At 38.9% G+C, this 60,948-nt stretch overlaps 1 protein-coding gene and 2 non-coding genes across 3 annotated transcripts; all 3 read right to left on the reverse strand.

Annotated features, from left to right (window-relative positions):
* Window positions 1–28,421: 28,421 nt before the first annotated feature.
* LOC133780858 (small nucleolar RNA R71) lies at window positions 28,422–28,528 on the reverse strand. Its single transcript, XR_009869667.1, has one exon. It is a non-coding gene; the product is annotated as a small nucleolar RNA R71 (small nucleolar RNA).
* A 7,282-nt stretch (window positions 28,529–35,810) lies between these two features.
* Window positions 35,811–35,917, reverse strand: LOC133781133 (small nucleolar RNA R71). The gene has a single exon (XR_009869927.1). It is a non-coding gene; the product is annotated as a small nucleolar RNA R71 (small nucleolar RNA).
* Window positions 35,918–51,616: 15,699 nt separating this feature from the next.
* Window positions 51,617–60,619, reverse strand: LOC133778914 (uncharacterized). Its single transcript, XM_062218925.1, has 15 exons — window positions 60,380–60,619; window positions 60,082–60,153; window positions 57,221–57,319; window positions 56,895–56,978; window positions 56,042–56,123; window positions 55,456–55,589; window positions 55,308–55,367; window positions 55,012–55,103; window positions 54,868–54,918; window positions 53,865–54,294; window positions 53,003–53,353; window positions 52,621–52,698; window positions 52,232–52,286; window positions 51,918–52,047; window positions 51,617–51,728 (listed from the first exon to the last, which is right to left on the reverse strand). Exons 1-15 carry the CDS (start codon window positions 60,617–60,619, stop codon window positions 51,617–51,619), a joined length of 2,070 nt encoding a protein of 689 aa, XP_062074909.1.
* Window positions 60,620–60,948: the final 329 nt, after the last annotated feature.

A 60,948-nucleotide genomic window follows, 5' to 3' on the forward strand; every position in this document is an offset into this window, starting at 1 on the left:
CTTCTAGGTCAAGTTCTGGATATTTCTTAGGAAGGATTTGGAGTTCATCTATCAGACCGTCTTCTGCCAAAGGGTAGATGTAGTCACTAGTGATGTTAGTCTTAAAATCTCTCATCATTCTTCCCGCACTTTTCATTAATTCTGGTTTCCAATTTACTGGAATGTTAAAGGCACCCTGAAATAGAAAGAAAATGATTAATGAAATGCAAAGTAATTCATGAAAATGATCAATATATTAAAGTAATTAACATATTCATAAAATATTTTCTTACATATACATCCTCCCATATTCTATTCTTCAATTCTTGTGGCACTTGTCTCCAATCCTTATAATTGAGAGATACCGTTCTCCTAGTTTTAACTCCAAGGTACGATTGCATCTCACTATATGCTTTCCCTATAGGTTGACCTTTATCATTAAACTGAATATTTCTCTTTATTCCCTTAGCTTTTTGATTATTGATATTGTTCTTCTTTGTTGGGCCTCGCCTATTTGGTGTGTTCTCCCCTTCAGAAATTGTCATCTGCACATAAACAAGAATTAACCTTACAATTATGACATAAATAAATACATATTTAACATAAAAATGAATACATTACTCACTGGACACATTTTCTTTTCTTTTTTCTTTTCTTGGTTGATCCACAATCTACCCATATTCCGTCTCTAATATCATTTCTAATGTATTCCCCATCATCATCAACTTCATGGAAATCATGGATTTTCTCAACTTGCTCATGTATTGGTCGTCCAACAATAAAATTGTCATGGAACAAATCATCGTTTTCGTCGTCATTTACATCTTCTATAAACTGCCTTTCCGGGGTTCGTAAAACAACTGACCATTTATCATCAGCAGGATCAGTTATGTAAAACACTTGTTTTGCTTGGGTAGCCATGATGAAAGGATCATTCTTGTGACCTTTCTTACTTAAATCAACCAAAGTGAATCCAAGTTCATCAATTCTAACCCCAACATTGTTGTCCACCCAAGAACACTTGAGCAGAGGAATTTGAAATAAGGAATAATCAAGCTCCCATATTTCTTCAACAACCCCATAATATGCCATAGTACCAGCAACTGGATTATTGTCTTTTGCACTAGCGAAATGCACTGCTTCTGCCACAATACTTACTCCACTATTTTGAACCATTCGAGCATCATCTCGTGACTTTGTGTGAAATCATTTTCCTCCAACAATGTAAGCATTGTGCTTTATTACATGAACACTTGGTCCAAATGATATGCGTTTTAACTCTGTCGACACTCCATGGTTTTCTTCTCCCAACCTTGCTAGAATAATATTTTTCAACCATCGACTAAATGTTTTATTGTGCTCATCTATAATCCATTTCTGTTTATTTTTAACCTTGTTGGGAATCATTGATTGTAATAACTCCATGTGCTCACTACAATACAAAGTACAACATATTAAAAATTCAATTATACATAAAAATGAGCATAATGTTTATTAAATCTATAACTTACGTTATATAGGATTGAACTTCGGGATTGTTTTCCAACACAACTAAATGAGCTTGATCTAATTCTGCACGAGATATGGTCACTACTGTTCCTTTCCCTCGTAATCCTCTATCAACTCCATCCGAGTTATTCCGTGGTTTGCTAATTCCGATTGTGTCGATTCCAACCATGTACTCTGAACAAAATTCCACAGCTTCTTCAGCTAAATAACACTCAACCATACAAGCTTCAGGGCGATGGTGATTACGTACATATCCTTTCAACACCTTCATATTCCTTTCAAATGGATACATCCATCTCGCCCAAACTGGCCCACAAAACTTGGCTTCTCTTACTAAATGGACCATCAAATGTATCATGATGTCAAAAAATGATGGTGGAAAATATTTTTCAAGCTTGCATAAAGTTTCAACTATTTCATCATGCAATGCATTCAACTTCTTCATTTCCAATTCTTTTCCGCATAGTTGATTAAAGAAGATGCACACACTTGTCACACTATCTCTAACTCTTTTTGGTAAAACTGACCGAATGGCAATTGGAAGTAATTGTTGCATTAATATATGACAATCATGTGATTTCATTCCAATTAACTTCAAATCTTCCATAGACACCAAGTTTCGAACATTCGATGAGTAACCATCAGGCACTTTCATCCCTGCCAATGATTGACATACGGCTTGCTTCTCTTCTTTATACAATGTAAAACAAGCAGGAGGCAAATATGTGCGAGCCCCTTTTTCTTCAGGTGCCAAGCGGTGTCTTACACCCATTTCAACAAGATCTAAACGACTAGACAAACAATCTTTGGTTTTACCTGGGATATCAAGTAATGTACCGATTATACTTTCACATACATTTTTTTCTATGTGCATGACATCCAAGCAATGTCTAACGAGTAAATCTTTCCAGTAAGGAAGTTGAAAGAAAATTGATTTTCCTTGAAAACATCCATTGAATTTTTTGTTTTTATTCTTCTTCCCATACCTAAAGTCAACTTTTTCTACTTCCTTAAGAATTTGCTCACCTGACAATGGCAAAGGAGCAATGTCTCGTTCCACAATACCGTCAAATGTTTTTTTTTTTTTATTTCTGTCAGGATGACTTAAATGCAAATATCGTCTATGACCCATATAACACATTTTGCGTCCATTTGGCAAGCGATGGGCCCTTGTGTTGGTGCAACAAATTGGACAAGCTTGGTAACCTTTTGTGCTTAAACCTGATAGGTTACCATATGCTGGAAAATCATTAACTTTCCATAACAACACCGCTTTCAAATTAAACACTTCTTTTTTAAAACCATCATATGCCTCAACACCATTTTCATACAACTCTTTCAAATCATCAATTAATGGTGCCAAGTAAACATCGATATCATGTCCTGGTTGTTTTGGGCCCGAAATCATTAATGAAAGCATCATGAACTTCCTTTTCATCACCAACCAAGGAGGAAGATTGTACATAACCAGGAAGACAGGCCATGAACTATGCCTACTACTAAGAGATCTATGCGGGTTTACTCCATCAGCAGCTAAACCAAGACGAAGATGTCTTGGTTCATTTTTGAATTCTGGATTGATATAATCTACCTTCTTCCAGGCCTGTGAATCTGCAGGATGCCGGAGTTTACCATCTTTCACTCGTCCAGTCTCGTGCCATATTAAGTTCTTAGAGTGTTCTGCACTTCGATATAATTGCTTCAGCCGCAAAATCAAAGGTAAGTACCATAGCACTTTCTGAGGAATAAGTTTCCTAATCTCTTTACTTTTGTTAGGTTTGTACCGTGATAAACCACATTCTGGGCAAGCGTCCATGTCTGCATACTCCTTACGATATAAAATACAATCATTCGGACATTCATGAATCTTCTCATACTTCAACCCTATCAAACTTAATGTTTTCTTTACTTCATATGTAGACTCCGGAAAACAATTTTCTAGCGGCAAAATCTCCTTGAAAGCAGCTAAAAATTGACTGAAACACTTATCACTAACTCCATTTTCTGCTTTTATGTTATAAAATTTAACCATTGTGGGCAATCTTAGTTTATTGCAACCACTGAACAATTGTCTGTCTGCATCTCTAACCATATTATCAAATTTTTCTGGATTATGAAAAAACTCTTCTTGTGCTTCATCAAGCAATTCTATAGGATGATCATCAAAATCATTACTCTCAAAATCATCTACACCTCACCTACCTAATGGATATGGGTCATCATTTAATAATTCTCCATGCCAATACCATTTACTATAACTCATATCAAATCCCCGACAAAATACATGATCCTTTATCATGGTAATATTCCCCTTTACTCCATTACCACAATCGATACAAGGACAATGAATTTTTTGTGGATCACTACAATTCTTTAGGCAAAACTCTAAAAATTTGTTGAATCCATCTTGAAATTGTGATGTTTCTCTCCTCTCAAGCATCCATGATTTATCCATACTAATAACAATATTCAATTCCTAATAAGTTAGAAAAAAAACTTATATTAGGTTCTAGTCTTATAAATTTTTTAAAAAATTCGGCAGAGTATCCTCTGTTTCTATAGCATACCGTAATTTAAAAATTACCTATAAAACCATTTAAAACAAACACAATAATCAAGCATAGATGAATCTATCATTATTAGGTTCTAGTCTTATAAATTTTTTTAAAAATTCGGCAGAGTATCCTTTGTTTCTATAGCATACCGCAATTTCAAAATTTCCTATAACAACAACACAAACAAACAAAATAATCAAGCATAAATCAATCCATCCTTATATCACCACAGCACGCAAATTTCCCAGAGCCTACTTCACTAATTTTCAAACATAACTTTCACTAAATCTAATATGCATGATTACATTAGTCTTATCTTTATACATAAATCTTATAGTAATATAAATACAAAAAATAACTAACCTTCAATATTAATCTTCAATGCACCCGAAATGAACAACAAAGTTCACCACTCAATCAACGACCCTACTAAAACATTACATAATTAGTAAACTACATAATTAATTATCAAATCAATAAATAAAAAAAATCAAACTAGTTAATGAAACTAATGAACAACACTTTGATCATCTTCAAGCTATTTATTTTTTTTCAAATATTTAAAAAACAAATTTATCTATTGTCAAAATTTCTAAAATTAACTAATATGCATATATATATTTATAATAAACCTAATTTTTATCACATTATTTAAACTAACAAAATAAACAAATAATTATAAAAATTAATAAAATATTAATTATATTAATTTTAAATTCGGAATAATAAAAAAAATTAAAAAAAACATAGAAAATTAAAAAACTATCATCAAAACCACATTTTAGTAATCTATACCTGTTTTGAAGCTCAAAATCCCCTTGCAATGTCAAAAATCCGGCAAGAAACACCACTTTCAAATGGAGAAAAAACCCACGGCCAAATCCTTTTTTTTCTCTAAAAAAAAAAAAAAAGATTTTTGGACTATATTTCGGTTTATAGGGTAGAAATGTTGCAAGAAATAAAGAAAAAAAAAAGGTTTGGAGAATCAAAATGGGTGTTGGCTCACGGTGGTTAATGGAGGTTTTGGGGGTTTCTTTTTGCACAGAGGGTAGAGAGGTTTTGAGAAGATGACCGTTCGGGTCTAGGGAAGGGATTATAAAGGACTTTTAACTTCGGTTTTTGGTAAGTCATACCCCTTATGCACTTTTAACTTCGGTTTTTTTGGTAAAAACCGAAGTGGAAGGTACACTTTCTACTTCGGTTTTTACCTAAAAACCGAAGTTAAAAGTGCACAAGGGCCGCGTTTGGTTTGGCCAGTTTTTTGCATTTTTACTATCTCTAAACGTAATATAAGGGCTTGTGCAAACAAACACGGCCCTCTCCACTATGAATTTTTCACTTCGTTTTTTTAAAAAAGCGAAGTAGTAAGTAATTTTTTTCAGAGCGCCAATTTGAAAAGCGAAGTAAAAGAGTTTGAAAAGGTTTTTACTTCGTTTTTTTTGTATGCTCACTATAAAAACCGAAGTAAAAACCTATATTTCTAGTAGTGATTTGTTATCAGTTGTATTTCTGATGTACTGTTAGTTGTTTTCAAAGTTTTTCACACGTGTTTGGTGTTTTTCACAACCCTTTTCTCATCGCCACTACCACTTTCTTATTCTTACCACCATTAATTCTCATATTAATGCTTGACCTTCCACTACTAGTACTGTCATCAGCATAATCTGAATTACCCTTCCTCGTAATATATAACCACAACAAGAAAAAATTGTTTTTACTTCAGTTTTTAAGGTGGATTTACTTCGGTTTTTGCTAAAATTCGCAACCGCATTAGTTCGGAGCGAAGTAAAAAGTAGTTAAAAATCGAAATAAAAAATAGACTTTCTACTTTGGTTATTATGTAAAAACCGAAGTAGAAAGTGGGGATTCTACTTCGGTTTTTACATAATAACCGAAGTAGAAAGTGGGGTACGCTTCCTTGCTGAACATTTTCTACTTCGGTTATTATGTAAAAACTGAAGCAGAATCCCCACTTTCTACTTCGATTTTTACTTAATAACCAAAGTAGAAAGCCCCAATTTTTTTCATAATTATTTCTAATTATTTTTAAATGGGTCAATTCTATTTTTATATATATATATATATTTATTTTGCCTTAATTTTTTTTAAATAGTATAATTATATAAATTTATATTTATATATTTTTTCACAATTGGAATTGGTTTATTTTCATTTAATTTATAACATAAATAAAAATCAAAAAATTTATATTCTTAGAATTAAAATTCTTATAAAATTAAATATTTATACATTCACATAATTTTTAAGTAGAATAACATAATCATTCATATATACATTCACATAATTGTAATTAAGTAAAATAGCCTAAACATTTATATATACATTCACATAAAACTAAAGGTATGTATAAACAAAATAGCTTTGCTAATAAATTTAAGTCATCAATCGGCTTAACTATTCTTGTTGGATTGGCAAGATGTCCTCCCGACCCTTGGCGACAATTTGGCTACAAGTAACTTTGTCATTTAGTTCATTCTACAAAGCAAACCAAAATGATAGATTAAATTAGTAATTTGTAACAACACTTAAAAAAATTTCCTACTTTGCTTTAAAACACTTACAACTCTTTCTTCAATTTTTTTGTCCAAATTATCTTCGACAAGAGTCTTCTTCGTTTCTCGCGCTCTTATCCAAATTTCATATCCCTCTACATCTTCCACTCCTAGTTATTTTTTCTAGGACATCCAACATAATTGAAGTTTAATTATTAAATTTTTCTAAGTCTAACAAAATTTCGGCAGCATAAAAACTGAATTTTAACTTCTCCAAAAATTTAAAAACCTATAAATAACATACAAAATATCTCGACATAGTGTGTGAATTGAAAAAGGAAAACAATTAATAAAATCTATAAAAAATTGGCTGAGTTTCATTTGTTTTTGTAGCATATCCCAATTTTATAATTATATATAAATTCAACCCAAACAAACACAAAATCAACACACATAATTCCATCCTTATATCACCGCCAACAACAAATTTTCCAGAACCTACTTCACTAAATTAAAACATGCATGATTTAACTCTAATTTTATAAATAAATATTGCAATAGTAATAAATCAAATTTAAAGATTACTCACCTCCAATATTACTCTTGAAGTCACCTAAAATCAATATCAAATTGTCAACTTAATCAACAACCCTACTAAAAAGCTTAAACAAAAACAAATAAAAATCAATTACATAATTAATTAAAGTAGTTACATAATCATCAAACAACATATCAAGCTAGCTAGTTGTAGAAAATAAAAAACAAATGTCACTAATAATCCAAACATTTCAAGTTTTAACATTGGCAACAACATTACCTATTGAAGCTATGTTTAGAAATTTAAATAGCAAGTCACAAATTATTTTAAATTTTACTAATATTTATATATAATTAATAACATTATATAAAATAACAAAATAAAAAAATATAACACAAATATACTAAAAAATAAGTATTAAACTCAGAATAATATAAAAAAAATTAACACAAACAAAGTTTTAAGGTAACAAACCTTCTTTGATGCTCAAAATAACCTCCAAATCAATATTAGCAACTCTAAAACCTATATATAATAAACACATTATGTCTATAAGAAAAAAAAAATCTGAAAATAATATAGAAAAAAATATCATACAAACAAAGATTTAGTGATTCATACTGTTTACCGAGATTTTCGGAAACTATATTAATGAATATTAAGTAGGACTAATGATATGGAATTTAGAAGATAAGAACAGGATTTTTACGTGGTTGGAGCGTTAATGAGCCCTAGTCCACGATTCAGTTGTATTAGAGCTTGGAAAGTCTTTTATAATGGAGTTTCTCTCTATGTTTTGACAGAGTAACTGTATACAAGTCGAAGAGAGATCCTTTCCCCAGTGCTCTATCGCCTGTATTTATAGGCTCATAGGAACACTGGGTCTGGGCCGGGTATGACCCGGCCCCATAAAAGATGTGGATACTCTTGGCTTCTCTGGCGAAAGCACAATACAAAGGATAAAAATACATAGGTCCAAGAATCATTAAGGCCCAATGGGGCGACCCAAGGACTATGTTTCGCCCGACAAAAGGGTGCTTTTAGTCTGGGCACTCTGAGTTACGAGGCAGATTCAGGGGAAAAAGCCAGTCAGTTTCGTGGGGCGGCTTCAGGGTCATGGATGCCTTTTCATGCCAACCTGGAGGACATGACTCGGGTTCATTTACCTCTGTCCCTCTTCGTTTACCACATGCTTGGACCGTTTACCAGGCTTCAGGATTGTTTTGCGTATACCGCGACCGTATCCCCAACTGGCCATACGTCTCCCGAGCGACTGTCATGGATCATCTTCTTGGACACCATCTGGGTCCGGAACCACACCTGGGTCGTTGTCCTTGGTTACTCCCGTACTAAGCGGGCCTGGGCCAGGCCCATATCCAATCGCCCAGACCACGGGCCTGGACCATTGTCCCGGGCCCACGACAGGAAATGGGGATAACATTTACCCCCCAAGCCTTCTCCTGGGTCCGCGAGGTGGAGGCTTGCCTTGTTCCCGGATACTCCACAGTTGCCTTCCCAGTTCTTGCTTGGAATCGTGGGTCCGTGGCAAAGGGCAGTGACGTTGGCCGCATGCTGAGCCCGGACCGTTTACCAGTGTCCGGGTACGTTTACCTAAGTCCTGTTTCGTGGCAAGGTTACACGTGTCGCCAGGCGACTACTGCAAAGACGGCTCTTGACCTCGAAAGGTCACCTAACCACCTCAAGGGTCGCTAGGCCTAGGCTAGTGCGTCAGCACGGATTCCGAAGTGTCCCATCCGCACGGGGGTCCTCCATTAATGCTTCTGCGCTGAGGTGGACCGTAGGATGGGGCGACCTTTGACATTCACCCCTCCTGGGCCGTTGGATTGAAACGGCTAGGATCCAGCTCCCGAGTACTCATAAAAGCCCTTGCACGATTTTCGACCGTCGGATGGGGGAATTTCTATCCGCTAGATCAGAGACCAGGATTTGGGGCTCTATAAATACTCCTCAGACGTTCATTTGACACTTTTACACTCTCGAGCCATTTCAAGAACTAAGAAGCCATGTATGTCCGATATCACCGAAGACATCCTTCACCACCTACTTATTCTGCGCCGTCGTCTATTTCCAATAGTACCGGTGTCTGCCCCTCCGCCTGAGCGCACATCCTGGGCCTGCCCTATCGACGAGTTGCTGAATCAGCTTCACCAGTTCAAGAACGAAGTTCTACCGTCCTTACCGTCGGACAACCACCATCCTCTACGGCCAACTACTCACAGTAAGTCTTCTTGACCTTCTTGGTGAATACATGAACGTAGGCTGCTCTTTAGTTCATATGCTTAGGCTGCTAAAATTTGCTTACGTTTAGGAACATTGTTAGGAAGGTCGCCTGGTCCGGGTTGCTCCGGGTCCAGATGCTTCCTGGACAGACGGCAGAGCCTACTTAGTAGTCCTTTTTTCATTCCCGATCTGGGTCTCGCGGTTCCCTGGTGAACCCGAACCCGATCCAGAGGGGACTCCAAGCAGTCCATAGGAGGCCCCCGTACCTTAACCGACTTTCTTGGGTTTAGGTACTGACTACTTGGTTTCTTTTCTTTGTTCCCAGATCATCAATCATGGAAACAGGCGTGACCCTTCATTCAGAGGAGGAAGTCAACAGGGCCCCCGTCGTCCTCTCCGGGTCCCGGACCCCCAAGGGCAACAAATGGGAGATGGACGTGCTGCAAAACATGTTCCGGAACTACCAGATGATTTATATCCTGGAGAAGCGCCTGGGCATAAAGTCCACTCCCGGACTATTCCACAACCACCTGGCCAAGATAGAGGAGCGGGCGCATACTTCGGTAGAAGGGTTTGGGGTCTGGAGTGCCGGCCACACTCCCGCTTCATGGCTACTTCGTGCGGTTCATGACGTACGTGGGGATCGCACCGTTCCAGCTTCTGCCACAAGCCTACCGATTGCTCGCGGGATGGCGAGTATTCTGCATCGCGAAGGAGATCGCGGAGCCGACCCCTGCCAAAATCTTGTATTTCTACAAGATGGAGCCGCAGGTCAACGCCAAGGACAAGACCTTGGACAACTTCTACAGACTAAAGCCACGAGGTAACTATCTTGCACCCACTAGCTCTTGGAAGCATCCCCCAGACGTCCGTCACTACTGGTTCATGACGTCCGGGTTCCTCGTGGAGAAGAACCCAACGCTACTGCTGGACTTCCAGTTGGTGGGTAAGTGCTTCCCTGATCGTTTTCCTTTTTTATTTTCTTTTTTTTCTTTTTCTCCGTTTCTCATCATGTTACTCCGGGTGGCAGGACCTTTCGCCCAAACTCCTCTCACCTAGTTCATCCTAGAAAGGAGGAGGTTCTACTCTGGGCTGAGCGCGGAGGACCTGGACGTAGGAGGCTACGTCACCACGGAACCATCAGGGAATCCAGTGAGAGAAGAATGTCACCATCAGGGAACAACTGGCTCTGAAGCACATCGCAGAAGTGGAGAAAGAGGCGCGAGATGACGCGGCCAAGCGAAAAAGGGACCTGGCCCAAACGGAGGCGGCCACGTCGGAGGAGCTGGAAGAGCTCTTCGAGGATACCCTACCGAACACAGGGACCCCCGGGGCTAGCGTATCTGGGCGAGGTAATTCCTCTCTGCTCTTAACATATGCTCCCCAAGTCGGGGACTTAGCTAGGGATAGGCTAGCACTTCGAGGCCCCGCGTTCGGGGCTGACGGGGAGATGAGACCTTCGTCTCCCATCCCCGTAGGCTCGGAGGTTCTCATGTTCTTGTCCGGGTTCCTTCAGTACGGGAATTTCTTGAACCCGGACGACATGGGGGATCGAGTCCATTCCTTCGCGTTAGACGAGTTAAGTCACGCCTAGGGCTTAGCTGAGGGTTCGTCCCGGGTCACTCTTAGCTTTGATTTTGATTCTCCTGGTTAACCGTACTAACTCTTTTTTCTGTGTTTTTACAGGAGACTCCGACATGTCTACCCCCGTGGGAGAACTGAGGCAACTCCTCAAGGACCGAGCGACCAGGAAGGCTGCCAGAAAGACAAATGAAGTGGCAGGCCTGGACCCACCCCTCAATAAGGAGGCGCCAGGGATGGAAATTCGACCCGGTGGGGGAGCGCTTGCCGTGGTTCCCATCCAGGCCATTGACCTGGCTGCAGTCCCCGGCTCTGCCCAACACCCGGTGATCGATCTGGAGACGGGAATCGCGACCAGCCGAAGTCCAGAGAAAAGGGGCCTGGACGCGAGCACTGAGGAGGCCAGCACAGGAAAGAAGAGGCCTCGGACGATGCGGGCTGGTTCGGGCGACAAGTTGCACGGTGAAATTTGGCTTACCGCGAAGGAGATTCCCGTACTACTGGCCCTCCCCATACGTCCGAAACTACTCGAGGAGGGGGAAGCTATCGTGCGGGACGAGCAGTCCCGGAAGATTGCCCGGACCTGGGAGAATGGTCGGGGCTGGAGAAACGAGACTTACAAGGCCCTGACGATCAGTCGTCAAGTCGAGTTCGCTCAGCGTCCGGCGGCATTCAGCGCCCCCCAGCCAATCGTGGATCGGCCAGCTGCCGAGACAGGCTTTCGCCCTAAGATTGGGCAGGACACGACCCCCTTGGCGGTGGACCTGTTGCACCAGGTGGGGAACACTATGTCCAACCTCCAGCTCAAGCGGTATGCCACGATAGCCAACCCGGATGTGCTGTTCATCTCTCAGGCTCTTCGTCATCAGGCCACCGCAGTAAGTTTACTTCGTGTCTTTTTCTTCCCTCTTCTTATTTGTTTATAAGGATTCCTCTTAACTTTGCTCTGTTCTAGGTTGATCTACTGTCCCATCGGAGTGCCGATCTGGTGGCCTAGTTGGCCATGAAGATGGAGACGATCCAGCTAGAGCTGGAGGCAGCCGTGAACTAGAGGGAGGCTGCCAAGGAGGCCCTGTCCAGGGAGACGGCCCAGGCTCGGGCGGATCGCGAAGAGTTCGACCGTGTCAAGGCCAGGCTGGAAGAGGCCTTATCCCGGAAAAAGACCGAGGCCAACGAGAGGACAACCCTTCTAGAGGCGGCCGCGGCTCAGTCTTCTCGGGACAAGGAGGAGACCCAGAACTTGACGGCTCGGGTCCGCGAACTGGACAGCTCCCTTCGCGAGGAGAAGACGGTGCACGAGGAGGCTCGCCGGGAAAAGGAGGAGGCGGACGGCATGCTGGAAGTCACTTTCGGGGAGGCCATATACATGGCTTGGCGCAAGGACAAAAGCATGAACCTCCTGGTCTTCCTCGACCTGGAATTGAAGAGGGCTGAGTTCGAGGCCAAGGAGAAGGAAGACACGGAGCTTCTGGAGAATGAAGCCTAGGCCCGGATCTTCGCCTTGCCTCTTTTTTCTTTTTTATATATTTTTGTAACTTTTTCGGACGTGTACGGGTCCAAGACAATTTTTATTACTCTCTGGTTTATCTTATTTTTGTTATTCCTTCTAGAAATTTCCTTTTATCACCGTGCATAACTGACTCCGAGGGTTTTGTCCCGGTTCCAACGGCCTGGACTAGACCAATTCTGACTAGCTTGTCAAGTTTTCAGTCCTACCCGCCTAATTCTCAATCCAGGATCCAACGGCCTAGGCCAACGAGGTTTAGATAGTTTATTGTGGAACCTAGTCCCCCCATTCTACCAGTCGCAGGGCACAGCTTTGCTCTGGGGCATACCGGATGCTTTTCTCTCCCGGACATCGCTCATCCGGGGTGGGACTAGCGTTAGGCTGGGTCCTTTTGATTTATACCCCCGGACAAGGTTCGTCCGGGGTGGGACCAGCCTTGGGGCTTGGTCCTCTTTAATTTATACCCCCAGAAATCGTTCATCCGGGGTGAGACCAGCCTTAGTCTTGGTCCCCTTTAATTTATACCCCCGGACATCGTTCGTTCGGAATGGGACCACCCTTAGGCTTGGTCCACTTTAATTTAACCCCGGACATCGTTCGTCCGGGGTGGGACCAGCCCCAGGCTTGGTCCGCTTTAATTTATACCCCCAGACATTGTTCGCCTGGGGTGGGACCAGCCCTACGCTTGGTCCGCTTTAATTTATACCCCCGGACATCGTTCGTCCGGGGTGTGACCAGCCTTAGGCTGGGCCGTCTTTAATTTATACCCTCGGACATCGTTCGTCCAGGGTGGGACCAGCCTTAGGCTCGGTCCTTTTAATTTATACCCTCGAACATCGTTCGTCCGGGGTGGGACCAGCCTTAGGCTGGGTCTACTTTAATTTATACCCCTGGACATCGTTCGTCCGAGGTGGGACTAGCCTTAGGCTCAATCCTTCTAATTTATACCCCCTGACATCGTTCGTCTGGGGTGGGACCAGCCTTAGGCTGGGTCCGCTTTAATTTATACCCCGGACATCGTTCGTCCAGGGTGGGACCAGCCTTAGGCTCGGCCCCACGGGGTTTGTATCCCCCAGACATCGTTGGTTCAGGCTAGGACTAGCCTGAGCTTGCGCCCCGCCGGGTATTTTCTCATACCCGGGATACCCCCCACAAGTGAGCGGAGACTGGTCTGGGGTCACTTGAGTAAGATTTTTATTTGTTTGATAACGTTTCTTTATGGCGTTTTGCACACGCCATTTTTATTATTCAAGGGGGTCGCTCTGAGGCGTACATTGTTTACAACAAAAATACAAAATTGGAACACGCTCTCCTGACTACTGATAGTATTTACGGAGATGTTCCGCGTTCCAGGCTCGCTGGACTTCTGAGCCATCGAGCCTCTTTAACCGTTATGTCCCGGGGCATACTTCATGTTGGATCTCGTACGACCCTTCCCAATTCGGGCCCAAAACCCCCACTCCCGGATCTTGAGTAGCAGGGAAGACTCTTCGCAAGACTAAGTCACCGGTTCCGAACTTTCAGCTTTTTACTTTTGAGTTGAAATGTCGTGCGATCTTGCCGTGGTACATCTTCAGCTGCACTTGCGACTCCTCCTGGATCTCCTCGATGAGATCTAGTGATTCCTGGAGTAACGCGTGGTTCTGGGCGGGGTCATATGTGTCTCTTCGGTGAGACGGGATGGTCGTTTCGATGGGGATGACGGCTTCGCATCCATAGACCATGGAGTAAGGAGTGTGGTCGGTTGATGTCCTCTCGGTCGTTCGGTAAGCCCACAACACGCGGGGCAGCTCTTCGGGCCATTTTCTCTTGCAGGCCTGGAGCTTTTTCTTTAGCGTCCCTTTTAAAATTTTGTTCACGGCTTCTGCCTGCCCATTTTCTTGGGGCCTAGCGACCGCGGAGAAGCTTTTGACGATGCCATGCCTCTCACAAAAATCTGTGAAGTGGATGCTGTTGAACTGCTTCCCGTTATCGGACACAATTTTATAGGGGAGGCCGTATCGGCACACTATGTTGTCGAAATCCAAGGCCTTATTCGAAGTGATCATGTTCATGGGTTTCACCTCGACCCACTTGGTGTAGTAGTCCACGGCCACGATAGCGTACTTCACTCCTCCTTTCCCGGTCGGGAGCGACCCTACCAGATCGATCGCCCACACCACGAAAGGCCAGGGGATAGTCATCAAGGTTATCTTCGTCGATGGGGCCCGTGGGACCTTCGAGTACCTTTGGCACTATTCGCACTTGCGGACGTAATCGATACAATCTTTCTTCATGGTCGGCCAGAAGTATCCTTGGCGTAGAATCTTTTTGGATAGACTAGGCTCTGCTGTATGATCTCCGCAAAAGCCTTCGTGCACTTCATGCATGATGGCGCTTAGCTCTGTCCCAGACACACACCTAAGGTAAGGCATGGACAAACCCCGGTGATAGAGTTTTCCATCCATCATGACATATCGGTGGATCTGGTACTGAAGCTTCCTGGCCGCGGCCCTGTCTGCTGGCACCTCCCCAGCTGTCAGATAGCGGATAAGTGGTCCCATCCAAGATGTGCAGTGGTCAACAGTGTGGACTGCGGGGGCTCTGATGCTTGGGACGGGGAGATGGTTGACGGGGACTACCTCGGCAAGTTCTGCTTCGGCGTCGGTGGCCAGCTTTGCCAGTGTGTCCGCGAACACGTTTTGCTCTCTGGGGATCTGGCGGATGGAGTGCTTTATGAACTCTTGCAGCATCTCTCTCATCTGAGTCACATAAGCCGCCATTCTCTCTCCTTTGGTTTGATATTCCCCCTAGATTTGCCTGACAACCAACTGGGAATCTCTGTAGATTTCCAGGTTCGCGGCCCCTACTTCCCTGGCCAAACGCAGCCTGGCTAAGACAGCTTCATGCTCAGCTTCGTTGTTCGATGCCTTGAACTGGAAATGCAGGGCATTTTGTAACTGGTGTCCCTGTGGTGATACCAAGATAATCCCGGCTCCAGCCCCGTTCTCATTTGAGGCCCCATCCACGAAGACCTTCCATACGGGCCCCGCAGGGGCCTCAGGATTGTCTTCCTGGGATACCCCGGAACACTCAACGATGAAGTCGGCCAGGGCTTGCCCCTTGATGGACACTCTAGGGAGGTAGGATATATCAAACTGGCTTAGTTCCATGGCCCACTTTAGGAGTCTTCCCGATGACTTGGGCTTCGGTAACACTTGCCGCAGGGGGTGGTTGGTCAAGACTTTTATGACACAGGCCTGGAAGTAAGGCCAGAGCTTCCGGGATGCCATCTGCATGCAAAAGGTCAGCTTTTCAATTAGTGGATACCGAGATTCAGCATCCAACAATCGCTTACTCACGTAGTATACCAGGAGCTGGGTCCTTTCCTCCTTCCGTACCAACGCGACGCTGATCTCGTGCTCGGTCACTACAGATAGAGGTATAGAGGCTCCCCATCCACCGGCTTTGCCAGGATCGGGGCTTGGGCCAGGTGTTCTTTCAGTTTTCAGAAGGCTTCTTCGCACTCGACTGACCATTCGAACCGCTGGCTTCCCCGAAGGACGTTAAAGAACGGGATGCACTTGTCCGTGGCTTTGGAGAAGAAACGGCTTAAGGCGGCTATCCGCCCGGTCAAGCTTTGCATGTCCTTATGCTTCCGGGGAGAGGGCATATCAATCAGTGCTTTGATCTTATCTGGATTAGCCTCTATTCCCTCGAAACTCACTATGAAGCCCAGGAACTTCCCGGAAGCCACGCCGAACGTACATTTCTTGGGATTCAGCTTCATCCTGTACTTCCGAATGACTGCGAAAGCTTCAGCTAGGTCGTCTGAATGCTTCCCAGACGTCTTGGACTTGACCAGCATATCGTCGATATAGACTTCCATGTTTTTCCCCAGCTGGGCCCGGAACATTCGATTGACGAGCCTTTGATAGGTTGCCCCGGCGTTTTTCAGTCCGAAGGGCATGATGATGTAGCAGTATATCCCCTTGTCGGTTTGGAAACTAATGTGCTCCTGATTTGCCACATGCATAGAGATCTGATTGTAGCCAGAGTAAGCGTCCATGAAGCTCAAGATCTCGTACCCGGACGTAGCATCCACCATTTGGTCAATCATGGGTACCGGGAAATAATCCTTCAGAGAAGCTTTATTGAGATCCATGAAATCGATGCACGTTCTCCATGTTCCGTTCGGTTTCGGCACCAAAATAGGATTGGCCAGCCACACGGGGTATACAGCTTCACGTATGAAGTTGATTGAAGACAACTTCTCTACTTCTAGTTTAAGGGCCTCGGCCCTCTCCGTTCCCAAGGGCCTTCGCTTTTGGCGGACCGGGGTCGCGTTCGGGTCTATGCTCAATGCGTGGCAGATGATGTTGCGGTTGATCACCGTCATATCCGAGTGAGACCAGACCAAAATATCTTGGTTCTCTTTAAGTTGGGCGATGATGGCGGCCCGGACATCCGCCGGCAGATTCTTCCCGACCTGGATGACCCTGGCCGGATCGGTGTCAATGATCCACACCTCCTCAATCTCGTCCATTGGCTCCAGGACGCGGTCATCCTCTATCCTCAGGTTCAGATCATCTTCTTTTCGGATCACTCTCTCAGCAGGCGGGGGAGGAATCAGGTCGATGAAGTCTTCAACGGGCTCATCTCGGACCATATATATTGGCTGGGCGGACACGTGGTAGCACTTCCGGGCGCTCTTCTAATCTCCCCGGACAGTCCCCACCCCTCTGTTGTCGCAAGGGAACTTCATGCAAAGATGACGGAGAGAGGTGATGGCCCTAAACTCAACTAATGTGGGCCGACCGAAAATGACGTTGTAAGCGGTGGGGCAGTCCACCACTACGAAGGTACAGAACTTGAACGAGTGCTGCAACTCACTTCCCAACGTTACGGGCAACTGGATCTGCCCCATGGGGAGTAGTACATCTCCGTTGAAGCCGTAAATCTGGGTCGGGCACGATGCCAGATCCGCTTCAGTCAAGCCAATGGTGGTGAAGGCGGGCTTGAACAAGAGGTTGACGGAGCTCCCGTCATCTACCAACACACGGGATACTAACTTGTTGGGGATCTGCGCATCTATGACCAGCGGGTCATGGTGCGGGAAATGGATGTTGTGGGCATCGTCCTCCGTGAAGGTGATGGGGAGCTTCATCAATTTCAGGCGCTGAGCCGGGGCCTGGACAAGGGCGCACACCTCCTGATCATGGTCGAGCTCGCTTAGGTAGCGCTTTTGATCGTTCCTGGACGACCCTCCCAAGTGGGGTCCACCCGAGATGGTGGCTACATGTCCGTCAATGCGAGGGGGTGTCGTCCTGGATTAATAAGGCATTCCAGGGCTGGGTGCTTGCACGACGGGGACCCCCTGAGGGGTCTGCACCGTCGGTCCCTGTGCATACCCTCCCTGAGGCGAGTATGCCTTGGGTGCTCTCGGGACCGTGGGTTGTCCGGGACCTGCTGACAGGCCCGGGACTCCCACGGGCATCCTGACCCACTGGTGGAGATGCCCCAGCTTGATGAGATTCTTGATCTCGTCCTTGAGCTGCCGACATTCTTCGGTCGTGTGGCCCACGTCCTTATGGTAGGCGTAACGTTTTTTGGTATCCCTCATATTTCTCCCCCCTCTGAACATGAGGCTAGGCTTTCGGTAGTGGACCGCCCTTTCGGTGGCCAGGAAGATGTTCCCCCTGGTGTCCACCAGATTGGTGTATTCTGAATATTGGGGCTCATAGCCCCTTTTTCCTTTCTTGGCCGGCTCAGGCCGGTTTTGACCTTTTCCAGATCGCTTCCCTCGGGAGGGGTTTACGCTTGCTTTTGTTGCTCCCGCCTACGATTGTTGGGCCCCAACGGGGGTGACGCTGTGTCCCGCCAGCGCGACCCCATATTCGGAGAAGTGGGCGGATTAGGCCGGGGCATATCCTGAAGAGGCGGGACCGTACACCGTAGGGTTGTAGGTAATTCCAGGCGTAATGGCCGGTCCCGGGGTGATTGGGGACATGACGTAGGACTACGTGGAGAACTGCACCACGTACCCCGGGAATGCTTGGGCACTTGGCTGTGGTGCCGGAGGCCATCCGAAAACCTGGATTTGAGCCTCTTCCCAATTAATAAATCCTTGGGCTCTCCTGATGAACTCTTCCAGGGTAGCCGCCTTGTTACGCTGCATGTCATCCCAGAGAGGGGACCCGGCCCGGATTTCAGATTGCAATGCCACCAGGCGCTACCCGTCGTCCACCTTTGTCTTGGAGGCTTCTTCAGTGAAGCGTTGGATGTAGGCCCTCAGTGTCTCTGCGGGGAGCTGTTTGATATTTGCGAGGGTGCTGATTTGCATGTCCATCCTCATGGCGGCCACAAACTGCTTGCGAAATGCCGACTGCAGCCCTGACCAAGATTGGATGGATCCCGGCTTAAGTCTTTTCCACCATTCCTCGGTGAGACCACCTAAAGTGATCGAGAAACAGAGGCACTTGCCGTCATCGCTGACGTGGGCCACGGTCATAAGCCGGTTGTATCAGGACAGATGGTCCCTGGGGTCGGTGTTTCTGGTATAGGCGGTGAGGCTTGGCATCTTGAACCCCTTGGGGAGTACAGCATCCAGGATGTGCCTCGCGCAGGGTTCTTTATCCTTTTCATCGGAGTCAATATCCGCTCCTTCCTGCTTGCGAACCAAACGGTCCGTGACCTTTTTCAAAGTGGCCAGCTGCTCCATGAGCTATCTGGCTGTGCCATCCTCCAAGGGGAGCCTTTCGTTCCTCCTATCGTTGATGTTGTTCCTAAGGTCGCCACCTCGCGGGAGAATCTTTTCCTTACGGGCCCACTCTTTTCGAGCGTTCAGTCCGTCGCGTAGGTCTACCCGGGACGTGTCGTCCCCTGAACTAAGGGCATGACGCTCCTCACTGCATGGCCGTTCTTGACAGTTTTTGTTTACCGAGGCGCTTGGGTGCAAAGACCTTTCCCGTTCATCTCGCCCTGGGGCGTACCGGGGTTGTGCATTCCACAGCCGCGTCCCTTGCGGATCAATCGGGTGGCCCCAGCCTGGGACGGGGCGCACCTTCTCTTTCCTAGGGAGCGGCTGGGAACGAGTCCTGGCTTTCGTGACGGGGGTGTTCTTTTCTTGGGTCTTTCCACCAACCTTCTTTTTCTCCCTGTCTGGGTTTCTTGGGCCTGGCTCAGGAAACTGCTCCGGGGGAGGGGCCGGCCTCGCTTCTTCGGGAACCCCGGCTCGGGCTTGTGGAGCGGGCTGTTGCGCTCCCGGAAGCAGGCCAGCTGGGGGATTGGTCGCCGAACCCTGCGCGGCTATGAATGGCAGCAGGGCTTGGAGAGACTCTTGCATCCACCGATGCGCCTCCGCCTGCTCGGAAATCCTGGCCTCCTGGTCCAGGACTTACTGCCTTAGTCTAGTCACCTCTAGGTCCTGCTGGTTGGGCTCTCCTTCTGGGATCTCGGGATCCGCAGCTTTGTAGTGGTACTCCCCTTCGTTTTCCTCTTCATAATATTCCTCCTCGTTCTCCTCTTCGTACTCTGTCCCACCCTCATAGTCTTGTGACTCGTCAAGGTGAGATGTTTGAGGAAAAGTGTTCTCAGGCGGATTCTAAGGAAGATGCTGGGAAGGCGACGGATCTCTATTGCCCTGCTTTGGGTTATTAGGGTCGAAAGTGGTGTGTCGTGTATTCACCATTGTAGTAGAGGCTTGGTGTTGCACTAGTTTTCTCAGGCTCTCAATGAAAGCACCAAAATGTTTACCGAGATTTTTGAAAACTATATTAATGAATATTAAGAAGGACTAATGATATGGAATTTAGAAGATAAAAACAGGATGTTTACGTGGTTGGGGCATTAATGATCCTTAGTCCACGAGTCAGTTGTATTAGAGCTTGGAAAGTCTTTTACAATGGAGTTACTCTCTATGTTTTGACAGAGTAACTGTATACAAGTCGAAGAGAGATCCTTTCCCCAGTGCTCTATCGCCTGTATTTATAGGCTCATAGGAACACTGGGTCTGGGCCGGGTATGATCTGGGCCCATCAAAGATGTGGATACTCTTGGCTTCTCTGGCGGAAGCCCAATACAAAGGATAAAAATACATAGGTCCAAGAATCATTAAGGCCCAATGGGGCGGCCCAAGGACTATGTTTCGCCCGACAAAAGGGGGCTTTTGGTCTGGGCACTCCGAGTTACGAGGCAGATTCAGGGGACAAAGACAGTCAGTGTACTGGTAGCGCAGGTCTGAACTAGCAGCGTGCAATCCCGAGGTGGCCTTTCCCGCAGGTCTGAAAAGTGGGGACAACCCCCACACGGCGTGGGGTGGCTTCAGGGTCATGGATGCCTTTTCCTTCCAACCTGGAGGACATGACATGGGTTCGTTTACCTCTGTCCCTCTTCGTTTACCACATGCCCGGACTGTTTACCAGGCTCCAGGATCGTTTTGCATATACCGCGACCGTATCCCCAACTGGCCATACGTCTCCCAGACGACTATCAGGGATCATCTTCCTGGACACCATCCGGGTCCAGAACCACACTTGGGTCGTCGTCCTTGGTTACTCCCGTACTAAGCGGGCCTGGGCCAGGCCCATATCCAATCGCCCAAACCATGGGCCTGGACCATCGTCCTGGGCCCATGACAGGAAATGGGGATAACACATACCTTTTTTGAAGCTCAAGAACACATTTTAATGTAAGAAAACCAGTCAAAGTCCAATAACAATACCCATTTTCAAACCCTAAAAATACCCACACCCAAAGTCTTTGTTTTCTCCCTCAAAAATAAAAATGGAACTAATATTTATGTTTTTAGTAAGAAAAATGGTTTCAAATGGTAAAAAAAAACATAAAAAAAGGTATATTTAGTGAAACCCTCATGGGAGTACTAGAACAATAGAGGTTTTCTGGGTTTGGCGTTTGGGATTTTTGCTTCAGAGAGACGAATGAGGCGCGAGAGCTATATATTAAGGGTAATAAATCACTTTTAATTCAGTTCTTATATAAAAACCGAAGTAGATCTTTCTACTTCGGTTTTTATATAAGAACTGAAGAAAAAGCCTTCAGGGCCGCGTTTGGTTTGCTCCACTTTTCACTTCTGTTTTTTCATAAAAACCGAAGTGAAAAGGCCCAATATAGTGTGCAAATCAAACATGGCCCTTATCTATTTTTCATTTTAACTTTGTTTTTTTAAGAAATCGAAGTAATAGCCTATTTTTATGTACTACCATTCCAAAAAGCGAAGTAAAATCCCATTGAAAGGCTTTTACTTTAGTTTTTTTATATTCTATGTGTAAAAAATGAAGTAAAAACCTATATTTCTAGTAGTGAACATATATTCCACTTAAGACAACAACAACAAGTAGCTAGGGTTTTGAATATATGGAGATCAAAATATAAGAATATTATCAATATAGAAGAGAGAGAGAGATCTAGAGATTGTGTTGTTGTTGGTTGATGATATATGGGGTGGAGTGGAAAACGGATTGAAGGGGGACCTCCATTGATCGATGGAAGACATAGACAGATTATTATTATGTGTAGTGGAAGCAAAAGTGTATATATAATTACCTTGTAAATGAAGAAAATGTAACGACCCAACTATTCTAGACTTTGGACCATTAATGACTAATATACTAATCTTAAGAAAACGTACATATGAAATAACCATAACTTTATTTAAAAACTGTAAAGTAAAGGTTAAATACATAAAAATTCATTTAGGATATGGGATCCTATTGTTTTGAAAACAAAACATAACTTAAATAAATTGGTTACAAAATTAAGTGCGGAAAAAAAATACATGGAAATCATAACTAAAAGACTTAAAAACTTCATCCTCGAATCGAACGTGCAATCCACCGATTCCATCCTGCCTCAATAAACATCCCCAAGCTACCAAGAATCTTTCCACTGTCATAACTATTTTCATGCACATATAAATATAATGGAATGAACCTAATGCCCAGCAAGAAAAATCTACTACAAGCATGAAACATAATCATACACATAACTATGAGCTATAAACATATAACATATATCTATAAAGACGTACATCATATAAGACTATACTATTAATGGCCATTAAAACATGTGATAAACCATCTACATCCACTTTCTAATATCTTAGGTAGGTTAGATCACATGGTAGGTTTATGATAACCCATCTACGTCCCCTGTCTAATATCTGAGGTAGGGTAAATCATAACCATGAAACATAATAAAACATAACATAACATACTACAGCATAACTTATCATAACATATAAGCATATAAAGTTATTATACCGTTAGAAAGCTAATTCAATTATCTACAACTTTCTAGAAATACTATTTTTCAAAATTTATAACATAACTGGGTCAAAAATAGGTTAGAAGTTACAGTACCCTAAAGTTACGAAAAATCTATTTAATTATCTAAATCCCAAATAAATAAAATTGTGACAAATGTCATGCTCGTAACAGATTCTGGTAAAGACTAAGTCTTATATTTCTCTTAGATTATCATTAAAATAATAATTTCTTAATAATCATGCATATGACAAGTGTCATAATCCCATTGGCTCTATCTAAACCTTAGGAATAACCATGCTCATGACAATTGTCATATTCTTAATGGTTATATCTAAACCTTAGGTTCACTACAACAAATTTGATATACAATGACTCCCTACAATGTCTTACACCATTGGTGTAAGACATTAAAACTTATAAGGGGTTTTAAATGTCTAATGGTGTAAGACATTGAAAGTGTATATTAATGGCTACAATTGGAAGACATTGAAAATGGTGGAAGACGTTGGAAATAGGCTGGGGTAGTGTTTATGGGTACATCCAACGTCTCCCACTGGGAGACGTGGGACACGTGGCACGTCTCCCAGTGGGAGACGTTGGATGTGCTCCCTTCATATATGACCAAATAAGCTTTGTCTTCCTCACATATCACCAACCCGAGAGCATGCAAACCAGAGGAGAGAAATTGGGGCTGCGTTTTTTTAGGGTTCTAAGGTATGTTTTTATTTTATTTTATTGATTTTTAGTTAATTATTTTGCAAATAAATCATAGGTTTTGCATTAGGATGAGTAATATACATGATTTTGTGTTAGTTTTACATTTTTATGCATTTTTTTATATACATTGTAGGTTTTCCATGGAAGTATTTAGGGATTTATGATTTTTTAGTTTTTTTTTAATTTAACCTATCACATTGTATAGATTTCATTAGAGTATATATGTTCATGATTTTTTTTAAATTTTTATCATTTTTTATTTCAAAATTTAGATATATTTTTGTATATTTGAATTTTTTTTAAAATTGTAACTATTTTGTTATATATATAGTTATGTTAAAATAAATTTATTAAATAATTTATAAAATATAAATATATGAAAATTTTTATGTTTTTGTTTATTATTAAGTTTTTAGGTTATGAAATTTTATATTGATTTTTTCTTGAGATTATAATTAGTGGCACATTGAGATTTTTTTTATTTGTTTACCAATATCATTTACTATTATTAGATATTTAGTGATATTTGTTTAGTAATGTTTAACATATTAATTAATTTAATTTCATAGGTTGTGATTTTTGTGGTGAGATTTTAGAGAGTATTTTGCATCAAAATTCCAATATCAATCACACATTTGAGGTAATTAAGTTTCTAAAATTACAATAATACGTTATATATTGCTAGATATTTAGTGATGTTTTATTTATTATTTATTAATTTAATTTTATTGGTTTGTGGATTTAATAGCGAATTTGATTACTAAGTGAAGTAACTTTGCTAGCTTTTGGATTAAAGATTGCAAGAGGTACATATATATTCTCTTACTTCTACTTTTAATATTAGTAAACAAATGTTAGAGGAGTTTGAATATCTTAAATATTCATCCATAGTGAAGTAGGTTCTGAGATTAAAATTGTGTGCTGCGGTGATAACGAAAGGTTGAGAACTTGTGTGTATTAGTGAAGTAGGTTCTGATAAATTTGACTGTGTGCTGCGGAGCTATAAGGAAGAAACTTATTGTATGTTGTTTGAATTGTTTGTTTTGCTATTCACATGCAGATGGTTAGGTCACTATTATAGGGGAAATGCTGCCCGATTTTATCTAGGATAATAAACAATTAGTTTTATATAGACATTCTATAAGGAAGAAACCTATTGTATGTTGTTTAAATTGTTTGTTTTGATATTCACATGCAGATGGTTAGGTCACTATTATAGGGGAAATGCTGCCCGATTTTATCTTGGATAATAAAAAATTAGTTTTATATAGACATACAACTTTATCACGTGCTTATTTAGTGTTGTTTCTTTTCTTTTCCATAGACATAGGAGAATATATGGACAAACAGTGGATGTTAGCGAATAGGTTATTTGCGGAATATAGGAACGGGGTCAGACGTTGCAATGACGTAAAATCAAAAGAACAAGTTATGCTTGTCCCTTGGAACCATGGGTAAGTTTAAAAAGTTGTCATTTTTCCGACCCATATCAATAATTTCTTTGTTAAACATTTGAGCTATAATTTTTTTGTTTTTCTTATACAGTGAACATTGGATGTTGCTTATTTTGGCACCATATGCATATCTTGTTTATTGTTGTGATCCGGTGAATTCAGAGCTACATAACTGTGAGGAGATTGTATCAGTGATCGTCAGCGCTTTCAATCTTTTTTTCTCTATGAATCTTCCTGATGTCGAGATCCCTGATACTCTACGCATTAAGCAACCTCAGGTAAGTAACTTCAGCAGAAATTTTTGAACATTTATAATAATTAAGTAGAATAATATGTATGCATTTTTTAAAAAGTTTCAATTTAATAATAAATTACTCATATTTTTAAATAATTAGTGTCCACACCAACCGGACAATGTGGCATGTGGATACTACTTAATGAGGATGTTGAAGGATTTGATTGAACATGCGAATCCCGGGCATTACTTGAGAACGGTATTATTAATTAAAATTTACAAATTATTTTTGAAACTATAAATGTAATCAAATAATTAATTAATATATTTTACTTTATATTTCTTGCAGCTAACAAGCACATCATATACAGAGGCACAGATTGATGAGTTGCGACAAGAATGGGCGACATATATGTTGCCGATAATCCAAAGTTACCGACCTCGTTGATAGGTTTTTTTTTTTAATTTTTTAACTCTTTCTTCATACACAATGCAATATTTGTTCATTTTGAATATTTCTAACAAATATTGTATTTCTTGTATATATCTAACAAATATTTTTTTTCTTTCAATTTAATTGATTATTAAATTAATTTAAATTTAGATTAAAATAATTTCAATTTAATTAATTATTAAATCAAATTAAAATAATATTAATTATAAATTTATTTAATTTATTTTTTTTAAATGTGGGAGACTTTCAATGTCTCTCATTGGGAGACGTGGGAAGTGACTCACCTCTCCCAATGGGAGACGTGGGATATATACCTACAATGACCCTAGCAACAACGTCTCCCTAAGTGGGAGACATTGTAGACTTCCAATGTCTCCCAATTAAAGTCATAAAACCTTTATTTTGTTGTAGTGGTTATAATAATTATCATATTAATAACCAGCAATATTAATCAAACCTTATGTTATAATTAATATTCTTAAACTATAGGTTAAACTTATAAAATCCATAACTATTGCTAGGAGTTTCCAACTAAGTCCCGGCTTGAACCAAAATCCACAGTAATAAACATACTATAACTACTACTAGTATTACTATTACTACTACTATCTAACTAGCTAAGTAAAGTTCTTGGACTCTATGATAACTCTTGAATAAAGAGTTATTTGTCATACTTTTAAGCTTATGATAAACAAAAAAGAACAAGCTGAGTGATATTTTTTAATGGTTTCATTTCATTTTATTATCCATTTTTTTATGGTCTTATCTTATCCTTTAGTCTTTTTGAAATATCTGAACATTTAATAGCACTTAAAGAGTTTTTACATGGTGCTCTCTGAAGAAAGCAAGAAAAGAAAACAGATTTTTATTAGGTGTTGCTTGTGATAAAATATAGGGATTGTTGAAGACAGGAGCTTTTGCTGCAACATTTTTCTAGCAAAAGAAGGAGGAATCAGCAGCTCAAAAAGGAGGTCATGTGGCATCATTTATCCAGCTGTAAAGGAGACTAACGTGGCAAAGTGGAAAAAGATATTAAATCAGCAATTATTTTAGTAAGTGGGCCACGTGTGAGAGAAAGAGGAGGGCAAAATGGAGAAATTAAAAGAAGGAAAAAGGGGAGGGTTGTACCTTAGCTAATTAAGGAAGGAGCAGCCTCCATTTTTTATAAAACTTGAGCCAGAAGTTTACTGCAGAAAACCAGAGAGAATATCAGATAAAAACGCCAGGAAGAAATAGAAAAGAGATTCAAGAAAGAAGGAGGCCAACCAAAAAAGCTGAAGCATCAGTTTGGATTTGATTTTCTCTTCTTTCTAAATTCTATTGTATTAATTTCTGAGTTGGATTTTAACTGAATATTATGGGCTGTTTTGATTATGAATTAATATATATGAAATCAGCCATGAACTAATTTCTTGGTGGCTTGAATTGTTGATGAACCCTATGTTATAATCTATCCATTTCTTGCACTTTATTTTAGTAAAATCTCCCTTGATCATTCAAGTGTGCTTAAATTGATTTCTTGTTGTTGTTTGTCCAGCAATGGCAAATTATTTTAATTATATTTAATGCTGGAAAGGTTGAATGTAATAGGAAGAACTTGGATGACACAGGTCATAATCTAGGTTAGGTTATGTTAGTAATTAATATAGGGATATGTTAATTACCTTGTGTAACATATGAGAAGTGAATTGTGATTACATTCTTAAATCTGATTTTGCATAGGAATATGTTTAATTAGGTAGAAGAATTAAGGTCATAAGATTTGGGAAGGTTTTATGCATGTTAAATGAACTTTTTGTTATCTTGGGAGTTTTGCTAGAAAATTGCTGCAGCAATACGTTCGCAATGTGTTCAGGAAAAATAATATAGGGGGATTCAATGATTCAAGTCCATTTTAAAATTTATATATTTCTCTCAAGGTTCTTGTTCAGTTTACTTTGAGTAATTTTACTTTCATTTTATTGGGTTAATTTGGAAAATCAAAGACATTCAAATTGTTCACTAGTGTAATTGTTTAGTAATTAATTTTTGCATTTAGTTTTAATTTGCAATCCCTGTGGAGACGATCTTGAATACTTACTACTTTATTACTTGTTTTGTGACTGTGTACACTTGCACATTTTAATTGAATCAATTTTCACAACAAGTTTTTGGCGCCGTTGCCGGGGATTGAAATTAAAAGTTTGTGTATTATTAATTACTGTGCAATTGGTTTTCTTGTTTATTACTAATCTTGTTGCTGGATTTTATACTTGGCAGTGTGATTTCGTTGTATGAATGAGTAGCAAGATCTTGAACTAGCCCCTATTGACCCTGAGATTGAACGTACATTTTGAAGAAGAAGAAGGGAACAAAGGGCTCAAAATAACAGTGATATGGCTCAAGAAGGTAATAAAGCTGGTGATATGAGAGCTCAACCTATGTTTGATGCGGCTGTAGGAGATGCTAATGATGCAGCCAATGCTTTGAATGCCGCTAATGCAATCATTATGGCTGATGATAGAGAAAGAGCCATAAGGGAGTACGCTGCCCCAATGTTTAATGAGCTTAATCCTGGCATTGTTAGGCCAGAAATTCAAGCGGCACAATTTGAGCTAAAGCATGTGATGTTCCAAATGTTACAAACAGTGGGTCAATTTAGTGGGCTGCCTACAGAGGATCCTCACCTCCATCTGCGTTCATTCTTAGAAGTGAGTGATTTTTTCAAGTTGTTAGGCGTTACTGAAGAAGCCTTGAGGTTGAAATTATTCCCTTTCTCTTTAAGGGATAGAGCTAGAGCTTGGCTCAACACACTTCCTTCAGACTCGGTGACTACATGGAATGAGTTGGCAGAGAAGTTTCTGATGAAGTATTTTCCTCCAACGAAAAATGCTAAGTTCCGGAATGAAATTATTTCTTTTCAACAGTTGGAGGATGAATTTGTATGTGATGCTTGGGAGAGGTTCAAGGAGTTACTCAAAAAATGCCCGCATCATGGCATTCCGCATTGTATTCAAATGGAGACTTTTTATAATGGTCTCAATGCCTCTACACGCATGGTATTGGATGCTTCAGTCAATGGGGCTATTCTCTCTAAGTCCTATAATGAAGCCTATGAGATTTTGGAGAGGATAGCTAGCAACAATTATCAATGGTCCAATGTTAGAGCCTCAACAAGTCGAAAAGTGGCTGGTATACTTGAAGTTGATGCATTGACAGATTTGACAACTCAAGTTTCTTCAATGACTAACCTTCTCAAGAACATGAGTTTGGGGGGAATGGTACAACCAGCTGCTATGGGCCAAGTGGTAGATGTTTCTTGTGTTTATTGTGGATATGGGCACACATTTGACAGATGTCCATCAAATCCTGCATTAGTTTGTTACTTGGGGAATCAAAATGTGAGCCGTAACAACCCATATTCGAACTCTTACAATCCGGGTTGGAGGAACCATCCGAACTTCTCATGGGGGGGTCAAGGAGCTAGTTCAAGCGGAGCACCAATGCAAAACAAGCCTACATATCCACCGGGGTTTTCTCAACAACAACAAAGATCTCAACCACCTCATCCTCAAATGTCTCAATCAAGCTCGTTGGAGAGTTTAATGAAAGAATATATGGCCAAGAATGATGCTGTGATTCAGAGCCAAGCGGCATCCTTGAGGAACCTAGAAATTCAAATGGGGAAACTAGCTAATGAGCTAAGGAATAGACCACAAGGCACCTTGCCTAGTGATACTGAAAATCCAAGGAGAGATGGTAAAGAGCAATGCAAGGCGATTACCTTGAGAAGTGGCAAAAATGTGGAGCTTACTGAGGATAATTGTGCTAGAAACAGCGTGCCCACTTCAATACAAAGCAGTGGGGACAAAGGAGACGAAGCTGTGAAATCAAAAAAATTAAATGCTAATCCTGAAGCAATTGCTGCAGCAATTCCTCCGCAAAATGCTACAGGAGAGCCTACAAGCAAGCCACCTCCACCATTTCCTCAGCGCTTTCAAAGGCAGCAACAAGATGGCCAATTCAGGAAGTTTCTAGATGTTTTGAAGTAGCTCCATATCAACATTCCCTTGGTGGAAGCTTTGGAGCAAATGCCCAACTACATGAAGTTTTTGAAAGACATTTTAACAAAAAAAAGGAGGCTGGGTGAATTCGAAACAGTTGCTTTAACAGAGGGCTGTAGTGCTATGTTGAAAAGTAAAATTCCTCCTAAATTAAAAGATCCGGGCAGCTTTACAATTCCAATTTCTATTGGGGGACGAGAAGTTGGTAAAGCTCTTTGTGATTTGGGAGCTAGTATTAATTTGATCCCCATGTCCATTTTTAAGAAGTTGGGAATTGGAGAAGCAAGGCCAACTACACTCACCTTGCAATTGGCTGACCGTTCTATGGTGCATCCGGATGGAAAGATTGAAGACGTCCTAGTACAAGTTGACGAGTTCATTTTTCCGGCGGATTTCATTATTCTTGACTATGAGGAAGACAGGGATGTACCGATCATTTTGGGGAGACCATTTCTTGCCACCGGGAGGACGTTGATAGATGTTGAAAAAGGAGAGCTCACCATTCGAGCTCAAGATGAACAAGTCACATTCAAGGATTTTAATCCTATACGCTCTCCTAATGAAGTTGAAGCTTGTTTGGCCATAAGTGCTTCTAACTTCAAGATAATTGAAAAGATGCATGGAAAGTATAGCAATGGAGTCAAGAAAAAGGTCCCTTTTGAAGAAATTGAGAAAGGTGGGGAGCCATGGATAAGTAAGGAAGAAGAACCATCGCATTCTACAATGCTACCGAAGAAAAAGAAGAAGAAAAAGAAACATAGTAGCAAGCCTAAATCACAAATGTTGGAAGTTGGGAATAAAGTGTTTTTCTCAAACTCTCTAGTGAAATCAAGGTGTGATGGTGGGTTCTTAGTGAGCAAGGTGTTTCCCAATGGTGTAGTGGAATTATATGATGAGAATTTGGGAAGAACATTTAAGGTTACAAGGAAAGGAGTAAAGTTTGGGGGAAGCGAGGTTGAGCAATACCAAACCTCAGTTTCCTTGAAAGATCCTTAGAAAAAAAATATGAAGTTTGGGTTGCTATGGTTTTTGGAGGATTCATTTGTAAAGCAACTCAAAGAAAGAAAGAATAAAAATGCACTGAAAAAAATAAAAGAAAAAAAAATCAATCAGAAAGAAAGAAAGAAAAAATATATATATATACATATGAGTGTTTTTAATTATAGTTATTTTTATTTTAATTTCACTTTTTGTAATGTTAATTCCATTTTATTGTGATGTTTTGGAGTGGTTTTAGGTGTGTTTTGGTGTTTCAGGTATGGAGAAATCAAGAAACAAGGTGTTTTGAGAGTCATGTTGGAGTCTGAAGGTTTTACGAGATTTTTGCTGCAGTAAAATGGCAGCAAATATATCTGAAAAAAAAAATGAGGAATTCCGTCAAAGTTGGGCTGCTGAAGCACATCTTGAGCACTGTAGCAATCTGGGCAGAGAATCAAACTTGGGTCATGGTGTCATTCAGATATATATATATATTACTATAATTTTTTTTTTTTTACATATATACATATATGTGCTATATTTAATATCCTTTCTACATATTTTACTTTATATATATAATTATATGCATACACACGTAAATAGAAAAATTACATAAAAAAAAGAGAGAAAAGTTATATATATCAGCATAATGTTTATATTATCAATTTCCTGTATATATTTTTATCCATTTTATTTTTATTTTATAATATATATATCTGTATATTACCTAATACCCCATACCTCTCTCTTCCACACTCACGATCCCCACCCCAGCCGACCCACCACCTGACCCACCTCATGAACCCACGACCCCACGGCGACCCCAGACCGAGAACCACCTCACAAAACAAGCCCCAGACCCGAAACCCAAGTCGACCTCTCCGCCTCTCCACCTCGCAAAGACCCACGGCACTTCACCCAGGCACCATTCACCCAACAGCGCCTCCCACACCCAGGTGCGCCGCTGCTTGCCTGCCCTCCGCCTCTTCGCGCACCCCAGCCGTGAAAAACGTGGCTCTACTCTGCATTGTGCCCCCTGCCTTTGCATGCTTTCAGTCGAAACATCCCCATTAACCCAGCACAACCTTGACCCAGCAATCACTCGGCCTCCCAAGCGCATCCGAGTCCCTGTGCACTCCCAAGCCTCGGAACCCCAGGTATCTCTACGCTCACCCCAACCTTCAGCGCCTAGGCTCCAAGCTCCTCAACAGCCAACCACTTGGGGTACGAATTCTTTGTCAGATACACTCTTGTGACTATTTATGGGGCTTTGGCTTTCTCTATTCGTGTGTTATTTTGGGAGTCAGCTATTGGATGATTGGTTGCCAGTGTTTATTTTACTGCTCTGTTGCTGTGTTGCTCTGGCCCACTCTCTTTACTGATAAGCAGGATATTGACTTGTTGGATACCCATTTTGTTACTTAGTTGTTGTTTGTTTACCCATTATGACCACTAAAATGAGAGCCCAGAGAAAGAAACAAAAAACTACCCCACTTTCCCCTACCCCACCATCAGCCTCACCAAAGTCCACCAACCCTGAGGCCTCCACTATCACACCTGACCCCACACCACCTGCTCCTCAGCAATCACCAGATACAGCAGAACAAACCAATCCAGCACATCCCAAGAAACAGCACCCCAAACCACCCACAAATCCAAGCAAAAAGAGACCACCAGTCCTATACCATCCCCTCCTGAAACAACACCACTGAAATGCAAGACACAATCCAGGGCCACCGAGCACACCACGGCGAGTCCATCTACTGAACCCCGCAATGCGGAGACATTTCATTGCACCAAGGCTGCAAAGCGATTTGAGAAGCTTAAAAATAAAAAGTTATGGCCTGAACGGGGGTTTTTGCCTGCTGCTTTTGAGTTGCCAACCTATATCACAAAAGTTATCGAGAAGCACCAGTGGGCCAGGTTCTGTTTGAAGCCCAAGCGGGCGTGTGTGCCCCTCGTGCGTGAATTCTATGCCAACTTGGTTACCGACGCCAGCCCTGAAGTATTAGTCCGCGGTACCTCTGTGTCCTTTTCAGCAGAGTTTATTAATGAATTTTATGGGTTGCCCATTTCTATCGATGCTGACTTCCAGGAATTAGTTGCTGCCCCCACGCCAGAGCACTTTGAGGAGGCACTTCGTACAGTGGAAATTCCTACTACCTCGTGGACTGTGTCCGCCATTGGTCGTCGTACCTTATCCTATGTTGTCGTGACTCCTGAAGCCAGTGTATGGCTCGGCTTTATCAAATGGGCACTGCAACCAATCACCCATGATACAACAGTGAATCAAGACCGCGTACTGCTACTTTATTGTATTTTGGCAGGCAAAACTATCGATGTTGGGCAGATAATTATGCAAGAAATCTTCAGCTGTGCCAAAAAAAATTCTGGGCATTTGTTCTTTCCTACGCTGATTACGCAGTTATGTTTGAAGGCCGGCGTCACTATCAGCCCTTCGAAGGAAGTGTTAAAAGGGAGTGTCGACATTGATTTGGTTTCCATTCACCGCGTGCAAGGCCATGGTGCTAAATCAGATCGTGGTAAATCACCTGTGAGCGATGAAGCGCTGCCTACCTCCACTACTGCCATGATGTTGTCTATGATCCTGAGTCATGTGGCACACAATGAGCAGCAGCAGATTGAGTATTTTAAGTATGCAAAGAAGAGGGATGCTGCCTTGATTAAGTCTCTTCAGCAGAACTTCACCAGGCCCACAGTGCCTTTCCCTGAGTTTCCTGATGCCATTTTGAAGGAATGGACCATCCCACTGCCACCAGACGACCCTACTCCTTCGGAGGACACTTCCGAGGAATAGGCGGAGGGAGTTTCTTATCTTAGCTTGTATATTTATTTATTTTTTTATTCAGTGGTTTTGTATTGTCGCTATTCTGTACTTTTGACTTCATTGTTGTCTTGTTCGTTGATATTTTGATTTAGAGTCGTTGTATATTTTTTCTTGTGTTTGTGTTGTTCTGAGGATATATTTAGTCTTGTTAATATTAATTAGGGGGCTCGATGAAGATTTACATAATATGACCATATATTCCCCTTAGGTTGAAGCTGAATATCTATCTTACTTTCGTTTTAAATTATATCCTTTGGTTGTGAATGTTGCTTTCCACTGCTTGATGACTCTATTTCTCTCTTTAGGGTGTGCATAGCTTGACTAAGCAGTTTTGAGAACCTAGTGAGAGTTAGGTCCTTGTGAGAGCTTAAGTTTCTAGAATTACTTAGTGATTTTCCTTGAGGCGAAATCCCTGTTCCCTTGTCTCCTCCCCACACGTCTTTCTTCCTCATCCCGAACTGACTGAGCATTCCTGCAAGGAGGTGAAGGGTATCTTATAGGCGATGGAGGGAATCGTATGGGTGACGGTGGCTGCCACCCATTTCGCGGCCTGGACGGTCTGGAGTTTTCCCTAGATGGGTTGGTTGCATTCTGTGTGTTTCCGGGGACTTGAGTCCGAGCCTCTACGAGGCCTTGGTTGTTCTCAGTTCCCGCTGGTACCTCCGCAGGTAGATTAACTGGAGCCCTAGCTCAGGTACTACTCTAGGGTCTCGAGGGAGCGGATGGCTCTACTGGTGCCGGAGGTTGTTCCGGCCTTCTTGTGCCAGCATTTTTTCGTGGACGCCCACGAGGCCTGCGAGGAGGAACATGCACATCCCTCAGAGGAGGGGCTTGGTTTTCACGCGGAGGTGGGGGTTAAGCCGCCTGCGCCTCTACGGCTATCCTACCAAACTCCTCATTCCGCTTGTTAGCTTCTGCCAACTGCTGTTTTAGCTGCCGGTTTTCAAGTTCCACAATGGGAACGTACCGCTCAGGATTGTAATACATATCCTCATCCCTTGGAGGTGCGGGTGGTCCCCGAGAATCGGAGGACTCGCTCCTCTCTTTAGCACCCGAGTTTACCATTGGTTGTTTCCCAGGGCGTCTCGGATAGTTTTCTTCAGGAATTTTTTGATCGTTAGCGGCCATAACTTGTTCAGGGACTGAATGCTTAAGGTTCTCAATAAAAGAACCAAACTGTTGATGCCGTTTTTTGTCAATAGTGAATATAGAGCACGAAAACAATAATTAGTTATGGCCAGAAAAATACAATAAAACAAATATGATTTTTTACGTGGTTCAGCAGTTAACTCTGCCTAGTCCACGAGTCTTTGTTATTAGAACTTAAGATGATTTTTGGAAATTCTTCAAGAATGAATTCTCCAGAGTTTTTCTCAAGATCACAAAATTTCGGTCCCTTTCAAAGGTACAGGACTTCTCTATTTATAGAGGAAGTCTCAGAATACTCTCCCACACGTCTCTAGGAAGTTATTCTTTATGTAAATAAATTTAATGGCTTTAAAAGCCTGTAACTCCTATATACAAGGAAACGTCCCCTGAAGACCAGGGGGCGTATAACTGAATAATAAATACCCCTTTATTATAGGGAAGTTACAACAATAAATGTAGACTGCGTCTCTTCAAAATGACTCATTAAGATATTCAAAGTTATCAATCTACATCGTCATTGCCGTGCCAACCCAGGTCTCTTAATGACTTTCGAGTTGTAGTATTTTCCCCGAGATCATGTGGCTTCGAGCTCATACTTATGTCAGGCTCGGGAACCCCTGATCCGAGGTCATCCAAAAATAGACGTACCTCGATGTCTATCTTTCAAGCTTGTGAGGATTTCGAGGCTACCATCTTCGAGGTTGCCACCTGCTTTATAGGTTCGGTGCCTAGGTTGCGGACACGTATTTCTAGATATTTTGAGCCCATACCTGACGAATCTAGCTTTCGAGATCACAATTCTTTAGGCTCAAAATCAGGGTGTAACAGGAGGAATAGGAGTTGCTGAATGAGTTGCACCAGCTCAGCAACCAATGCAAAGAAGTTTGAGGGACTATGTGCTACCTACTGTAACGGGGGCACAGTCATGCATTAGACCTTCAGCGGTTGAGGCTAATAATTTTGAAATTAAGCCTGCTATTTTGCAAATGGTACAATCATCAGTTCAGTTTGGGGGATCACCAACTGAAGACCCAAACTTACATTTGGCTAATTTCCTAGAGCTCTGCGCCACATTCAAGATGAACAAAGTGACAAATGATGCAGTGAGGTTGAGACTTTTCCTGTTTTCATTGAGGGACCGAGAAAATAGTTGGCTTATTTATCTGGAATCCAATTCTATCACAACATGGGACGATCTAACTCAGAAATTTTTAGCAAAATTTTTCCCACCATCGCTGTCTGCAAGGTATAGAGGTGAAATCAACAATTTTCACCAAAAAGATGGTGAATCGTTGTATGATGCGTGGGAGAGGTTTAAGGAGCTGCTGAGAAAATGTACCCATCATGGAATCGAAAAATCGATGTTAGTGCATATTTTTTACAATGGTTTGTGTGGTGCTACTCGCACAATCATAGATGTAGCGTCTGGAGGAGCGTTCATGAGTAAGAGCGCTAATGAAGCTTATGATCTGTTGGAAGAAATGGCTATGAATAACTATCAATGGCCATCAGAAGGATAAACCACTAAGAAGGTGGCTGGAGTGCAAGAATTTGATGCCATCTCAATGTTGTCCGCTCAAGTGGCAACATTAACCAAACAGTTACAGCAGAACAACATTCAAGCTCAAGCTCTAGTTATGCATATGCAGATTATATGTGAGTTATGTGGGGGACCTCATTTATTTGAACAATGCACAATGAGGGATTTTAACAATATTCCTATGGAGCAAGTGCAAGCAATAGGGAACTTCCCAAGGCCCTCCAACAACCCATATTCCATGAGTTACAATCCGGAGTGGCAGAATCACCCAAATTTTTCTTGGACAAATGGTCAGGGCAGTCATCAACAATTTCAACAGAATCAACCACAGTATCCTTGACCTCCTCCTGGGTTTTATCAGCAGCAACCAGTAAGACCTGCACAGCAACAGATGCAAGCAAAACAAGACGGTCAGGCTGATGTGTTAACTTAATTTATGATAGAAACGAGATCATCAATTCGGAGCTTGGAAACTCAGATCGGACAATTGGCCACGCTTATGGCAAACCGAGCTCAAGGGAACTTGCCAAGCATTACTGAAGTGAATCCAAAGGGGAATCTTAATGAACAGTGCCAGGCTATTATTTTGAGGAGTGGAACAGTATACGAGGGAACAAGTATGAAAAAAAGAGTCGAGCAGAAGCAGGATCAACAGGCACCCAATATTGAGGACAAGAAGACTTGCGATGAGAAGGTTACTGAGAATCCTCCAGCAAGAGAAGTGATACCTTCGGTGTCTATAGATCATCACATCAAAATTCCATATCCATAGAGACACCAAAAGAACCATCTTCACAAGCATTTTGCAAAGTTCTTAGAGGTATTCAAGAGGATGCATATCAATATCCCCTTTGCAGAAGCATTAGAATAGATGCCCAGTTACGTTAAATTTATGAAAGATATCTTATCAAAGAAGAGAAAGATGGAGGATTACGAAACTGTGGCATTGACCGAAGAGTGCAGTGCTATTTTGCAAAGGAAGCTTCCATAGAAGTTGAGAGATCCTGGAAGTTTCACAATCCCATGCACAATTGGTAACTTTGAGTGTAAACATGCACTATGTGATTTGGGAGCCAGCATAAATCTCATGCCTCTATCAGTATTCAAAAGACTTGGTTTGGGTGAGGTAAAGCCAACCACTATTACACTACAGTTGGCGGATCGATCACTGGCTCATCTGTGGGGGATCATAGAAGATGTGCTGGTGAAGGTCGACAAATTCATTTTCCCTGTAGATTTTATTGTGTTGGACATGGAGGAGGAAGCAAATGTTCCAATTATTCTTGGGCGAACTTTTCTAGCAACAGAACAAGCTCTCATTGATGTTCAAAAGGGAGAGCTTAAACTCAGAGTTCAGGGGAATGAGGTGGTATTTAGTGTCTTCAAGGCAATGACATATCCGATGGCTAGTGACAGTTGCTACAGTGTGGATGTAATAGATAAAGCAGTCTCGGAAAGAAGGGTGAGTAGTGATGCTTTAGAGGCAGTGTTGACAGGTGGTGAGGAAGATGATGATGATGAAGAAGAGACGAAAGAATATGTAAAGTGGATTAATTCTTACCACCCGTACATGAAGAAATTTGAAGAGTTGGCAGAGGCCATGGAACGACCATTAACATCCATTCAGCAGCCACTGAATTTGGAATTAAAGGTTATTCCTGATCATTTGTGTTATGCGTACTTAGGGGAGAATGAGACTTTACCGGTAATTGTTTCAGCTGATCTCTCAAAAAACTGAATTGGAGAAATTGTTGAGGGTTTTACGGGCTCATAAATTGGCCATTGGGTGGACATTGGCGGATATTAGAGGGATAAGTCCTTCAACAGTAATGCATCGAATCTTAGTGGAGGAAGAAGGCAAGCCCTCTATAGAGGCTCAAAGAAGGCTCAATCCAGCTATGAAGGAGGTTGTACTTGAGTAGATCCTTAAATGGTTGGACGTCGGGTTGATCTACCCAATTTCTGATAGTGCTTGGGTGAGTCCAGTGTAGGTGGTTCCAAAGAAGGGTGGAATACTAGTAGTCAAGAATGAAAATAATGAGGTAATCCCAACTCGAACTGTGACCGGGTGGCGCATTTGCATTGACTATCACAAGTTAAATAAGGCGACACGAAAAGATCACTTCCCACTTCCCTTTGTTGATCAAATGTTGGATAGGTTGGCAGGCAATGAGTATTATTGCTTCTTATATGGTTACTCAGGGTATCATCAAATTTCCATCGCACTAGAGGACCAAGAGAAAACGACATTTACATGTCCCTATGGCACGTTCGCTTTCAGGAGAATGCCATTTGGACTATGTAATGCACCAGCAACATTCCAACAGTGCATGATGGCTATCTTTTCAGATATGGTGGAAAGGAGCATTGAGATTTTCATGGATGATTTTTCTGTCTTTGTCTCTTCATTTGATCTGTGTTTGGGTAACTTGGAGAATGTATTAAACCGATGTGAAAAAGAAAATCTGGTGTTAAACTAGGAAAAATGCCATTTTATGGTCAAGGAGGGCATAGTACTTGGGCACAGAATCTCTAGTAAAGGTATTGATGTGGATCGAGCCAAGATCTCAATAATAGAAAATCTTCCACCACCATTGTTAGTAAAAAGGGTATGAAGTTTCCTTAGACATGCTAGATTTTACAAAAGATTTATCAAAGATTTTTCAAAAATTTCAAAGCCCCTTTCGACCTTGTTAATGAACGGAGTGAAATTTGATTTTTATGAAGATTGCTTAAAAGCCTTCCTAATGTTAAAGGAGAAGTTGATTTCTGCAACAATAGTTGTTGCACAAAATTGAGACCTTCCATTCGAATTGATGTGCGATGCCAGTGACTATGCAGTTGGGGCAGTCTTGGGTCAAAGAATTGATAGGGTCTTTTACACTATTTATTATGCAAGTAGAACAATGAATGAAGCTCAATTAAACTATGCCACCACAGAAAAGGAACTACTTGCAATAGTGTTTGCAATCGATAAGTTTTGGCCATATCTCATTGGAAATAAGGTCATAGTGTACACTGATCATTCAGCAATAAAGTACCTCATGACAAAGAAAGATACAAAGCCTCGATTGATTCGGTGGATACTGTTATTACAAGAGTTCGATATTGAGATAAGAGATAAGAAAGGAACAGAGAATTCGGTAGTAGACCACTTATCGAGGTTGGAGGTTGCAGAGACGCTGGGTAAGAAAGAAGTGCAGATAAATGACAATTTCCCCAATGAGCAATTATTTGCCATCAGAGGAGAGCTGATTGTCCCGTGGTATGCTGATTATGTGAATTTCTAGGCAGCTAACATAGTTCCTTTGGAGATGTCTAAACAACAGCTTAAAAAGTTTTATTCTGAAGTAAAACACTATTATTGGGAAGAACCGATTCTCTACAACCATTGTGCTGATCAAATCATTCGTCGTTGTGTGCCTGAAGAGGAAATGTATTCCATATTGTCTCACTGCCACACGTTGCAATGTGGAGGGCATTTTGGGGGCAATAGGACAGCAGCCAAGGTACTTCAATCGGGGTTCTTTTGGCCTAGTCTTTTTAAAGATGCTCATAACTTCGTCAAGGCATGTGATCTTTGCCAACGCACTGGTAACATCGCAAGGAGGAATGAAATGCCTTTGACCAGAATTTTGGAAGTGGAACTTTTCAATGTTTGGGGAATTGACTTCATGGGGCCTTTTCTGTCGTCATATAACAATCTTTATATATTGCTTGCTGTTGATTATGTATTCAAGTGGGTTGAAGCAGCAGCAACACCAGCTAATGACGGTAAAACAGTTCTCAATTTCCTTCAGAAATTTATTTTTTCTCGGTTTGGAACTCCTAGAGCTATAGTTAATGATGAGGGGAGCCATTTCTGTAATAAGCAATTTGATGCACTGTTGTCTCGATACGGTGTAAGACATCGAACTGCTTTGCCTTATCACCCTCAAAGCAATGGCCAAGCAGAAATCTTAAATAGGGAAGTGAAGAGTATTTTAGAGAAAATGGTGCAAAGCTCGAGGAAAGATTGGTCCAAAAGACTTGATGATGCATTATGGGTGTATAGGACAGCTTTCAAAACTCCAATTGGTATGTCACCATATAGATTGGTTTTTGGTAAAGCGTGTCATTTACCAGTTGAGTTAGAGCACCGAGCCTGCTGGGCAATGAAGAAACTGAACATGGACATGACTGCAGCGGGAGAGAAGAGAATGTTGTAGTTGAATGAGTTAGAGGAATTCTAGAATGAGGCATATGAAAATGCTAAAATCTACAAGGAATGAACTAAAGCATGGCATGACAAGAATCTTGTACAAAAAGAATTTCACCCAGGGCAGCAGTTGTTATTATTTAATTCAAGATTGAAGCTCTTCCCATGAAAACTGAAGTCTAGATGGTCCGGGCCTTATATAATTGTGAAAGTATTTCCATATGGAGTAGTTGAAATATGCAGCGAGAAGAAAGGAACTTTTAAAGTGAATGGGCAGACACATAAGCCGTAGTTGGGAGGTCCCTATGATAAAGCCAAGTCGGTCATCCTCCTGCACCCTCAATGATGAGTAATCCAGCGTCCGGCTAAATGACATTAACAACAGCGCCCTTGAGAGGCATCTCAAGCTTATGTTTTCTTACTTTTAATTTTTATGCTATTTTTAGTTGAACAATTTTATTTTATGTTATTTTAATTTGTTTTTGTTTAATTTTTGTAAATATTTTATGTAATTAGAACCATGAAAATCGTGAAAAAAGGGGCTATATCACAAAAGTTGAATTAGAGCCGCAGCTCTAACAATTAGAGCCACGGCTCTAATGTGATCAGAAAGGGATGAACCAGAAAAAAATAAATTAGAGTCACAGCTCAAGGAGTTAGAGCTGCGGCGCTACCTATGTCAGAAGTGATGAGGATTTTGGGAGAATTTGAGCCGCAGCTCTATGATTTAGAGTCGCACCTCTACAGAAGTCAGAGAGCCAGTACAGAAAAAAATTCGGAATTAGAGCCACAACTCTATTACACAGCACCGCGGCCCTAAAAGAATCCAAGCCTTATTTTTTGCCCAGTTCTGAATTAGAGCCGCGACTCTACCCAACAAAGTTGCGGCGCCAAATGGGCCCATATTCGAATTTTAAGGGTTTTTCATCCTATTTTTTTTCCCACAATCTCATTTCATTCCGCTTCTTTCTTCTTTTCTTCCTCTTCTCCGACCAAGTCAGTCCCAAAACACCATAGCCACCACAACCTAGCCATCATACCACCCTTAATCTTCCATTAAACCAAATTTTTATCCTTTCTCCTTCATTCAACAGCCTCAATCTTCTTCAATTTTCTCTAAGACACATTTCCTTTCAATTTTTGACACCCCTAACACCTAATTTTTGAATCTTAGAGAAATCTTGGAAAAGTTTTGGCATTTTGGGCATCTCTACTCCTCAAGATCATCTCTCTCATCTCAAGTAAGTGGCCTTTCTCAATTGTTTTCATTGCAAGTGGATGGATAATGATTTATGAATAGTAGAGAGAGTTTTATCTATAAGAAAATTTTATAAATTTGAGAATTGTTGTTATTGGTTGTGTTCTGGTATTTTGATGGAAGATTTAGGTCATTGAGAAAATTTGGGAAGTTAAGAAATCTAGGAGAGGTGCTGCTCAAATTAAATTTGACTATTTGGGGGTATTTGTCCCAACTTTTGTTACATAATGTCACCTAAGACTAGAAATAAGACCAAAGATATGGGTAAGGCTTCCACGTCAAGGGCTCGGGATGGTCCTCTTCCACCAACCCCTTCAGACTTTGATGCTGCAAGGTTTGTGAATAAAAAGGCTCAGGATAGATATCTCAAGTTGTGCACCAAGTCGGTCATTCATGAGAGGGGTATCGAGTATAGCAATGAACCATATGAGAATGACCCACTCAATGAAAGCATCCGAGCAAATATAGCGGCAAGGCGATGTCAAGGGTTTGTAAAAAGGATATCATAAGAGCAAATATTTCTATTTGCTATGAATTTTATGCCAATTATCCGGAAACAAGGGGACGAAAGAAGTGCTTTGTTAGGGGTGTATGGGTTCCCACTACTGCGGACACATTGAATTCCCTCTATAGTACTCCTAGTTATGAGGGGAATGAAGAACAGTACGAGGTGTTAGTTGAGGGTGAAATTTATCATGATGAAATTGTTAATACGATTTCATTCCCTGGAGCGGAGTGGATAATTACTCATAATGAGTATGCTGGGTTGCATTTGTGTCAGTTCACCCAGGAAGCTCGAGCATGGCTATACTTTGTTAGTAGTCGGTTGATGCCATCTGGGCACTTGTTGACCATCAATATGGAACATATTTATTTAGTCTATGCTTTAGTGAAGGGGCTTAATGTGGATGTTGGCCGTAGAATTCGTGAAAGTATCAACCATGTTCTGAGTGGTTCCACCACTATTGGACTGCCTCATATCCACTTCTTAACAGATTTATGCCTTACCTATGAGTTACCAGTTTATGACAACAATGTGACTCTGAAGGCAAAACCTCCCATCACTCGAGCAAAAATTACCAACTATCCGCTGCCTATTCCGTATGTCCCAGCTCTTCCTTGGAATCGTGCTAAAGCAGTACAACAAGAAGAAGACCCAGATCTTGGGGGGGGGGGGGGGGGGGGGGGACGGAAATGATGGGAATGACACGGGAACTGATCATGGTAATAATCCTGACCCGATGCATCTAGATCCACCGCTGTTACTGGGTGGTCCAATTGATTCCAACACTCAATATACCCATGTTCGGCTGGACTACCTTATTCAGCAAAATCAATATATGGTCCAACAACATCAGATGATGCATCAATACATGGGTCAAAGGTATAATTATGAGGTAGCTCATGTGGACCGTCTGAATACTCTGGTCAATCGATGGTCAGTGAATGATGTGGGGCAAAACTACTTCCCTCCTCCACCTCTGTACCCGCCTTATCCACCACAGTACCCACCTCCACCGCCTCCTCCCTTTTAATATTTTGCTATGGGGTCTCAGGTAAGTCTCTTCTGTTTATTTGAGTTTACCATTGGGGACAATGTTAGTCTTAAGTTTAGGGGAAGGGATTTATTTTTAGCTTTGCTGTTATTTATTGTTTTTCAAGTTTAGTATTAGTTGTTATTGTGTTTGAGTCTAGTTTTCACGAGGTTGTTAGAGTGTAAACCAAGTTGATAATTTGTTGCTAATGAGATTGAATGATTTCTATGTTGTATAATCCAAAGGAAGAGTTGTGCATATAAAAAATCTGTGTGCTTGATTGAAATACGTTGTCACTTCACTGTGGTTAATTGGATACTTGTTTGAACTATTGCTCATAGTTGTAAATGTGGGAATTGAACATTGTATATGCATGTTGAATTTGGATTGTGGATTGTACAAGTTAAAATTTTTCTAGAACTTTCTTGCTTGCTATTTGAGATGAAATCCTAAACAATACACACTTAAGAAGAGGATATAGGCCATCTTTGGAACGTTTGAGTCTTTCAAGCTAACCCGTATATATTATTATTACTAGTTACCCTATTTGAGCCTTATAATTGATTTTTTTCATTTTTTAACACATGTTTTGAGCCTATACTTGTATATGTGTATTCATTATTCCCTTTGTCCTATACCATGAGCATAAAACATATCTTCTGATTGGAAGGGGGAGTGAATGTTTAAGGGAAATATGTAGAAATATGTGGTTACTCATTGCATAAAAAAGATTCAAGAAGAGAAAAAAAAAAGAAGAGAAAAGAAATTATAAATTCAGAATATACTACATTCCTTAAGTTACTTACTGAAAAATCTAAGTTTGGGGGAATGTAGTTTGAAAAAAAATGTAATGAATAAATAGTCAACTTTTCTCAATCTTGAAAAAAAGGGTAACAATGGGATGTGAAGTTGAGTTAAAGGGATAGGTTGCTTGGTTTCAATGCTTATGGTATACTTGAGCCTAAAATCTCTTCTCATCCACCTTTACCTAAGCCATCTATTACAAGATTTGTAAAGTCCTATTGATTTTTAAGTGTGTATTTGTTTACATTAGTAGAGAATAGTAAGTATAGCAAGCATATGGAATAACCATGTTGAGTGGATTGATGGTGAGAATTTGGCATGCATAGATTGGTTCAATTGTTTACATTTATTGGTTATGAATGAATGAGCATGAGTATCGATGAATTACAGTGAATAGGTGAAGTATTTTGATTGAAATTATGGATTAATTTTTGAAGTGGCACGTTACTTTTCTTTAGAATTATAAGCATATGGTATTCATGATTTTTGAGGCTGTTTTAATGGTTGTCAATTTGGTTTGTTTAGGTTTATCGAGTCTTAGTGGTGTTCTTTACTCGAGGGCGGGTAAAGGATAAGTTTGGGGGAATTTGTTAGGACTAGTTTTGGTATATTTTTATGGCGTGTTTTAAGATACAATTTTAGTCTTTTATTTGGTTTTGTGCGATATTATGCCGGTGTTTATTGTGTTTGCAAGATTAAGTGTGGTTATGAAGGAAATAGCTTGAAATTGGAGGAAAAGCGCTTAATTCTTGAAGAAACGGTGTTAAATGGGCTAAGGAATGGAAACTAGGCAAAACCGGGGGTCAAATTGATGATTTGGTGAAAAGTTGGAATTAGATTCGCTGCTCTATGGTGTAGAGCCGCAACTCTAAGAGTTTCAGAGAAGAAAAAAAGACTCTGCCAGAATTAGAGCTATAGCTCTATTAGACAGAACTGAGGCTCTATTAAAATTAAAATTAGAGCTGCGACTATATCAGACAGCGCTGCAGCGCTACAAAATCCAGAGACGGAATCTAGATCACAAAGTGCACTAGAGCTACGACTCTATCATATGGAGTCACGGCGCCAGTCCGTACGGAAGCCAAATTTAGGGTATTTTTCAAGGGCAATTTTGTCCTTTCGCACATAATTAATTAGGGATTATAAAAGCTTTCTTAATGACATTTTTAAAAGGAGATTAACCCTAGGAGACGGCTGGAGGAACATTGTGGAGGATTGCAAGTGGAATCAAAGAATTCATCACAATTTTCATCTTCTCTACTTGGAATTTTCTGTATTTTTGGATGCTTTTTATTTCTTCTATGGTTATTATGAATCTTGTCATGAACTAAACTCTTTTTCTAGGGTGTTAATGGATTCTCCTTAATCTTTATTTTAAATTAAAGCAAGTTTTATGATTTCAATTTTATCTTGTGATTTATTCAATTTGAATCTAATGCTTGTGAATGATTGATCACCATTGACATGAAATATATGATTTTGATTCGAAATCTGAGAAGTGAGAATTGAATATGTTGTAACTAAATAAACATAGATTTCATATTTGGACGAGAGTACCTGTGTGGTCTGTGTAGTGTTAGGGTTATTAATCTTAATGCCTATCTTATGTTTATTTATCACAAAAATGTAGAAAATTTGCATAAGATTGAGACCTATATATCCTAGTACGAATATAAGCTATTATTTTTTACCTGCTATCACAATAGAAAAATTGAATAGTAAGATTTGTGTTAATAAGAATTAAAGAGGATGATTGATGAAATTGATTGCCCTAGTTTTTAATCCATTGAATTCTCTTAACGTGTTTATTTTCAGTTATTGAATTTAATTTCAGGTTTTTGTTTTATAATTTTAGTTCATTCTTGTGATTCAATTATCGTTAGCCAAATAGAAATAGGAGTTAAGTTTTGGTACTTAATATACAGTCCTTGTGGGAATGATCTCACTTACTCTTTATTACTTGTTACGATTATGTGCACTCACTACAAGAAAAAATTCTTTTAATAACACCGAAAATGTGTTATCAAAACATACCATAACACTTTTTGATGTGTTAAGACCGACCATGTTATCGTAGGTCAGGGTACTTTACATAACACTTTATCATTGTTATACAGATGTGTTATTATACTGTCAACAATAACACACTTTCTGTGTTATTTTAATGTATAGATAAGTGTTTAATTATGTTATTTATAGTCGATTATATAACACATTTCAATACTTATAAATTTGTGTTATACTACACTTTAGTATAACACTTTTTTTGTGTTATGCTACACTTTAGTATAACATAACACATTATTTGTATTATATAATGAAGTTTGCATAACACAATTCTTTGCATAAAAAGTGTTATTGTAATAGATATTATAACACAATTTTCGTATTATTGTTATATTTAGATATGTTTAAATTCTCATTATATATTTTATTTATATAACACTAATTTATTCTATTATATTTTAATTTTTTTATATAATTAAAATTAGCTGTCTAATATATACTAGCATCATCAAATGAACTTGATTTTCAAATAATAAAAAGTAAGAACATTCAAAATTGTATTAACAATCCACAAATTAGTTTAAAACATTCAACACTGTCATCAACAACAAAATGTTCTTTAAGTATTCAAGGAGTCTAAAAGTTACTACTTTCAACACAAAGAAATAAACAAAGTTACTACTTTCAAGGAGTCTTAAGTATCCTTTTCTACTTCGCTTGTCACATCTGCAAAATAAACAAAGAAATATTTTATTGTTATTATCTAGCATCACAAATTACTTCAAGAAAAATGCTATGGAAATTATATCCAAGAAAGGACACCACATACAAAATAATGAATTCACAACTACACCAAAGCAAACAAAGAAACCAAACACTAAATTATAAGACATTGGTTATTTTTTGAGTATGAAAATGTACCTCTTGGAATAACTTTTTTAGAAGGCCATGCAACTATGAAACCAACTGCTTCTTGTGTTGTAAGCATCGCATGATTAGGATGAAATAAGTAAGATTCTGGTACAATATCAACATCAACCCATACTCACATAAAGCCTGGTCCAAGAGGCTTTCCATGTACAGTTATCTTTGGATCCATCTTTTATCCATCTCCAATGAATTTGAATTTGATGTTGTTCTCTTAATAAAATCTTGTTTTTTGTCCGGGTTTAACAACTGTTAGACAAGACAATCACATTATTTGCGGTTGTAATTTCAGGGTCATGACAAGGTCATTGACACACATGCTTTTAAAAGAAAACATGCCTTGGTTGAATTTCAGGTCATCTTAAAAAAGAATTTCAGGTCATACCAGTTAGAAAGATCCTTTTCTTCAGTTAAATATCATATATTTTCTATTTATCCTATGAATGATTAAAAATGGAAGAATTCCTTTATTGTTTTGGGGTTAGTTGCAGAAGAAGAAGAAGAAAAGAAAGGTCATTAAGTCAATGTTGTTTAATAGAGAAGTTGACCATATTGTTATTTTCGACCTCAATTGTTTTGTGGGTTGTAAATATATCAATGAAAAGGCCTAGTAGGCACTGGCCCTTTTAATTTGATTAAGAAAAAAATGGATATTATGTCTAGTGGGCAGCAAACTCTACATCATGTGCTCTTAAGAACTTGTTCCTTGAGAGTATAATATGATTAATTCAGTCTTTTAAATCTGTAAAAACAATTGGTTATATGATCCAAATGGTGGTAATCAACCAAAAGGAAAGAAAAGGAAAAGACATTGATCTCTTTTGTTTTTTTGTTATTATATTTTTGCTCAAGATTATTATTATATTTCTTAGTATTTAGAGTGGTCCCCTCCAAAATTCCATTGCCATGTTAGCAGCTTGTGGAGTGTGTAGTGTGGAGTGTGGACTATTTTTATATGATAGAATAGATCACATGAAGGATGAGAATGTCAGCCTCATCACCATCTTTTCTTTTATAAAAAAAAAATATTTAACCTTTCAGTATCATCAATGGTCAGACTTAGATTTTTGTCTTTGTATAATATTCCATCTATGATCTCTGATTTCTCTTCCTATTTTTTATTTTTATGAGAGAGAATATAAATGGTGGGTAAAGTTTTACTTGGATTATGGTGAACCTATTTTCTTACATATGTACTAATTTTAGCATATTATTATTTACTTGTTTCAAATAAAAAGAAATGGCTGACCCAGAAACTTGTTGTTAAAATTATTTTCCTTTCAATGAATAAGAAGTAATCTTTAGAAAAAGATAAACGTTCCCTGACCCTAAACATTACCAAATATTGGACTGCTTTTAAATACAAAAAATTTCAAAGATATATTGTTTTCAACAAAACATTACCAAATGAGCATGCATTTAAACATCATTTTTAACAAAACAAGTGTCATGTATCTCACAATTCAGGGCCAATTTAAGAAGCATACATAGCCATCTGTTTGTTAGTGTGACCATTTTCTATTAGTATACATTATAAATTCAATCTATTGTACTCACTTTGTTTGGACCTACTTATAGGCTATATAGATAATCAGAATACACCATGCCATCATATGGCTAAGTACTTTCAGATTTGGGTTATAATTAATTGAAGAAATTACACTTTTTAATTGTAATTTTATTCCACCATACCATCATATTCTTACCAGTTTGTTTTCCCTCTAGTCTTGGCAGTTTTCCCTCTACGAGCTAATTACTCTCTTGAATAAATAACAGCATTTCATTTCTTGGTTTTCTTTTAAATTATGGCTTTCTATTTTCTATTATACTAATCATATCAGCCCATGTTTCTTATGGTTTGGTTTGCCAGTCTATTGCGAAACTGCCTCAAAGTTCTTACTTAAGGAACTTCAGACTTTTTGACTGATTTTAATTTGTAGGAAGTGCTTGTGTGTTTGATTCTACAGTAAAAGGAAGTTTCAACAATGAACAAGGGTAAGATTTTCAGGCTAGCAAAGGGGTTCCGTGGGGTACACTATCTAATACTTGTTTCATAGATTTGTAATTTTGAGTCAGATTTTATATTATATTCTCTGTCTATACACGATTGTAAGGGATTGCTGATGATTTTGGTCTTCTTATTATGTAAGTTTTGTAGTATTGATCTCAGAATGAATCCTGCTCTATGTCTTAGTTCTGTATTCAGTTTCTTTTAACTAATAACTATACAAATATTTTAGTTAATGCTCTCCTTCAGCTGCACTAAAGAATTAGAGAAGGATTCATTTTGAGATCAATATTAAAGATAATAAATAGTAAAATATTGTGTACAATGTCTGAATGTGTAAATTACTTTTGTTTTTGTGGCTTGAAAATCTTGTTTTCATTTTATTATGGAGATGTTTGTTGAAATCAGTAAGGCAGAGTGAGTTTCACTTATTTTAGATAGATTTTCCTTTGTTTGAAAACCTTATAGTAATTTTTGAGGAACCAAAAACTAGAGAGAACTATTGAAATTCCTCATTATTAATTAATAGCTAGTGCTGGTATAGACCAAAACCTTAAACATTACAAGGTTGAGTTAGATTGAGAGGTTCCCATTTCCCAAAGATTGCCAAATTCTTCTCTAAGTATATCTCACTCTCTATCTACAATATCTTCCTAACCTAACAGTCCAGACAACTTCTAACACAAGTCTACAATATCTACTCAAGAGATTCTAGTGTTGTTTTTAATTTAAAAATTCGATTCTAAAATTGTAGCCACTAACTATTTGGGTTTGGATCAAAGACAAGATTTTAGCTTGGGTTATGGCAATTTTGTTATGGCAATTAAATCTAATATATACATATGGAAATAATGAAAACAATATGACTAAATGAAAAATATAATCTATACATATAATGAAAAATCTAATCTATACATATAAAAGCTTACCCAACCATCTATCAATACCAAGTCAAAAAATTCAAACAACACACAATAAGTTTTCTTCCTTTTATCACCGCAGCACACAAATTTTTTTTCCAAAACCTACTTCTCTAATACACACAAGTTTTCAACCTTCCGTTATCACCGCAGCACACAATTTTAATCTCAGAACCTACTTCTCTATGGATGAATATTTAAGATATTCAAACTCCTCTAACATTTTTAAGATATTAATAATAAGAGTTAAAAGAACAAATTCTGTACCTCTTGCAAATTAACTTTGCAATGCTCCTTGCCAATTCAATCCACAACCTAAAGAATATAATCAATACCTAAAAGATTAATACAAATTAAAATTTGTCAATAGATATTAAAACAGCCTTTGAAATCCAAAATTTATCTAATTCGATCTTAAAATTTGGGGATAAAATATATACACACATTAATGCATGTCCCTCTACAACGTTATATTAATGCATGCATGCCTTGTAGAAATTGAGTATCTCTATGAAATTGTTGAATTTGAAGCTGAAATTTGCCAAGATTGTGGCATTATTAATTCAAATTGTCATGTCTTAGCTAGTTTTGTTAATGTGGATTTCAAATTGTTATAATGATGATGTTAGTAGTGACATTAGTCTGGACCACTACTACTGAATATATTTGGTCCACCTTTTCGGTATGAGATAAGTTTAAATCAGCATATTAAATATATCAAAATGTTAACTTTTACTTTCTTTTCTTTTCCATTTTTCTCTTATAAACAAATACAAAAGTATCAAAAAGTAGAAGAAGCAAGTACAAGAACTTCAAAAGTTTAAGAAGGAAAAAACTACAAAGTACACACTACGTATTCTCGTGATTGATTAACATGTGTGTTGCTTTGCCTTCTCGCATGGAAAACAATAATATCAAATTAAAAGTACCAAATTATTTCGATATCTACAGTCCTACCAATCCATCGTCATCTGTATTATCTTGATCAATCACATTAAAAGTAGCCCAGAAAGAGACCAATAAATGGCTAATTGTGACTATTGCCTATTGTGATTCTCACTAATTATAGTTTCTTCTGAAGAACACTTCTCTGGCCACTAATACATCCACTATAAACAAGTTTAAAGCTAGAGCATTGCAAAATGTAACTCTCTATTAAAACAAGGGTTTATATTATTTTTTAGTCCCACAGTATTTCTTAAATCCTAGTTTGATAGAGAAATTGAGTAGTAAAAAGTAATATCAATGACATGGTTTCAATTCTAGGTGGCACTAATGGGAAAATGTGGATTGACCAACTAATTACAAAGAGCAATAGGAATGAATATAATTTGTCTTATTAATCTGAACCATACAAAGACAAATGGTCCTTCTAAATAAAGATCGATACACAAAGAAAAACTAGTCCAAATTACCTTGTAAGTATTTACTGCATCATCAACTGCTCTTTCAATGTCATCTATAATGCTATCTGTGCTTCCTCGCAATAAAACAGTGGTTACAGAGTTCCCACCTTCTTCATTCTTCACAACAGTGACCTATTTTTACATTATGGGAAATGTTAATGAGATTAAAAGGAAAAATAAATAATAAAAACAACAGGAACAAAATACCCAAGGGTGGTAGCTCAAACAATCAGCCTTTGGTTTGCTCACACAAAGTCTGAAGTTCGAGTCACACTCGGATACTTATATTGCAATTCCTATCGTTTCCTGATCCACAAAATATTTATGTACCCTAGCACCACCAATTTCTTCTACTAAAACCGAATCAACATGTCTCAGGTCATCTGGGTTTGGCTTGCTTTAACTGTAACACAAATAAGAATATTGTTAGAGAATTTTGGAAAAAATTCAAAAAAATTGAGTACTATTAAATGCTAGATGACTTACCATAGCAACAGCACCAGTAGTGCGGCAAAATTGTCTTAATTCAAATTTTGAACTAATTTTCAAAACCATAAGCCTGTAAGGAAAAAGTCCCAAATTAAATTATCAGATATGCTAAGAAAAATCTTAATAGAATAATAAAAACTTGAATTTTTTGACAAATTTCATAAAAGATCAAAAGCATTTAGATATGTACAACAATCATAAGTATGTTTTGAAAATTAGTAAGTTAATCAATAAAAAAACACAATAGAAGGTGATATACTTGTAGCGCTCACATAAATGAAGTGCCATCTCCCCAACTGCTGCTCCACTAACAATTACTTTGGCACCGAAATCAGCAATTGCCTTTATAAGCTCCTTAACTTTAGCTTCTTCAGTTTTCACATAATTTTCTAGTTACAAGATATTAAAAAAACTATGAGAACTACTTAAAGGCACATAATACATAAAAATGTCAAGGATAACATAACAAGCCAAGATATTAAGAAGCAATTTTATATCAACTGGAGCAAGAACAGAGCAGAACAGTATTCTCACGATGGTGTCATTTGGTATTCCTGAGTCAGGAATACCCACCAATATCATGGGAAAGAATAGAATTGCAAGCCCAAAACTGTCCAGCAAGAAAAAGCTTTTCTTTTTTTAATTCATCATTAATTAAGGAGAAAATATGAACTAAACAACCAAAAGAACCCAGAAAAATGGATGCCACTAAACATTAATATGAGATGAAGGAAAATTTTGCACAATACATTAGTTACGTGGAGGATCAAAATTAGCCACAACAACAAAGGCATTGACAGACAGGCAACTACAAGTGCATGCAAATAAAAAGCAAGAAATTAAGAAAATAAAACAGAAAATAACTGCTAAGTATATTGGCTACCTCGTGAATAAGCAAGCCAGAATAAGAAGAGAAACGTTCATATAACAGCAAGCAAAAAATATCCATTTCAGAATTTTACCTGGTCAGCACTATGAATTAGAACTGTTCCTTTTGTCTCAGTTGCAGAGGTATCCACACCACCAACAACTACATCAACCTAAATGAAGTAGGTATAATAGAACATACAAGCTTAAAAAGGTAGACATGCTATTTCACATAAAAAAATACAAGTATTAAAAAAAATTGTTGGGTTAAAAAGCTACTAATTAATATAGAAGTCTGAAAGGAATATTAATAATAAGTAGCTACCAATATACTTGTAAAAAAAAAAAAAAAAGTAGCTTAAAAAGCAATACATAAGTCCTTCCTCTGCCCATCTATGATTTTTAACGATGTTTAGAAAAAGACAAAGTATAGTAGATAGAATTGCAAGATACATTTATCATTTAAATGCACAATACAGCATAGGAAGAATGAAAAATGTCAACCTGGCAATTGAAAACAAAAGCAGTATCCTTGGACGACGAAGCAATATTCATTGCCAACATGTCAAAGTCTGAACTTTTTGGAGCTTTACCATCAGTTATAGGAACACGTGCATATTTAATAGGAAAACCATCAGCCTCTAAGCATTTAAAAACCTCAAGCGGAGTCTGAATAGCATCAAAATTTACATGTTCCCAAGCATCAAATATTTGCCCATCATTTGTTTCATGAATAACCATTATGGTACCTCCATAATGTTCAGCTTCTCTTAGGATATCTTCTTTCAGTCGAGCTTCCATTCTTTCCACTCTTTCACGATCAATGCCCTGAAAGAAGACATCCTAATTATACTTTCCCCAAAAATGGACAAAGACAGTTAGGGAAGAAGTATCCCCAAAAGCTGCAAGATAAAAGAAATAGCAGTGCTTCAATGAAGTGTTGTTGTAGTGTACATGGTCCTAACAAAAAATGGATCCTATGTAATTTTCCAACTCCATGGTTTTAAACAAGCAGAGGAATCATGAAAGGAAAGAACAAAATATCTTTGTCCATTGAAGCTAAATATTAAAAACAAGTGAGAAACTTCAGTACTAAAATCGTTCATGATGATATATCTCGATTGCTCTTTGTGCCAAAGACTAAAGTTCATGTATTACGAATTGATAAATAATGTGGTTAGCTGTTGTTCCCATGACTGCAGTGAAATAGTTGGACCATATTTTGACTATTTTAACAAGGAACTCGAACACATGCACATTCTAGACTAGCGGCAATAATCTACATTACAAGTTTGGATTATTTATTTCAGTTTAATGTATGATATAAATGAAAATTTACCGAGTATTCAAGCATGTGTTTGTACGGTCTTTCAACCTCACGGAGCACAAATGGTTTTCCATTTATGTAAATAACAGGTTCCTCTCTCATATTGTGCCAAAGAACTGGATGACCACTTTTTGAGCCACCAATTCTTTGTATCACAGATCGTATTCCATCAATAGTTGGATTTGCCACTCCATAAACTGGAAAACCAGGAACTTCTCGAAAATTAGGGGCACCCTCCACTCTTTCAGGTAAGTTTTGGTTTTGACAACCTGGGCAGTGATCACTTTTCAGAACAGTTTGGCTGCCTAAAACCTCACCATTTCTTGATGCAGCAACTATACCCATCTCAGAAGGACGACCATCAGTAGATTCAACAATATTCATGAGGGATGGCTTTAAACTTGCATAGCCAAGTGCACCCATTGGATCTCTCCTAAGCAGTCTAAAAGAGCACCAGATTGCAGAAATATTATTAGTGACCAAAAAATTCCAACAATAAGAATGCCTAAGATATGACCTAGTTCATCATGAATTGGGAGAGGAAAAAAAAAGGCAACATCACACATGGAAATCCACTAAATAATCCTCATATACATTTTCTCCTTCCTGTTCCCCTTTCTCAAAATTAGATACAATCCACTTTTCAAGTCGAAAGATTGCAATGTCTAAAAGTTGTTCTAGAAATGCAAATTTATAACATTATTTTGAGTCTCAACTTAGCATCAAATTCCTATAGAAAAGAATCACCTTAAATCCTAAGAACCCTTGGCTTATCTAACCTCAACATTAGTCATATACCTCAACATTATTGGAATTTTTTAACAAATAATACACATTGCTCAGAATTTCTCTATGGTGATGAGTCTGATGACTCAAAACAATCAGTTAGGATCAATCATAGAAGTAAAAGAAAAAACAATAATCAACGAAACCAATTGGGATCACATTCAATGTTTTCCATATTATCAATTTTTTCAAATTTATTTAACTAGATATGATAAGCACTTGTTAATACCTGCGAAGAATGCTATAGAGTTCTGGTCTCGCTCTCTTCCAGTCAGCAAAACTGCTATTACCAACAAATTTAGATTAAAGGGTTGATTTCTCTGAATGAATGTAGATAGCAAAGCATATAAGAAAGTAGTATCTCTCAAGATACTTCACAAAAAATGAAAGCAACGCCTCCCTTTTCATTTCATCTGGTTGACGTAAAATGCTATTGCGATAAGTGGCAATTGCCTCACGTAAGTTCTGTAAAATTTCAACAAATGGTTTCATGAGTTCAACAAACTTTTAATTTTAAACATATTTTTTTTTGAATGCCAAGAAAAGGCAAGAAATGGTTGAAAGAGATTTTCTAGCAAAAACAGATAATTTTAGATGATCTCTTATTAAATAGATGTTTCGAAAGAAAACTGAAGTCAAAAGGTGCCACATGGGATTGAAGAGTTATACCTGCATGGAGGCACACTTGTCGATGACTTTATCTACTTGCCTTTTGCCTTCAAGGCCACCCTAAAACATAAATTTAATAATGAAAATTTTAAAAAGTACTAGTTTTTTAGTTTTTTCTTTTGAAAAAAAAAGAGATGATTTAATGTACCTTTAATACCCGAACCAGGCTTCTTATGACGCCATATTCTCCTCTACGAAGTGCTTCTTCTGTGTTTGGAAAGTTTTCAGAGGCAATAGCAACAACGTCTGAAACTCTTCCGATTGAATTAGATCTTGGAATACCTATTTATGCAAAAAGACTAAGAATGAGAAGCCAACATCGTCAAAGACTGACTAGTGTGTTGTGCAGATAACAACATGAGAAAGAGGCGGAAAAAAGGATACAATATTTTAAAACTAGAAAATAGTACAAGTGATCCAGCAAAAATTAACAATAATATCAGTAAGACATTTGTTGTTGGCCCATTATCTTTTCAAAGAAGATCTAGTAACTTTTATTGAATGTAAACATGTTTGAAAATTTTCTCTCCAAGCCGTCACATTACTACTATTATTGATCAAAAAGAAAACTCTCGTTTAGAGCTTGAAAATCAACCCTCAGCTTTGTCCTAGTTTTTTCAGAAATATTAAACAGGAATTCTTTTGGAAGAAAATTAAAGCAAAAGGCTTATTTGGGATACAATTACACTCAAAGTCTGGGAAGACTACCAATCAACTGCTTCATTCCTAATTACATACGTGATGGAAGAGATTATTAGGCAAAACAATGGCAGAATGGTCTGGTATTTTAGATATTTCTTCCTCCACAACACTGATCTAAAAAGCATATAGATACGGAATTTCAATATGCCACATCAAATGCTAATTATGGCATGTTAAAAACCTTTCAAAAAGGATTTTATTCTTCACGGTTATGTAGCTTAGATACTGATCCAATTCTAAACTACTTGCGATGTGACCTAGGAACTATTTGGCCTTGCTCTAATCTAATTTGACGCCTAATGTCATCTCAGCATTTCTCAGACTTTCCTCAAGATGTACATCAATCTCTACTTTTTCTATTTGGATAACCACTCTTTCATTGATATATATATTACAATATTCTCCCTCCTATTGTTATATCGATACTTAAAATAAAGGACCCTTAACCCACTAATCATTAAGATCTATTTCGTAATAATGATTGAACAATTAACAAATAAACTAAATGGAACAAGCAATTTCCCTGCCCTTCATTTTCTTAGACTCTTAGTATCAATATTCTGCAATGCACAGACCTCTACCAACAATAATTTTCTGTAGCTCTAATGTTACATGTTGTCGAATTAATATTATTAGCATAGCAAAGGGTGAAAATTAACAGATTATTGAAAGTGACAAAGAGAATAACCAGGTTAACAAGACAAGTTTTTCCCAAGATATTTGTAACATGATGTCAAATAATGTAAATACAATAATTAAAGTCATAGTGTTCATTATATTGATGAATAATGATTATTCCAAACAATGAAAGTAAAAAAGAGTACAGAAAGCAGGAATGCTACCAAATGATCCTATTCTATTGAGATAAACTAAAGTTGCAATCACCATCCCAGTTGTAGTCCGCCCACGTCCCATTTGACAGTTAAATATAATATTTGTATTTATATCAGCTTGAGAAATTTTATGAACCTAAGAATAAAGAGTGAAAATTAGAGACAAAAGTAAATATATTATCACAGAATGACTTGAAAGAAGTGTTTGACATGACAAAATGCAGTCTGCTCATAGAAACCCATTCATATTATCTATTTCTTCTTATTTGAGTACAAACTAAGAGTAGTGAACATTTTTTACATGACCTGTAGGTAACCATTGTCTACTACAGAACACTTACGCAAGCTAAAAAGATAATTCTTCCCATTTCAACTCACCAAAATATCAAAATCCAACTCCTTGGGTGATTTTTCATTAGTTATAGGAACACGCTCATAGTCAACAAGGTATCTTTCTACTTGTAATTCCTTGTACACCTAAAGGAAAGAAAATAAGTTGAGTTATCAAAATAAACTAATTTTTTTTCTTGACCCCTTCTTATGAATAAAATCAAGTAGAAATACTTCTAGTGGTGTCTTTACAAAATCACGAGACACCGGTTCCCATTGGTCCACCATCTGGCCATCTGGAAATTCATCGGTGACAAGGATCTTGTTTCCATACTTGGGATGTCAGATATGTTGGGGTTTTATGCCCTAATTAAAACCCAAATTCTTTGTAATCTCATTTTATTATCAATAAAAGAATAGAAATCATTTTTTTGACTTGGTCAATCACTTTGCTCACATGTTTTATTTTCATGGTTATTTATTTAATATAAAATTCTATTAAATCCCGAGCATATAGCTAATCTTATTTATAGTGACGTAATCACAGTGGAATATAAATATGATTATATGTTCAAAATAAGTTAGTCCTAAGATTAGTCAGTGCACTGGATTTACACTGGCTTGCCAATCTACGATATGATCTACTTACACATTACCGTGTTATGCTCTTTCCAGAACATTAGCAAAGTAGATAAGATCGGATATATTTGTTACATCGGACAGGACCGATATTGACAGTTGATAAGATAAGTAAACATACCGTTATTATCTATTCTAGTCATATCATATAGTTGACCATAGGTCAATTCAATCTCAATTCTGAGTGGTTAGCATTCTAACTGATTGTATTATTTGAGTTCTTTGACTTGTTCGTTACCAGCTTACCCTACGGACTAGCCCATACTTACATCTTGGGAACTCGGTAGTATAATTGAGTGGGAGTGTTAATCATAGATTTGAACTTCTATAGCTTCTGATGAAGAAGTGAAACGATGGTTTCCTTTTAGTTTGGTTCAAGGTGTTAAATGATAGAGATCTCATTTCAGTAATTAAATTAGTTTATTGAAATATCATTTACAAGGAACTAAGTGTTTTAAGGATAAAATACAATGAGGGGTAAAACGGTATTTTAGTCCTATCTCATTGTAGACCGTCTATAGAGGATTGAGTGAAAATTATCGTTGTAACAATGGATAATTAATAGCGTATCTATATTTGTTATAGAGCGTTCTATGAATTCAAGAGTGAAATTCTGAGTCTATAGTGGAGTCACGAGGAATTAATAAGTTAGTAAATTTATTTGTTAGATTTATGATAACTTATTGGAGCTTGATTTCATAGGCCCATGGTCCCCATTGTACCTTGGATAAAATCATCTAGATAGTCTCAATTAATTGATTTACTCATCGATTAGAATTATCAAAGCTGACCAGGTCAATTTTGGATAGTTTCACAGAGTTGTGTAATTTTGAGAAGAAAAGAGAAATTATGGCAGATTTATTAATTAAGATAAATTGGTATCTAAATTAATAAATAAGTTTAAATCAAGATTCAAATTATAAATAATTAATTTGATAAAGGATTTAAATAATTATTTAATTAATTAAATCAATAGAAAATAATACAGGCCTTGATTTTAAGTCCAATGGGCTTATAATCAAATGGGAAATTTCACGGGCCTATAGCCCATGATAATTTCGACCTAGGGCTTCAAAATGGCTATTATTTTATTGATTTTTTAATTAAATTAAATGGCCTAATTGAGTCTATAAAAGGAGTGCTTAGAGAGAAGTCAAAATAAGAAATTTGAGAAGTCTCAAGTCAGATTTTCTGATAGTTTTAGATTCTCTCTAAACACAAGTCATTTTCTAAGCCACTTTGTTATTTTCTCTTCTTCTCTCTATATCTATCTCATGTGTTGAGAACTGCCCACACTAGTCTAGGTGGTTCTAAGGATACATTGGAAGATTGTGAAGAAAATAGAAGATCGGTTCAGTTTCTTGATAATACTCTGCGACAGAAAGGATACAAGAGTTAGAGAAACTGAAGGAAGAACTCTTAATTCCACTGCGTATACTGTAAGTATTCTATTCTTTGTTTCTCTTTGAATTCAATTTTAGAAACATGTTTTAGGCTATCTCGTATTAATTTGTTTAATATTAGATATACATGAAAATAAATAAAGATCCTGTATAAGCTATATCCAATAAGATATGCAAACAAAGCTATCATTCAAACAAAATGTAATACATGGTACAAACAACCACCATATCTTTGGGAGAGGCTTGTTGTAACACAATGTAGCAATGAAAAATATACCTCGCAGCTTCCATGAGGATGTCTTCTTTCATTCGAGCCTCCATTTGTTCAACCCTATCCCTATTGATTCCCTTATTCAATATAAAAGGCCATAAGCAAGTTTAAAACAGTAGATGTTATTAGCACGCATTTACGCGAATTCTTGCAGTATACTATAAAATTTATGAATCTATTTTTTAACAAAACTAAACATCAAATAACTCCTAACTAAACCAAATGTGATGTGCCCTGGCTCTGGAACAAGTTTCAAAATTGAACTACACTTTAGAGCAGAAATATTTAACCTTTTTTGAGGTGGGAAGTACTATAAATCATAATACTGACATTACTACAGAGTTAAGGATGAAATTCATATGGAGCTAAAGATAAAAGATTCATCTTCCTATCAAAAATAGAAGTAATTGCAGAATTCTACTAGAATATATGGGGTTGTTTAGCCTAACATGAAAGAAGAAAGTGGTATAGCCTTAAAGACATATGTTGGAGTTCATGAATAAAAAGGCAATAATATTTGGAGTTTAGAAACATAGGAGTAAAACATACAACTCAAATTGCAAGTGAAAAAAAGGCTAGACTTGATAACAACATACCGTATATTCCAGGTTTGAGAAAGGCCTTTCCACATCACGCAATACAAAAGGGGGTCTGTTAATGTACACTACCTGTTTGAAGACTAGAATGAAAATTTTTTGGTTGAGAACAACCACTTGCACTAGTGGACTATCTAGTCCGAATTTTTTGCATGGTCAAAGCATCAAAAGGCTCGTGAGTCTAAAATTTAGGTTGGGCAAACTTGAAAACACAGCTAAAATGAAATCGCCTAGGAAATCAAATTTGGTTATAGAAACTGAAGAACCTAACAAGTAATGGATCTGTGTAGGAATTTACCGGCTCCTCGCGAAGGTTCATCCAAAGAACTTGAGCCTCCTTTCCATGAATGTGGTTGAGAACATTCTGGATCCCATCCATGGTAGGAATTGCAACGCCATGAACATGTAAAGATTCGGCGTGACGGTAGTTGGGAGCGCCATCGATTTGAAGAGACAATCGTTTGTTCTGGCAGCCAGGAAAGTGGTCGCTCTTCAGAATCAGTTTCTTCCCGAGCATTGATCCTCCCCTCAGCTTCATCACTTGCTCCGGCTCCTTTGAGGAGATTTGAGAGAGTGAGGAGTTCGGAGACCGTACCAAGCCGAATAAATGGGTCTCTTCTTTGTGTCAAAATGTTGAAGGAAATGGGTCTCTGTTCTTTGTTGAAGAAATGTTGAAGGAAATGGAAAATAAAAAACCTAAGGGGCGGGATGGCTAAATAAATTACCGCCCTTTTTTTCATTAAGTTCCCAATATAATACTTTTTCATAATACTTTTTTATTAGTATTATATTCATGTGTTATGGAAATGGGTATTTGGTGTAGTGACTTGTGTATCGATTTTACACAACACGAGCCGCCACCTGTGA

The sequence above is a fragment of the Humulus lupulus genome, chromosome 5, assembly GCF_963169125.1.
Source record: "Humulus lupulus chromosome 5, drHumLupu1.1, whole genome shotgun sequence".
In the NCBI taxonomy this organism is placed as follows: domain Eukaryota; kingdom Viridiplantae; phylum Streptophyta; class Magnoliopsida; order Rosales; family Cannabaceae; genus Humulus; species Humulus lupulus.

Coding starts and splice junctions, on each gene's coding strand:
- LOC133778914 (XM_062218925.1), bottom strand. CDS start 60,619: ATGAAGCTGAGGGGAGGATCAATGCTCGGGAAGAAACTGATTCTGAAG. Junction 55,590..56,041: donor TAATCTCTTCCATCACGTAT/GTAATTAGGAAT, acceptor TTGCATAAATAG/GTATTCCAAGATCTAATTCA. Junction 55,368..55,455: donor GCCTGGTTCGGGTATTAAAG/GTACATTAAATC, acceptor TTTATGTTTTAG/GGTGGCCTTGAAGGCAAAAG.